Source organism: Cynocephalus volans, chromosome 4 (assembly GCF_027409185.1).
Source record: "Cynocephalus volans isolate mCynVol1 chromosome 4, mCynVol1.pri, whole genome shotgun sequence".
NCBI lineage: Eukaryota > Metazoa > Chordata > Mammalia > Dermoptera > Cynocephalidae > Cynocephalus > Cynocephalus volans.
Genome location: NC_084463.1, coordinates 104,864,551 through 104,936,639, shown reverse-complemented (window position 1 = coordinate 104,936,639; position 72,089 = coordinate 104,864,551). Strand labels below are relative to the sequence as shown.

At 37.1% G+C, this 72,089-nt stretch overlaps 5 protein-coding genes across 5 annotated transcripts; all 5 read left to right on the top strand.

The window, feature by feature from the left end:
• The first annotated feature begins 11,380 nt into the window (after positions 1-11,380).
• Positions 11,381-12,799, top strand: LOC134375803 (hemoglobin subunit epsilon). Its single transcript, XM_063094521.1, has 3 exons — positions 11,381-11,481; positions 11,605-11,827; positions 12,671-12,799. Exons 1-3 carry the CDS (start codon positions 11,390-11,392, stop codon positions 12,797-12,799), a joined length of 444 nt encoding a protein of 147 aa, XP_062950591.1. The 5' UTR covers positions 11,381-11,389.
• Positions 12,800-18,918: 6,119 nt separating this feature from the next.
• On the top strand, positions 18,919-20,372 carry LOC134375788 (hemoglobin subunit gamma). Its single transcript, XM_063094501.1, has 3 exons — positions 18,919-19,019; positions 19,143-19,365; positions 20,244-20,372. The coding sequence occupies exons 1-3, from the start codon at positions 18,928-18,930 to the stop codon at positions 20,370-20,372; spliced, it is 444 nt and encodes a 147-aa protein (XP_062950571.1). The 5' UTR covers positions 18,919-18,927.
• Positions 20,373-24,150: 3,778 nt separating this feature from the next.
• LOC134376343 (hemoglobin subunit epsilon-like) lies at positions 24,151-28,274 on the top strand. The gene is made up of 4 exons (XM_063094928.1): positions 24,151-24,316; positions 24,401-24,467; positions 27,151-27,294; positions 28,142-28,274. The coding sequence occupies exons 1-4, from the start codon at positions 24,151-24,153 to the stop codon at positions 28,272-28,274; spliced, it is 510 nt and encodes a 169-aa protein (XP_062950998.1).
• A 10,973-nt stretch (positions 28,275-39,247) lies between these two features.
• On the top strand, positions 39,248-40,593 carry HBB (hemoglobin subunit beta). Its single transcript, XM_063092605.1, has 3 exons — positions 39,248-39,374; positions 39,497-39,719; positions 40,347-40,593. Exons 1-3 carry the CDS (start codon positions 39,283-39,285, stop codon positions 40,473-40,475), a joined length of 444 nt encoding a protein of 147 aa, XP_062948675.1. The 5' UTR covers positions 39,248-39,282; the 3' UTR covers positions 40,476-40,593.
• Positions 40,594-62,910: 22,317 nt separating this feature from the next.
• Positions 62,911-63,864, top strand: LOC134376342 (olfactory receptor 51V1). Its single transcript, XM_063094927.1, has one exon. It carries the CDS (start codon positions 62,920-62,922, stop codon positions 63,862-63,864), a length of 945 nt encoding a protein of 314 aa, XP_062950997.1. The 5' UTR covers positions 62,911-62,919.
• The last annotated feature ends 8,225 nt before the right edge of the window (positions 63,865-72,089 follow it).

Sequence of the window (72,089 nt, the reverse complement as noted above, 5' to 3'; positions counted from 1 at the left end):
CGCCTTCACGAATTGGTCAAGCGGCAAGTTTATCAAGGAAGAGAAATATATGTATCACATTCTTAAGTTACTCCTCTGGCCCAATGCATTGGCTCCTTCTTCACCCTTGGAACTTGGAACTTGGAACTTGGAACCTCATTGTCCCCAAAACATGCATATATCTGTGTAGTTAAATCTGTGTGACATTCTAACTAGTGCCAAGCACTGGAGACCCTAAACCATGCCAGGAGCAGTGCTGTGGTGCTTTAATAGGAGTATAAAAAACGAGATAAATTTTGCAAGTCCCCTGCCTCTTCCTTTTCAGGGCCTGACAAGAGAGTTCCTCCAAATTTTACCAATGCAAGCCCGTGCTTCATATGCTAACTCCTCCAAAATCCACATTGTCTTTCTCATCTGCAAGCAGAATGGAAGAACTCAACATTGATCTTATAGAAGTCACTGTATCATTTGTGTCAGGCTAGAACTCTCTCAGTTACTCTCTCTCAAAGATCCACCATCACTGATTTTTCTTCTAAGCAAAAGGTCCTACATTGCCTGGGGAAACACACACTGGTCAAAGGTAGACTAAGGAGAAGAGCACTTTGACAGGGACACAAAGTAAAAGAATGTGTGTGTGGGAGGGTCAGAGATAAAGAGCAGGTAGACCAGAATTTGCAACTGTGATGGCCTATTGTAGACCTATCTCCTTCAAAATTACTTTGGGAGTGTTTTCAAATAAACTGAATGAATCTGCTGCCAACAGTTAAAGTCAGGATATACCTCAAAATAATTACATTTCCAATCAACATTTAAAAGTAATATGTTACTCTAATAGTTATATGTATCAGTGGGCTTCAAAAAATTCATGGAAAGATTTTTGTTATCTTTTAATTTCATTTTGAAGTATCCTTGTATGTACTTATAATATTGTAACAGATAATACTTAGTGAGCATATACTGTCTTCTTACCTCTTTAAACTAATTTAATCCTCATAATTCTATAATCCTATGAGTTAAACCATATTATCATTCTGTATTTCAGAGACACGGAAAAGTTAAGCAATTTTCTCAAGATCGTAAAATAATCAGATGGTATTTCCTGGGTCATTGGGCCCCTCCAAATCTCTCATGGCAATATTTGGCTAAAGTATTGACTGCCTTATTTCATCAGGATGAGCTGATATTCATTGCAGACCCTACCTGGCACTGTAGTCTCTTATGTGATCTGCCTGGCCCTAGCAGGCTTATGAAACTTTTAATGTAGAAGAGAAGAGGAAGGGAGAGCTTACTGTGATGGGTGATGAAAGTGCCTTCTCTGTCCATGCACCAATAGAGCTCCTCTCTAAGACTAAACCACTCTGTCTCATTTTATTTTAGCCAGTTCCATATACCTGGCACTGAAGGAAGATGGAGAACAGATATTCTCCAACAAGAAAAAAGTCCACCTTACATTTTCATAAGTTTATTAGATATTCTAAACTATTTCTCACTCTCTTAAAATAACTCACACTGAAAAAAAAATCCATATATATGTATGGAATTGGGGAAATAAATGTATGGAAAATATTTAAAATTGTGTTATGATTAACTGTTATTTCCAGTATGGAAAATATTTAAAATTGTGTCATGATGAACCACTATTTTTGACTAAGACTTCTAGGGGGGTAAGAAGCATGTCTTGTTTTTATCCATAGTTCGAGCATTAACATTTATGTCTAGCACACAGTAGGAGCTCAAAAAACATTTATTGAACGACTATACTTTCTACAAGCCCAGTTCCCTTTATCCCCTCCAGCTTCCTTGTTCATGGTTAAATGAGCTCCATTTTTCCCTCAGTCCATTTTCCATTTCTGCCTGAATCCCCATTGTTGCTTTCTCTTAGTCTGAGCATGGACAGTTTTGTCTGGCTCCCAGTCTGAATCTCCCTGCCCCCTACCTTCTGGGTCTGTATAATCTCCTAGGCTAGCAACTGGCCCCAGCACAGGAATGCTGAATCATGCTGAGTCACGCTGAGGCTTAGGGTGTGTAGCCAGATGTTTTCAGTCTTTAGTGATGAATGCTATCTAGGTCCCCAGCAGGAGGCTAAAAAGTACAGATGGCAAAGAAGGAAGTTGACAGCCTGACTGGAACTCCACCCTAATTAGAATCATGAAGAGAAAGGGAGCCCTGAGACAGAATGTGACATATCCTAGAATATATTATTTGTGATTTTTAAAATTATTTCTAGTTGTCCTTATCAGATGCAATAATATGATCAGTCATTGTGATTTAAATATTCATCTTGAAGATTTCCTCTCATGTCTAGAAGCAGCACAATCATGCTTTGTCCCTGCATATGTATGGATTTTAAGTTCATTAAAATATATAGTCATTAATCAAATCTCATCAGAGTAATTTGAAGCATAGGACCTATGCTAGTGAGTTCCCTGACACATACTCATGTACAGAATAAACCACGGCAAAATCTTAGTTTCCTCCTATTTATAAACATGTAGCAGGGATGGATGGTGAAAGGATTTTTTCCAGCGCTCATCTGACTCCACATACTGAACCTTTTCTTTGCACACAGAGTCCTGGAAACTTGGACTGAGACAAGAGTATGAAAGAGGAAGGAATGAAAAGAGGAAAAGGGGAATATTGTTCACCACGTTAGGGTACCTCCAGACTGCTGGATGACAGAGGGCCTGTGCTCTCAGAGGCACATGCTGACATGTAGGGTCAGATCTGACTGGGGATGTTGCTGGGGAGAACCTCAGTGTAAGGACACACCTCAGGCCTTGGAAGATGTAGGCAACTCCAAGCCTGATAGGAAAGAGACATCCCTCAAGGAGAGCTAACAGGGTTTATATGTGTGGGTAACTGCCAAGGACTACAAATGGATCAAAATCCATGACAGGCAGAGATAATGCCTGGAGAGAGAATAAACAGAGGGTGAAGGTATCAGAGACAGCTCCAGAAGAATGACTTTGAAGTTGGCTTCTATAGGAATTCATAGTGGCAGAAAAATATTTCAGAAATGTGAAGTGATTTAATAAATTATACAACAGGGAACACAATTATAAAGAGAGGCAGATAAATTAGTTTATCTGACCCATGAAGCATTTTAAGATGAATGTTATGACATTTACTCCACTGAACTTCTTGAGGCAGGAGCTGTGATGGTTTTGGATGCCTAGGACACATTATAGGCCCTGGTACGTACTTGGCATAGTTTCTGGTATTTGTTGGTGAATGACATCTGTGAGTCTGCTTGGCTCTGATAGGAACACAGAGAGAAGACTTAGTGATGCTCTATTAAAACGTCCTTCTTGATTTAAGTATATGTCTGTGGTAGAAATAGAGAGAGGCTACATGATGCATGTCTAACATAAATGCAAACAGTAAGGAAGTCTACCTGAAGAATGTTTATATAGACAATACAATACAGAGAGTAAGTTAAGTGTGTAATAACTGTAACACAGGTTGGAATAGGAGCCATTTATATCACACATTAATTTTAAAAATGGTTATAGAGAAAATTTGGGGCAGATGGGACTAGAGAACTTAAAGAGTGATATTTGACCAAACTTGAACATTGTGACTGAAGAACCAGAGAATTGTTCATTTCTTCATAGCATGAGTAGTAGATATAGCTTAATGGTCTCTTGCTTGGTTTAACACTCTGCTATTGCTAACATGAAATTCTTAACACTTTTTGAAAAATGGCTATTATTTGCATTTTGCGCCAGACGTGGAAATTATGCAGATGGCACTGAGCAAAAGATTGTATTTTGTCTATTTGTCTATTTCTCTCTCCAACGCAGTGCCTGGGGTATATAGTAAATACTCAAATTTTTGTTGAATTGAATTCTATGCTTCTTATTCCATTCTAGACATAAAGGAGTAACTCATCTAGGGTATAGAAATGCCCCTAGGGAAGGCAGATGGACTGGGTATTTGAACAAAGAAGAGTTACGGGGGCTAGCCCTTCTTCCCTAGTACAGTGGCCACAGCCTAAACAACACGGTTTCTCACTGTACAGAATTCTCTCCTGTCTGATTATTCTCTGATTAATTCCACTGTTTTTCCTCCCCAAAGAAACTGTGAACACCCTCTAGCTAGATGGTCTTGCCCATAAGCCTCTAGTCAGCATCCAGGAGATACTGGTTGATGTCATTTTGGCTAAAGATCTGGTATGTGGACAAAGTCCAGAGATGGTTTCTGATTTCCCAGTTTACTCACTGACCCTTCCCACCTTAAAGCCAGAGTTCTGAGGCAGTGACTATGATGAACAGAAGTCTTGACAAAACTCAACATAAAGACTCTAATTATTCAGCTTCAAAACCCTCACACCCAGAAATTAGCATGCACTAGAATGTGCATGAGTACACACACACACACACACACACATCCCACATTCCTATATGCAATCTACCAGTACATCCTGTTAGCTTTACCTTAAGAAATATATCTAGAGGCTGACCCCTTACTATCACCTCCACTGCCACCACCCTGGTGTAAGCCACTGTCACTTCCACCTACATTACAATTGTAAACTCATAACTGCTCTATTTGCTTCTGTCACTGTCCTCCTATAGTTTCTTCCCATCACAGCAGCCAAAGCAATGTTTCAAAAACTAAGTCATATATGGTCTCCCCTTTGTTCAAAGCCTTCTGATAGTTTCCTATATCACTCATAATAAAGCCAAATATTTACAAGTTTCTACAACAATTGTTAATGCTCATACTATGTTTATTATGCACCAGGTACTGACATATATATATATATGTGTGTGTGTGCATGTATACATATATGTGTTTATATATATGAATACGTATATGTGTATATGTATATACAAGGGGTCCTTAAAATGTTCACGGAAAGATCCATATTATCTTTTAATTCTGTTTTTCCACAATTTTTTGAAGTACCCGTGTGTGTGTGTGTGTGTGTGTGTGTGTGTGTGTGTGTGTGTGTGTGTGTGTAGAGAGGTTTTTTTTAATATATAACTTTATGATATAGGTATTATCAGCATCCAAAATTTTATAGTTCAGAACTTCTAAGACCACATCTTCTTCTACTCACCACCTCACTTAATGTACTCCTACATTTCCCTTATTGGCATTCTTTGAAAATTCTAAGCATCTCCCTTCCTTAGCATATTTATGTTTTCAATTCCCCATGCTTTGAACATTTAATCAGAGTTCCATATGAATAGTTTTCTCATCATCTATTGGTTTTCTTTCAAGTGTCACCTTATAGTGAAGACTTCTCTGCCACACTATTTAAAGTAGCAATACCTTTCCACCCTTGTCCTAATCATGTTCTATTCTTCATTTCAGTTTACTTTTCCTCCATAGCACTTAACATCATTGATATATACCATGTATTTTACTTGCTTATATTTACTTACTGTATAACTCTTCCCACCCACTATCAACTTCATGAAAGCAGGGACTTTGTTTCTGTGTTCTGTTTTTTGTGCTGTATTATTAACACTTTTCCAGTGTGAAATAAATGAATAAATAGCCAAACACACACAACTATAAGTGAAAAGACATATGCAAGCATATTTACTGCTACACATATACAAAGAAACCAGTGGAGTGATGCTGGAAGTGGTTAAACCCAAATAAATAGACAGCTAGTCCTCAACAGGCAGGACCTTGATGAGGTTATTGAGTTCCAGGACCAGGCTCATTTGTTTTGTAGGCTGAGATTTGCTCTTGAAAACTTATTCTGGCCAAAATACGAGGCACAAAAAACTAAAATAAAAACCAAGTTATTTATTTATTTATTTATTTGCATTAAATTTTTCTGGCCTGGGAGTCACTCTGTCTCTTTCAGGAAACCTTGAACCTCTTTTTTGATAATCTTTTTTTTTTAATCTCAGTTGAATTTGGAGAATGTAATTTATTTCCCAGGTTTCTAGGCCTTGCAAGTTATCTAGTCACTGTAGCCTTCACAGAATGACATATTTGTAACCACAAGCACACACACACATGCATATATATATATACATATATATGTATATGTATATGTATGTATATATATGTGTATATATATATCACACGGAGAATATTTATCAGACATTTCTGAGCAATAAATCATTTAAGACCCTCAAACACCAACCCACACACCCTTCCCTGTATCTCCTTGTGTAGGAACCAAGGATGGGGGCTTAGAAGGCAGTGGCAAGATGGTTCTGGCTCTCACTGTCTTTAGCCAGGCCCCTCCCTTGCCAGAGCTCTGTGTAGTCCTGCTCTTATCTACACCCACAGTTTCTAACCCCACTTGGTTATCACATTCTCAAGTCCCCAGAAAAAGAAAAACATTGGGTCTGCACTCCTCTGTTCATTCAAAACAAAACGAAACAAATAAATCCCCCAAACTCCCACAAAACAAATAAATAAACAAACCAAAAAAAAAAAAAAAAAAAAAAGCCTAGGGCAGGAAAAAAAAAAAAAAAAGGTGCAGGTGACATTGGGGGCTGTATGAGGCTTGAGTACAGAGAACTCCTGCAGCACATTGGTCTAAGAACCTGAGAAAGATGTGCCTTTCTTTAACAGATGCCTCAGTCTTCATAAGCTAAGGGTTGAGGTAATTTCCTTCCAGAAGGAATCCTTCCGAGGTCGGAATCATCAAGGGCTGTAAAGAGTTTGAGGAGGGAGCAATCATTAAGCACCCCCAGCCTTGGTGACACAAAACAAAAGGTCCTGTGTTCTCATAATTCTTCGTGGTGGATGATCTTGTCCATGGATGGGTCTGACCATGAACATTGCCCTTTCTATTTACACCCTGCTTTACTTGCCAAACCTCAATTTTATCCTTCCCCAGAGAGGTGCAATTTTGTCCTTTTTTTTTCAATTCAGGAATTATGCTGTGCTGTAGGTTTAATACTGAATACCCAGACTACTAAAGATGTTTCGGGAAGAAATGGTCATTAACTTTTTTTTTTTTCTCTTTTTTTTTTTTCAGAACTAAAAAATTACCAAGTCAAATACTTGCCTTAGTAAATTTGATTAAATTTATAATTTATTAGTCCACTTAAGTTTTGGGTAAGAGCAATGAGATTTGGGCAAATGACCTAAGGTAATACAGTAAACTAAAAAGAAGTAAAATTAAAATGCACTCACTCTAATAACTATTTTATATTATTATTTTTTTCTATGTTCTTAGTTCATACAACACAGTAAGCAGTATAAACAAAGTTATGCATAAACAAAGTTAACATAAACAAAGAAAAACGAGAATTTCCCAGAATTTTAGTCTTGAAAATAAATGAAGACAACTTTATTTACTCCGGTTCAAAAAAATCAAAGAAACCAAGAAAGTAAGGCTATATTTCAGAGAAAAATGGGACACCTATGACTTTTCTCAGTTGCCAGATTCAAGGGCGGCGTTGGTGGTATAGTGGTGAGCATAGCTGCCTTTCAGTTGCCAGATTCAAGTTTTAAGCTTTGAGGTCAATCATGCAGAAAAGTGTGGAATAATTGGCTGATTCTGGCTCTCCATTCCTTCTTCCCAGTGAAGAATTCTCCTGTTTAATTAATATTCACACATCTCTCTGGCTATGCTTTAGGCACAGTGGCTCCAGAAGATGTCTGTGCTCTAAGCTGCCAGGAAAGATAAGTCACTCTGAGAATGGGACCAGCTCTGGCTCAAACTTGCCTACAACCTTTGTGAGAGATGAGGTACAGTATGTAGAAAGCAGCAGTGCTGTCTTATTATACTACTTGTGGTCTATTTTCTCATCTTTGCAATAACACTAAAAACAGTCATTGGCTTCTTGTATGGCAGCCACCAGAATTTCTTATTACTCATGATATCCAAGTCATTCCAGGCTAATGCAAAACCTAAAAGAACAATTTGATTCCATTTATTTCTGTTATGAGAACATAAATTCAGACACACGATGGAAGCAGAACAACTTCTAGCCTTTCTAATCAAAAATCTTAATTAACTTATTTTCCCTAAAGTGGTTTACAAACCCTGTTCATAAGTTTATATTTTAAAATTAAAGTGAAAGAACTAATTTGCGGTAAAGAACAACCATCCAAGTAATTGTTTTCTCAGATAAAAATATGAAAAACATGCAGTAAAGCAAAGCCAACTTTGCCTATCAACAATTTAATTTATATAATTTACCATATTAATAACACCTCAAGATGATATATTTGACTCCTTAGATTAAATACATGTCATAAATTAGCTAGCAAGATTTAAGAAATTATTGGATTTTTTCCCTGTTGAAAAGACGTATTTTAACATTTCTTAAAATATTACACAGAACTTACAAAAATACAAAATGCTACAGGAAATCGTGAGTGGCAGAAATTAATCTTTATCAAGTTTTCAGGGTTTTTTTTAAGTCTTTTTTTTTTGTTGAAATGTCTTAAAACATACATAGTTTTTATTTTATTAATTTTTAATTATTTAGGAAATAAATGAATATTCTTACTGATTATTTTTTTCTGACTGTTTAAACTTTCTGATATATACCGGATAACCACGTCACTTATCTCTCTAAAATTTAGTCTTTTCCTCCAGGAAAGGGAGATGAAAATTATTTGTTCATGGTATTAAACAGGAGAAAGAAATGAAATTCTTAAAGATGAGCAGCTGAGGTAACTGAACTTGAACCAACAAGCCCCTAAACAATAATGAGACTGCCCTCAGCTTATCTGACTTCAACATCAGAATTCATAAGCTTTGTACTGAGCCACAGACCAGCTGTCTTTCAACCCTGTAACCTTTCTTGAAGACTTTCCCACAAATTTTAGCAAGAAATGAGTGTGGGATGCACCGGGTTGCTGGATGCAAGGCAAGTCTGGTCCCATAGGCCATGAATACAGGAGGAGATATGGACCTTGAAATTGAATCTGAGGGAGGAGGAGGAGGATCAGTCCCATACTCTGAATCTAAGAGAAGACTGGTGTCCACATTCTGAATTGGAAGGAGAATGGAACATCTTCATAGGGTGTGTTTCAGGAAGAAGATTTTTTCCCGGAACTCTTGTCCTTGAGAGATCTGGTCCATATTCCCTGGGCTTTGATAATAACTGATCTTCAACACTTAAGTTCTGAGAAAAAGGTTACTGCCTTCACACTGCAGATGTGTAGAAAATTTGCCTTGGAAACCCATAGCTCTATCTCCATTGATTAGAAAACTCTTACTCACCCAAGGACTTCATGAGGAGCCAGCTGCTTCTTGTCTAGTTATTGGTCTTTCATTTCACTGATCCAATATCTTCTCTCTCCACCTAGAATCCTGTTTTCTTAGGCTGTATATTCTTGTCCAGAAAGTTTTTATCTGGGGTCCACAGAATACCAAGAAAACTAGTGAAATTTCATGGGGAAAAATCAGTATTTATTTTCACCAACGTTTAACTGAAATTTAGCATTTTCTTCCATTTGAAATGTAGGCAACAAACTAGCATAATGCCAGCAGTACCTGCTGTCTAGTTCTAGATAGAAACCAGAGATGTTTTTATATGACACTGTAGTTGTTGCCTACTAGATATTTGAATTAGACATCTTTAAATAACATTTATCTGAATCACTGCTTGGACATTATGTTAGTTGTGGATCCATCACTAGATCTAATGCATTTATTAAAAAAAGCACATTTAATACTATACCATAAATTTGATGTATTGATGCTTGATAACTATTTCAATATAATTGAGCTCCCTGGCAATCATATATATGTTATTTTACACATTTAAAAACACACTGTTTAGTAGTTCCCAGTATGCCAAACTAGTCCGTGATGCAAAAAAAAAAAAAAAAAAAAAAGTTAGGAATTCCTGGTTAAATTTATGTTGTCTGTTGATTAAAATATATGCCCAGAAAGATATTTTTGGTTGAAAGCTAAAAGAAATTGGGGTAGGGATTTAGTGATCTGAAATAATATTAATGTGTGGGGAGATATTAAATCAGACAGACTTCTAGAATCATAGGAGAAAGGTATCACACTACTAAATGAAAAAGGGCCAGAAGCGTCTGGGTCCCCAGAGAGTAAGAAACTGTAGGAAGAGAAACTTCCAGGTCTGGCAGGGGCAAAGAGATCAATAGAGGAGGGAAAAGATGGAAATAGAGCACTAGCCAGAAGCAGGAACCGGGCAGGGCAACTAGATTATGGAATGAAAGAGTATCTTTCTGGAATTAATAATGCTAGTATTTGTGCAACTCTGCTTCTGTTATTCCTCCAAACATCAGCTCTGTCATCCTGGCATTTACATAACTTCCGTGACATTGTTCCTTTATTCTAAAAAAAAAAAAAAAGTGGATAATGACACTTTTATTAGTAGTTGTAGATTAAGTGAAATAGCATAGGGAATATCCTTCATGCACATGGATGGGATTGAATACATGTACATACAGACTTCCAGTTTTAGCTTCCACATGTAAAGGGCTCACAAGTCCTCAGAACAGGAGCATCAAAAACAAGGATACCAGAGGCATCTGAAGCCTTTGACATCTATGGCTACAACAAATACTAAATATACTCTAGCCTAATTAAATTATCAATTCACTTGCTCCTCATTTTATTACAAATTCTGGTTTCAAATAATCTCAGTCTTGGCTGTCTCACTGATGGGAAGTATAGATAGGACAGCCAAGCAAGAGAGTAAAGGACAGTCCTCCAAAAGTAGCCAATTTCCCTTGTGGCCACAAAGAAATAGAAAGGGATAGAGGGTTCTCTGGAAGCACAAGATGCAATCTTGTTCTCTCTGTCCTCTTCAGGGAATCATCCCCAGGTATCACTTCCTAGTACTTTGGGATCGAGGCCTTAGTTCCATTGTGGATCCTTTGCTACTTTGTTCAACTTCCAGAAATAGTGTATGGTTCTTGTCTCTCTGAGAAGACTAAGATCTGGAAGATTTTCTTGCAATACACTCCTCAAGAGAGCTAGAACTGGATGAGATTCTGTGTCAACTGCTTTAACTTTTCTTCTTGACCCTGTTCTTGTCACTATCACCATCTTTAGCCCAACTATTAAACCTGTCTTGACTGGAACTTGTATCCTATCTTGGGCTTAGCTCCTCTGTATAGGTCTTTCTTGGAAAAAGGAAATGGCAGAAATAGATGTCATCTTGGAAGATGACATGGGAAAGAAGAGGGTGAAAAGGGGGAATGAATGAAAAATTGTGTTATAGATGGAGGAGGAGCCAACAAAGGAAGACTGTCTCAGAATTCAACATACATTATCACAAACTAAGTGTACATCCTTCACTGCTGACCATCTCTTGACCTGGCTCCACCCCAGAGGGACACAGTTCAGCCCCAACCAATGACTTCAAAGTGCCATGGAGAACAAGGGGCCTAAACTTCAGCAGTGAAGAATAAAAGGCCACACCTTCCAGCAGCAGCACATACCTGCTTCTGACACAGCTGTGATCACCAGCAAGCTCCCACACCTGACGCCATGGTGCATTTCACTGCTGAGGAGAAGGCCTCTGTCACTAGCCTATGGGGCAAGGTGATTGTGGAGGAAGCTGGAGGTGAAGCCTTGGGCAGGTAAGCATCTGTTCCCAATGTGTGGGAGAGATGGGTGGTTATGGCTTTAGCAAATTGACCAGGAAAGTCCTGAAGATTTTTGAGTGTTTTTAATTTTCCCCCTGCTCTGGTGCCATCTCATAGGCTCCTGGTTGTCTACCCCTGGACCCAGAGGTTCTTTGACACCTTTGGCAACCTGTCTTCTGCCTCTGCCATCATGGGCAACCCCAAAGTCAAGGCCCATGGCAAGAAGGTCCTGACTTCCTTTGGAGATGCTATTAAGAATATGGACAACCTCAAGGGTACCTTTGCTAAGCTGAGTGAGCTGCACTGTGACAGGCTGCATGTGGATCCTGAGAACTTCAAGGTCAGTTCAGGAGATGCTCATATGCTTTTTTTGGTTTTTTACTTTGGGTCAATAATGGAAGCTGACTATGATTAGAAAGGTCAACAAAGATCTCAGAAATCATGGGCTCAATTTGTTATTAGAAGTGCAGACCTCTTAAGGGCATAACCAAGACCAATCTGATTCAGAACTAGTGACATAAAGGGGTACTAGCAGCCTGGATTTTCTTAACACTTTTAAGAAAATTTTGTCAGAATTGGATATGTTTATCCTGGAGAATAATATACAATAGCAGACTGTGCAAGGAGAAATTAAATTTGGCTTTTGGTAGATGAAGTCCAGTCTCAGGGAAGGAGAAATGCCTTATTTTATGTGGGTCCTGATAACTGAAGTTTAGGAAAATATTTTGGGAGAACATTTAAAAACACTTGGTCAGAGAAAAGTATGACAAATTCTCTAAGATATATTAAATTCCCTGACAGTACTGTGACCAAGTGAGGGCTTGTTCCTGCATTTGGTGGGAGACTTTAAACTCCCACTCAGAACACTTATAGCATTGAAATCGTATTTTTACATAAATTAGACAATCAGTAAATTGGAAAGGGAATGAGGGAGGCAAATAAAAATGGTGAAATGGGGGAGAGGGTGAGGATATGTGTAGGTGGAATATTGAATACAGGGCTTTTTAAAAGGGAATTGAACCAAAGCTTATCTGTGTTTATTGGATAGGCACAACCCTTGAAGCATTTTGAGGTCAGAGTTAGCAGGGAGTGTAGGTATAAAGTCTTTTTTATTTCCTGTGAATTGTTTTTTGGAAACTTCAACTCAACATGTCTATTTGTCATTTTGTCTTTCACCTAACAGCTCCTGGGTAACGTTATGGTGATTATTCTGGCTATGCATTTTGGCAAGGAATTCACCCCTGACATGCAGGCTGCCTGGCAGAAGCTGGTGGCTGGTGTTGCCAATGCTCTGGCCCACAAGTACCACTGAGTCCTCTTTCCAGTTTGCCAGTACTCCCATGTGTCCCCAGTACTCTCCTTCTGTACGTGAGGACTGGGCTCAGCCTTGTGAACACAGTTTCTGTTTAATAAAATACATTCTATTCAGAGATCAAAAACTGCTATTTTATCTTCTTTTACTTTTGTGTTAAAGGAAAAAAGGATTTGTGGGCTGAGGGTTGGGGAGAGACAAAGGAAGAAACAGGAGCTTCTTGGCAAAGTTTGTGGGGACTAATCAGAGGAAGGCAGATGTTATGGGAGGATTTTTGAGGGCCAGGGAGCATACAAGTATGGAGCAGAAGTTCTACGGGAGTGGGGATAGGGGTTTTAAGTGGGCAGGGACTTGTGGGGCAGTATGGCAAAATCTTATTGCAGAATGGAAGGAAGGAGGTGGCAAGTGGTGCCTGAGAAAGCAAATTTGTGGTACCTGCCATATTTTATTAAAAAAAAAAAATGTAGGGAACCAAGATCTAGGCTAGGATTACTATTTTAATTTAATGTACTCTACTGTACATCTTGAAGCAGCTAGCTTGTCATATGTCTCCTGAGATTAATTTGGAGATAAGAGGGTAAATTGAGTGATGGCTGGGAGCTTTCCAGGAAAATTTCCCATAAACCAACAATAACCTCCTCTTTCCTGAAGGGATCCATTTTCACAGTGAGAGCCAAGGCTAAGATAAGGCATTATCTTCTGATAGATTGTAACATGCACTAAAATTAAGTTAGAATTAGGATACAAGTAGGATCTTTTGGGGAGGGAAATAGCAAAGCTTTTTTTTTTTTTTTTTGGTGATTGCCAAGCTTTAATTATTATCATAAGGCTTAGGTTTATATACACATGCATTATTTACAAGTACCCAATTTTATTATTTAATTTTTTATTGGTTATGAGTATTCATGAGATACAAAGCTGATTGTCACCCCTCCCCTTGTGTTCTTGATGTGAGGGCCAGATTCACACTGGCAGCATACCCATTACCACAAACTGCATTGAACCCTGTGTCCCCCACCCAACCATCCCCAACCTCCCTCCCCTTCCTCCTTTCTCCCAAATCCACTTTGTAGCTCAAAAAATGGTCGCTCTCTCTGCAAGTCCAACACACTACTATGGTCTTTTTTTCCTTCCTTTTTTCTCTCTAAGCTCCCACATATGAGTGAGTACATGTGGTATTTATCCTTATGTGTTTTGCTTATTTCATTCAACATAAGTTTCTCTAGGTTCATCCATGTTGTTGCAAATGGGAGAATTTCATTCTTTTTATGGTGGAGTAGTATTCCACGGTGTATATATACCACAGTTTCCTTATCAAATCATCCATCGATGGACATTTAGGTTGGTTCCATGTCTTGGCTATTGTAAACAGAGCTGTGGTGAACATGGGAGTGCAGGTATCCCTTCAACATGATGATTTCTATTCCTCTTGGTATATACCCCGAAGTGGGATTGCTGGATTTTATGGAGGATCTATCTGTAGTTATTTGAGAAACCTCCATACTGTTTTCCATAGTGGTTGTATTAATTTACAGTCCCTCCAACAGTGTAGGAGTGTTCCCTTCTCTCCACACCCACACCAGCATTTGTAGCTCACTGTCTTTTGACTACAGCCAGTCTAACTGGGAAGAGATGGTATCTCAATGTAGTTTTAATTTGCACTTCTCTGATGACTAGCGATGTTGAGCATTTTTTCATGTATCTATTGGCCATTTGCATGTCTTCCTTTGAAAAAAGTCTACTCAGCTTCTTTACCCATTTTTAATTGGGTTATTTTTTATTTATTTATTTTTTACTGTATAATTGCTTCAGTTCCTTGTATATTATGGATATTAATCCCTTGTCAGATGCATAGTTAGTAAAAATTTTCTTCCACTCTGTAGGTTGTCATTTCAACCTGTTGATTGTTTCCTTTGCTGTGCAGAAGCTTTTTGGGAAAAGACTGCCTCTTCAACAAGTGGTACTGGGAAAACTGGATATCCATATGAAGAAGAATGAAACTAGATATACTAGATATGCATCTCTCACCATACACTAAAATCAACTCAAAATGGTTTAAATACTTAAGTATAAGACCTGAAACTGCAACCTTAGTAAGGGAAAATATAGGTGAAATGCTTCAGCAACTCGGTCTGGGACCAGACTTTATGAACATGAGCCTGAAAGTAGAAGCAGTAAAAGAAAAAATAAGCAAATGGGACTACATCAAACTAAAAAGCTTCTTCACAGCAAATGAAGTCTTTATGTCAGAGATAAAATACTAACAAAGGCTCATAGACTAAAACCAGTAAGCTGGGGCTTGGTGACTTGCATGAAACTGCCTCTCGGGAAGTAGAGTGGAGAGTAAGACACAGGTAGAGGATTAGAAAATATGTTTTTACTATGTTTTTGGCAATAGCACACAAGAAATACTCTTAGGATGTTAAGTGACCCAAGGAATAGGATTTGGGGAGAAAGTAACCTGTTTATGCACACAAAGTGGATTCAAGTTTGCAGAGACTAGACATGGACAGTGACTCAACAGAACAGACATAGTGGTTTAAACCAGAGAAGAGCAGTGAGGTCTGCAAAATGTGAAGAATGAACAAAGCTAGAGTGAGGAAGACGTGCTACCAGATGGACTGGGGTGGATGACAGAAAGCTCACAGCCCAGGTGAATACAACAAGAGGGGGCCATGCACTTACCTTGGGGACACTTGTGTAGGAGTGCTATTAATTAAATCACTCTTGAGGGAGTGATAGGTTGTGCACGTTGTTTTGACCTTCAGGTCCTGAGTCAAACTCTCATATCAAAGCTTGAGATCTCCACACTTTACAATTTAGAGTGCCGTATCTTGGCAAATATAACTCTATTAGGCATTTCATTGCACCCATACATTGATCAGAATTTGTCCTGTCTTTATGTCTTTCTTTTAATTTGTCTTTATGTCTCCACAATAGGAATGAGAGACCAATGATTATTGTACTTACAGGTTATTAAGAGCACTGATCTCTTTGAGCCTTATAGCCTATCAATAGTCTCCTAAACAGAGTAAATGGGGGTTCTTCACGACACTAAATCTTTTCACTCAGTCACTCATTCAACAAATGAGAGCAATTTGCATTTTTAATCAATCAATCTCTTTTTCTCTTTCTTTCCCCCAACTGTTATTCTGGCTCTGGATATTAAGGTGTCAAAGATGGTGATGATGAAGTGGTGGGCAGAAAATACATTCTGTACACCTTAGGGAGCTAGACCTGGATCTAGACATTGCCAGTCCAAGACAGCTTAATTGAAAACAAATTTATAATTAACATGTAAACAAACAGACACACACACACATACACATACACAGAGTATTGCATGACTCAAGATTTTTATTTTTATTTATTTTTAATTTTTTGTGCATAAATCGTACTTTACTTTTGTCAGTATGTCTTTGTCAAGATTTTGAATAGATGAAAGGATAACTAATTTTTGTAAAGCAATAAAAGCCCCCTAAAAAAATAGTGTTGTGATAAGCAGGATTTTCCTGGAGTAGTAATCTAGCTAATAGTGCAGAGAGTTTAGAGACTATGTCATTACTAGGATTAAAATCCTGTAATGGCTTCTCATTCCCTGCCACTGAAGACAAGTTCTATGTCACTAGACCTATGTTTCCTCTGAGATATTATTTCCTGCCATTCTCCATTTTGCTATTTACAGATCAGCCTCACTGGCCCATTGTTTATCTCTCTAGCATACCAAGAGTTTGTTTTCTTCTGCTTCAGAGCTTTAAATTTGCTATTCCAACTTCTAAATTTTCTTTCCCAATATCTTCCCATGGAAAGTTCCTTCTTGTCATTCTGGCCCAGTCCTTCTTAGAGAGACTATACCTGACATAATCGTGACCCACTTTTATCAAATTCAGTTATTAATTTTCTTCTTAGGAAATAATAATATCTGAAATAATTTTGTTGATTGATGTACTTATTCATTTTTTTGTAGCTTCTACCTTCTAGATTATAAATCTTCAGAGGAAAGTTTCATTTTCTGACTTATTTGCCTTAAATCCCCGGCACTTAGAACAATTACAGCACAGTTATTTAGCAAATAGTTGTTGAATGGATGTTTGAAAACACATGGGAATGAATGCTTAGAAACACATGGGATGGCTTTTGTAAAGAAACAACTTTACAGATGATGACTTAGGCAATGGAAGGGCAAAACAGCAATGAACAAAGAGAAATCAGCCAGGCTTTGGAACATATTGCCAAGAAAGCATAAAAGGAAAGTAGTGGTTACAAAAATCTTTGGATCACTGTCTGAGTTTCTGGAAAAATGAGGAACTTGTTTGTAGACATGACAGATCATAGATATCCCTTAGTCTGAGGAGGAGCAATTAAGACTCACTCACTTATTAAGGTCGTCATAGGCTCAGACAGACACCAGCTCTAAGCCATTCTCCAGGGCCAGGCTCTGTAAAGATTATAAGATGTGGTCAAAGATCTGTAAATACCTATTTCACAGATCTCCTATCTTAAAAACTCTAACCTGGGTTCCTCTTAGGCTCTGTACCTTATACCACCATACCAATAAAAATCCCCGCCTCCCCTTGAGAGGAGTCACAAATTATTATGGCTACAACTGGAAAATAACTACTAATATCTTAGGAAATCTCATCTCTCTAGACTTTTAGCTATCCCCATCAATGAAAAATAAAGGCTTTGCATGAGATCAAAAAGACTGAAAGTACTTCACCTATATTATTATAATTTTAGTCAACTTTGTAAGTTACAGGAGAAACTAATTTGAAGATAGATTTCCCCTCTAATAAAATGGACAGATAACTTCTTCATCTGCTTTTTTATATGATCATCACAACTGTCCACAGGGGGAAATAATCGAACAAGATTTTCAATGCTTCAGGCATTACGATCAATCAAGGTCTGAGATCACGGATCACTTTCAGAGACAAAAAGAAAACATGAACTCTTTCTGCCATGTTAAGAGTGTGACATGCCAGCACTGAGCTAGAGAGTCAGAGATTAACATGTAATGTTTCTAACATGCAATGATGTCCCAGCTGAGATAGTGTGCAGACAGACTATTAGTCAATGAAAATAGTCCCTGCCTCATGAGAGTTGTTTTACATTCATACAAGAACAAACAAAGGAGGCACTTCCTAGTGTGATGTCTTAGAATAAAACAGGCTGAAAATTGGACCTAGCATTTGTCAGAGAAAATTAATTCAAATCTACAGCACTTACCAAGGAAGCTTCCACCACTGCCTTCACTGAGCATAGAAAAGCTACAGTCAAACCCTGAGTCACAAGCCAGCACATATACTTATCAAGTGGGAAATACACATCATTTTTTGCCTATATTGAAATGGAGGCAGATACTTTTGCTCAGACAAGCAGACATGATTTATTTCAAACAAGTAAAGGTCAGTATATACTGAAATAAGGGTTCAGTCCTATATTATATTTTCTAACACCAATCTCTTCCTGAACTAAAACTGATATTTAATAGAGATTGCTTTCCCCAGACTACTGTGAACTAGAAAGATTATGCCTTAAATCCACAGTGTGTTCAAAGATCAGTATAGCATTTCTCCATTGAAAGTCACTCCAAACTGAACAAGACTTACACTTGTCTCATCAAAGATCCTGGGCTTATACTTAAAAAGTATCTCATGCTCCCTGAACTTTTCAGGTACTTGCCTATGCTTTAGCTTTAGTTTATGAACGGCTCTAGGGCTAGAGACATGAATGTAGGAAAGACTGTCAAAGAAGTCCTAGAGTATTCTATGGTGGAAAGAGAAGGAAACTAGCTGATGGAAAGAATGAATGAGAGAAAAATTGGGATAATTGAATGGAAATGGGGAAAGGCTACAAAAAATTTAAACAGCAGAGTCAGTACCTCACCAATGCTATCTCAAAGCAAATGTCTGAACTCTTCTCTGCCTAAACCCCACCCCTGAGTTGCCCAGCCTTGCCTTGACCAATAGCCTTGACAAAACAATCTTGACCAATAGCCTCAGAGCATTAAGTGAGGCAAGGGGCCAGGGGGCCAGAGATGAAGAATAAAAGGATGCATCTTCTAGCAGTTGCACATACTTGCTTCTGAAACATCTGATTATCAACAAGCTCCTAGACCAGAAACCATGGTTCATTTTACAGCTGAGGAAAAGGCTGTTGTCACAAGCCTATGGAACAAGGTGAATGTGGAAGAAGCTGGAGGAGAAGCCCTGGGAAGGTAGGATCTGTGGGCTAAGCCAAGGGAGGGAAGAAAGGAACCTGTGCCTGCCAAGAATACAGGCAACTTCTCAGGAATTGTGACATGCTCTGACTTTCCAACTACTATTGTCCTGTCTCACAGACTCCTAGTTGTCTATCCCTGGACCCAGAGGTTCTTTGACAACTTTGGCAACCTGTCCTCTGCCTCTGCCATCATGGGCAATCCCAAGGTCAAGGCCCATGGCAAGAAGGTGCTGACCTCCTTTGGAGAAGCTATAAAAAACATGGATGATCTCAAGGGTGCCTTTGCTAAGCTGAGTGAGTTGCACTGTGACAGACTGCACGTGGATCCTGAGAACTTCAAGGTGAGTTCAGGAGATGTTCAAGTCCTCTTGCCTTTAGCCTCTGGGAAACTTAGATAATTGAACATTGATCTGAGCACAACCGAGACAGACGCTAGGTGTGAGATATTTGAAAATATTGGAGTTAGAAGTAAAGAAATTCGAAAATCCTGACTGAGTTGAAACCAAATGGCATTGTATTATGGCCTAAGGAATGCTTCTAGAAGTCTAGAAGGACTTGTCTGTATCCTGTTGGCTTTGGGAAGAAACTAGTGAGGAGAAAAGAAAAATGAATTTTGTTAATTAGATTCTTGTAGAAAGAACTTTATCTTTATTATTTCTTTTTTCTCATGTTATTATTATTATTATTTTTAACACTGTTGGAAATAGAAAAAGAATGGTCATGGAAAAGATAAATGTAGGCTGGCATATGTTGGCCCAATAAAAAGTAACCTAGGCTTTCAAACATGTATTGCTAAGCCTATTCCTATAATGCCTTGACACCTGTATAAAGAGCTGTTAATTCTTCATTTCAAACCTACATCCTACAATTCCAGGATGGAGGCAAAGTGTCTCTGAGGGAGAGGAACAAGTGGATCATTTGGCCTGGAGTGAGTTTGGACAGAGCTGTGAGGTTTTGTTTTTGATTTTTGAAAATTTCAATCCACAAAATGTGGGGTCTGTAGTGGTAAAAAAGATAGAAAGACCTAAATTATGGCCAGTTTAGTCCTTCTAGGGGAACAAACTACCTGTTCTTAATGACTGAGGAAAACCCCAGGCTTTGAGGGAAGGTAGCATAGGTTTGCTTCTGAGTGGAAGTTGGGTGTCCAGATACCCAGAGGCTAGTCTGGAGCTCTTTGTTCACTATGTGTTTATATCTGTGTCTCTTCCTACCTCCACAGCTCCTGGGAAATGTACTGGTTATTGTCTTGGCAAACCATTTTGGCAAGGAATTCACCCCCCTGGTGCAGGCTGCCTGGCAGAAGGTGGTGGCTGGAGTGGCCACTGCCCTGGCATACAAGTACCACTGATCCCCCAGCCCATAGTGCATATCTTTAAGGGAGAAGCTTTATTCTTCAAATAATTAAAAAAAAACAAATAATAAAACTATTCTGCTAAGAAATTATATGTGATTGTCTTCAGTTCTTTTTTCATGTACTTTAAAATACAGAGAAATCGGTAAAGGGACAAGAAAATCAACATCTTATATTGATAAATTAAAAATAAAAAAAAATTTATGAGTCCCAATAGATTTTATGTTGAGGAGCGTGTGTGTGTGTATGTTTTTGTGTGATGTAAGTGCATGCCCCCCATTTATTTTTGCATGAGATGTATTTTGGCAAGAAAATAAAAGAACAAGGCAATAAAAAAAATGCACTTAGGAGTTCTGCATGGGAAAACAAAAGGTGTGGGAAAAGTTCTGGTGGGAAGGAATGCCTCAATGGGAAATGGACTCCTCAGAACCAGACAATTTAGGGGAGAGGGGAAATACTTCAAGGTAGACCTCGGGGTCTGGATGGAGGCAGAGTAGCAAGGATGGGATTCAATGGAAGAATATTATTCTAGGCCTCAGGAGGTCAAGGTTTAGGCAGGTATTGTAGTTTTATTCTATTTTGTGCAACACATTTCTAAGAGAACCTGGCTTTTCACAGCTTTTGTAAGGATAGATGGACAGTTCGAGCTGTGGCAGGTCAGAGCATGGTTTTACAGGTCAACCCAAAGAACTGTTCCTAGTTTTACTGAGGAACTTAATGTTCTAAGTATTGAGGCATGCCTAGGAAGGTCAAATGGATTCCATGACCTCAGGAGAGACAATATCCAATTGTGTAGATTAGCTACAGCATTTAAAGGAAGAGACATCATCATGAGCTTCAGGGGAAGTGGTGATTTAAGTGAGGAAAATAAACCAGCAGAAGCTCAGAAACCAGAATCAGCATGCCATGTCTGAGCAACAGATCAGCATTGTGAAATCAAAAGGAAGTGAGAAAGATTTGCATTCATTATTTGGGAAGGCAGATTCACTGGACTTCTTGTGTGACTGGAAGTTAATCCATGTTTATAAGCAAGAGTATGATGTGATGGTATTATGGACTGAATATTTTTGTCTCCCCAAAATTTATATGTTGAAGCCCTAACCTCCCAATGTTACAGTATTTGTAAGTGGGACTTTTGGAAAGTAATTAGGTTAACATGAGCTCCTGGCGATGGATCTGCCATCATGGGATTATTGTTCTTAGAAGAGAGAATTTTCTCTTTTCTTCCTGTGAGGACAGTGAGAAGTCCATCACATGCAAGCTAGGAAGAGAGCCCTCACCAAGAACCTAATAGGCTGGCTCCTTGACCTTTGTCTCTTCTAGCCTCCAGAACTGAGAGAAATAAATTCTATTTTTCAAGCCATCCATTCCATGGTATTTTGTTATGGTAGCTTGATGAAGTGACTATAGCAGATTGAAAGGGGAAAAATAAACTTGGCTTCTGAGTGGATTAGAGACCAGGTTAATTTCAGGTTTACAAACCTTTACCAGCTTCTCATGCTTTGGAATAAAACATCCACTCCACTCCTCTCATCTAGAAGACCCTAATAATAAGCCGCCCAGGCCCATCTTTTCAATTTTGATTCATCCCATTTTTACCATTATATTTTACTCTGGCCTTGTTATGTCTTTATATACAAAGGAATTCCAAGTTTTGTGGGTTTTGTCAAATTTTATTTATTTTTCTTTCTTCTTTTCTCTCTAGCCTCAGAGTCTTGAACTTGCCTTTCCTGCCTCTAGGATCTTCTTTCTCCAAACTTCTTAAGCCTGGCTCCATCACGTCATAAACTTCCCATTCCAAATGAAACTTCCTTCAGGATAGTTATCCTTTTATTACTTTTCTATAGTCACTCACTACCCTATCAAACTATGTATTTTCTTCATGTCATATAATTCTATTTGAAGTTTTCTTATTCATTCATGTCTTTAACTATTTGTGTAGGTCTTCTCTCTGCACTAGAATGCCAGCACCATTAAACCAGAGAAACTGTCTACCTTGTTCACCCAAAATTCCCAGTGTCAAGGAAAATGGATGGCATATGGAGCTGGATAAATAATTGTGGAATTAATGTATGAAGAATGAATAAGAAACTTTGATAACTGTGATGATGATCTAACATTGATGTCATAAGGGTCTACACTACAGTAGAAGCAGTGAATATGGAAAATAATTGAAAGGGTGGAACAACCACTGACAAGAAAGAATCAATATTTCTTGAAGAGTGACTTTCTAAAGAGGGTAAGAGAGTAGCAGGAGTTAGAAGTCACTGTCTGGTTTCCTAGAGAGATGGGGAAGCTACTCACTGACATGCCGGGTTGTAGGTGTATGCACCTAAGGATGAGGTGTGACAATGGACTCACATTTTGTTGGGAATTAGTTATAGGGCCATTAAGGGCAAGTACCTGAGCTATCCTCCCAGGCCAGTCTCCACAACAAAATACACATGTGTTTCCTGGCTGTGGTCAATGTCTCCACTTGCTCGTCTTCATTTCATTAATTTCTGTTCTTAAAAAAAAGTTCTCATAGTTCTTTCTCAAACTCTCATCCATTTTTTAGCTTAAATATTTTTCATTTTCCCAAGTAAAACAGATACAATCATTTCATTTACATCAAGTAGAATAAAAGATTACTTCTTTGATCAGAAATTCAGCTTTAATATATTGGGCTGAGCTCTTTGAATTTTAGAACGCACTGCAAGTAAACACAGACTTGATTTCCCAGATTTTATTTTTTTTGTAAGAGTTTATTTCAAGGTAAACAAACATGGGAGCAATGGACTATGACAGAAAAATATAATAAACTGTTCCATTCCCCCCATAAGTGTGTCCTGTCTATTTTTGTAATTTCATGTTTAAGATGCATGAAACCAAAGTACCTTTAGCTGTTGTTCGATAGGATAACACAAAAAGTACCTTAGGTTCACTGGTCCAATACATGTGCAGTACTGTCCATGAAGTCTGCCTCTGCCTGACCTGATAGGAAGAAAGCTTAAACACAGTGACAGAGTGTGGATCCAGCATACACCAGAGACAAATCACTTAATCCCCAGCCCTTGCCATGGAAGCTTCTACTATTCTCTTCATTGAAGATAAGAACACCTTCTCCCCCAACATGTAAACACCTGTATTCTCCAACAAAAGTTGGTAGATTCATGGGATCTGCGGCAGACTATTGTCCAATGACTCAGAAGGAATATATTTTGCTCAGATAAGTATTCAGACTATTAGAAAGCACTGAAGTAACTTCCAACCTTGCTCTTACTTCTCTAGGGTTTTCCTATCCTTCTTCCAAATTAATGCTGCATAAAGGTACTCTATTTTAAAAAGTGATAATATTTTGCTCTCAATGTAATATTAACAGAGCTGGGAACCAAGAAGGGCTGTGGCTTCTTCCACATCAAACCAAGGTAAATAACAGAATGACACAGTCACAACTCCTGACCATGGAGCTGATGGCAAAGAGATTTACAATTCTTATCCTTTTCAGATCTAGTTCATTCTTTGTCATCAGACTGAAGGTCATTGTGGGATAGTGGTGATGGGGACATGGAGATATGAATTCCATACTAGAATGGTGAGAGGTGGTATAGGAGGAAAGAAGAGAAGTTTCAAGTTGAGCATGAATAGGACAGCCCTTCTGAGGGGTCACCCAGATGCCATCAGAGATTCAAATGTCCATCTTACAAACTTTTTCTTATCCAAACCCTGAGGTCAAAGCTCATACTTGACCAATAGCCTCATTTTATTGGGAGAGGCAAAGGGTCGGAGGCCAGAGATGAGGAATAGAAGTCCACACAGAGAAGCAGCAGCACAGACCTGCTTCTGGTTCATCGTCACCGGGAAATGCCCAGACCGGGTGTATTTTACTGCTGAGAAGGCTGCTATAGTTAGTCTGTGGAACAACGTAAACATGAAGAAGGTGGGAGGTGAGATCCTGGGCAGGGATACACTGGAGGCCAGGGCAGGTAACTTACATCCTCTAACTTTGCATCTTCTGTGACTGCGATCATCCTATAGGCTCCAGGTTATCTACCCATACACCCAGAGCTTCTTTGATACTTTTTGCAAGCTGTCCTCCAATTCTGTAAAAATGGCAACCCCAGAGAATGAGTTTGGGAGAGTAGCATCTGTTCAATTGTTTGGAATAGTTTGAGGAGAACTGGTATTAACTCCTCTTTAAATGTTTGATAGAATTCAGCTGTGAAGCCATCCAGAAACCAGATAAAGAAACAACAACAACAACACCACCACCAACAACAACAAATTATAGGCCAATATTCTTGATGAACCTAGATGCTAAAATCCTAAACAAAATATTAGCAATTAAAATACAACAACATATTTTTAAAAAACTGTACACTATGATCAAGTGGGATTTATCCCAGGGATACAAGGATGGTTTAACATATGAAAGTCAATAAATGTGATACATCACATCAACAAACTCAAGGACAAGGACCATATGCTTATCTCAATAGATGCTGTAAAAGCACTTGACAAAATTCAACATCCCTTCATGATAAAGACTCTCAACAAATTAGGTATAGAAAGAAAATAGTTCAACACAATCAAAGCCATTTATGACAAGCCCACCACCAGTATCATTCTGAATGGGGAAAAATTGAAGGCCTTCCCCTTAAGGACAGGAATAAGACAAGGATGTTCACTCTCACCACTTCTCTTTAACTAGTACTAGAGGTACTAGCTAGAGCTGTCAGGCAAAAGAAAGAAAAAGAGGGAATCCAGATTGGAAAAGATGAAGTCAAACTATCTCTATTTGCAGATGACATTATACTGTATATAGAAAATCTTAAAGACTCTATCAAAAAACTCCTAGAGCTGGTTAATAACATCAGTAATTTTGCAGGATACAAAGTAAATGCCCCCAGATCAGTAGCATTTATAAACTCAAATAATGAATCAACAGAAAGAGAAATAAAGAAAGTAAGCCCATTTACAATCGGCACACATAAAAAATAAGATACCTAGGGAAAAATTTAACCAAAGAGATGAAAGACCTCTACAATGAGAATGACAAACCACTTCTGAAAGAAATTAAAGAAGACACAAAAAGGTAGAAAGATATCTCACACTCCTGGATTGGAAGAATTAACGTTGTGAAAATGTCTATACTACCGAAAGCTATCTACAGATTCAATGCAATCTCCATCAAAATACCAAAGACATTCTTCACAGAAATGGAAAAAAAAGAAAAAAAACCAATCTTATCTTTCATATGGAAAATCAAAAGACCTTGAATAGCCAAAGCAATCCTGGGCAAAAAAAATAAAGCTGGTGGCATAACTCTGCCTGACTTCAAATTATACTACAAAGCTGTTGTAACGAAAACAGCATGATACTGGTACAAAAACAGACATTCTGACCAGCGGAGTAGAATAGGGAACACAGAAATCACTCCTCAGGCTTATAGCCATCTGATATTAGACAAAGGCAGCAAAAACCTACATTGGGGAAAAGACTGCCTTTTCAACAGGTGGTGCTGGGAAAACTGAATGTTCATATGCAGAAGAACAAAACTAGATATGCACCTCTCACCATACACTAAAATCAGCTCAAAATGAATTAAAGACCTAGGTATAAGACCTGAAACTGTAAAATTACTAAGGGAAAATATAGGTGAAACACTCCAGCAGTTAGGTCAGGGCACAGACTTTATGAACATGAGTCTGAAAGCACAAGCAGCAAAAGAAAAAATAAACAAATGGGAGGATAGCAAACTGAAAATTTTCTGTACAGCAAAAGAAACAATCAACAGAGTGAAAAGACAACCTACAGAGTGGGAGAAAACTTTTGCCAACTATGCATCTGACAAGGGATTAATATCCAGAATATACAAAGAACTCAAGCAATTATTCATTAAAAAAAAAAAGACCCAATTAAAACATGGGCAAAGGAGCTGAATAGTCATTTTTCAAAGGGAGACATACAAATGTCCAAAAGATACATGAAAAAATGCTCAACATCACTAGTCATCATGGAAATGCAAATTAAAACCACACTGAGATACCACCTCACTCCAGTTAGACTGCCTATAATCAAAAAGATGGTGAATAACAAATGCTGGCAAGGGTGTGGAGAGAAGGGGACACTACTGTATTGTTGGTGGGACTGTAAATTAGTACAACCACTATGGAAAACAGTATGGAGACTTCTCAAACAACTACAGATAGATCTTCCATACAATCCAGCAATTTCTCTTCTGGGTATATATCCAGAGGAATGGAAATCATCATGTCAAAGAGATACCTGAATTCCCATGTTCATCACAGCTTTGTTTACAATAGCCAAGACATGGAACCAACCTAAATGTCCATTGATGGATGATTGGATAAGAAAACTGTGGTATATGTACACTATGGAATACTACTCTGCCATAAAAAAGAATGAAATGCTTCCATTTACAACAACATGGATGAACCTGGAGATACTTATGCTGAGTGAAATAAGCAAAGCACAGAGGGATAAATACCACATGTGCTCACTCATATGTGGGAGCTAAGAGAGAAAGGATGGAAGGAAAGAAAGATCACAGTAGTGCCATGGACTTACAGAGGGAGGGAACATTCCTAGGGATACGTAGTGGAGTAGGGGGAGGGGGAGGGAGATTGGGGGATAATTGGGGGAAGACGAGGGGTACAAAAGTAATTTCTGGTAAAGGGTATACATGCAGTATGAATCTGGCCCTCACATTGTAGGCAGGAGGGGTGACAATTAGCTTTGTATTTGTATCTCATGAATATTCTTAAAAAGAAAATGGCAACCCCAAAGTCAAGGCTCATGGCAAGAAGCTGCTAACCTCCTTTGAAAATGCTGTTCATCATATGGATGAACTCAAAGACACCTTTGCTAAACTTAGTGAGCTGCACTGTGACAAACCGCACGAGGATCCTGAGAATTTCTGAATGAGTTCTGAGAATATTCATGCTTTTTGTTTTCACTTTAGTGTCATGGTTACTTTTGGAAACAGAGGTGGCTATCTCCCGTGCTATTGAGATTAGCTATGGGATGTGAGATTTTTTAGTGATGAGATTGATTTTGAGAGTTAGGTTGTTCTAAATGACATAGCTAAGATTTGGTAGAGTAAAAACTATGGGTTGTGGAAGGCCACTTGCCATTTGATAGCTCTGAAAAACACATTTTGTATAGTGTGCTGGCCAAAATTGAATTAAGTGTTTTGGGACTGGGGAACAAAAGTTTGGGCAAGGAAAAGAACAGCTCTCCTTTGGTCACTGAATTTTTTTATGAAAATTAAAGAACACTTTTCTGCATGGCCTTCAAGGTTAGAATAAGCCCAACCATGAAGCTTAGGAAGCTTTTAAAAAGGGAATTTTAAAATTGTGAGCAATGATGTGTATCATTGTATACATGGCAAGGGTGTTTTGTCATGAGTATCCAGAAAAAATTGTATGTAGGTAATGACTTTGGACTTATCTTATCCCTTATTGCCCCTTGCAATACTATAATCCTACAAGTCTCTGAAGAGGTGAAAAAATAAATCACAATGTTCTGGGGTAGTGAGTTGGTATGGCAGGTAAGAGAATGATAAGACACAGTGGGAGGTGCAGAGCTAGGAGTCATATTGAAGCCCACGTGAAGCCCATAATAATCTACTTTTGTGGGAGCAAGATCCTGGAGGTTCTTCAAACTCTGGTGAAGAAGTAAGTAGGTGTTGTATCTATTCATGCAAGCCCAGATTGAGACCCTCTGTTCACTAAGTACCATTTTCTTTCTGTCTCCACTCCTTCCCAGCTCCTAGGCAACATGATATTGATTGTCTTGGCAACAAATTTCAGGAAGGAATTCTCCTCAAAGATTCAGGCTGCTTGGCGGAAGTTGACGACTGCTGTGGAAAATGCTCTGGCTCGCAAGTACCATTGAGCTCCCTGTCCGCTGTGTTGGTGACTTCTGGAGGGTCATGTGTCCCAGAGTCCATCTTATGAGGATGGGAGTGGGGGCACTGACCTGCCTCAAGACCCAACCCTCTTGATAAAAATAAAATTAAAAATATGCTCTATCAGGACTATTATTGTCTTCTCTGCCTTTGCCTTTCGTATCTATCTAAAAGAAAGAAGTAATTCCGGGGACTGGAGGTTTATAGATGAAGATTATGGCCAGGACAAAAGAAACCTTTGTGAGGTTATATAAGGCAAAGCAACACTTGTGTGTAGCTTCAGTGGGATCAGTTATTCCTACCACCAAGGAGTAGACTGGAACGCAACCAAGTCTTTAAGGAAATGCAGTGAATGCAGGGGCTCATGAGAGGTAAGAGGATTGTTTGTGTTCGAGTGAGGTATGTTAAACTCAGAGTATGAGTTCTCTATAAATTCTTAAGTGTATAAGCTAATATAGTTGAGCTCAGTTTGTGGTTATCATTTATTTTATTTAATGTAACAAACATAATTTTTTAGTCAGCTGTACTGTAGTGAAATTTGTTTCCCAGAGACCAAGCTAAGGACTCTTCCCTAATCTCCCCCCAGTGTTGTCAATTGTTCTAAAGGGAACCGTCCTGAAAATATAAGAACCTACTGCCTCCCTTTGAATCTGAGCATCACCTGCTAGCTCTATGACCTGATATATATTACTAAATACCTTAAGCCCTCATTTCCTTATCATGTTTATCTTCCGCAAATATTTTTATCTAGATATTAATACATGTAACATCTTCACCACAGCACTAGGCACATAATAACCTTTCTTTCTTCCTCTGTGTGTGTGTGTGTGTATGTTTGTGAAGATATGTACTTTTGATCTGTTAATGGTGATATTTATACTCTCTATCCATCTACATATATACATATCATTGTTTGTATTCATAAAATGTGTGTTCTTTTTGTTCTTAATGAATGATGTCTTTATTTTATATTTAGCTGTAGAAATAACTATCAATATTTAAACCAATTGAGCTTCAGTGGAGATTAAAGGCCATTTATGTGAGGAGACAGCAAATTGGAAGCCTGAACTTCAGGTTTCAGCATGCCAGGTATGGATAAAAGAGAAGATATAGGCCCTTTAATAATAAAGGAATGATATACAATTTGGGAAGCAGGTGGAGAGACCAGATGATGGAGGGGAAGAAGTTAGTGTTGCATGAAGTAAGAACCAATCAAAATCATAGCACAGGAGAATAAAAATGAATAACGGGTTTCAGGAAAATTAACACATATGTGAGTGCACAAATGATTAGAGAAGAAAGGGTGCATACTTGGGTATGCAATAAAAGCTTGCTGTGATTACACAGAAGTAATTGGGTAAAGTATTGGACTTTGGTAAGAGCAATGAGATTTTTTTTTTTTTTTTTTTTTGCTGAAAAAGAATTAATCTTCTTTTGTCTATATACCATATAATAAACTACTCATATACAGAAATGAATTTCAGTGTAAGCATGTTGCAGAAATCTTGGATTGTACCAATGCCTTCATAATCTTTAGATTAAAAATTGAGGATTTTCCTAGGAAGTTTCAGGAATAAGTTATAATCAGTTATAGCAGTTGTGATTCTCTTGAACCACTCCAATACCTGACACTGTTGAGAACTTTGTTTAAACGCTCCTCTTTTTTTGGCAGCAGGATGAAATGAAAAGAACCCTTGCTTGGAGTTAGAAGGTCTTGCTTGTGGCTCTGGTATTGCCATTGCTTAGCAGTAAAACTTTCACAAAGATGAACTGGATGACTCGTAAACTATCACTTTTCTTCTCAGTTTCAGATCCACATTTCCAACTAGCTGGATAATTTTGTAAAAGAAACTCACTCCTGAGCCTCAGTTTCCTAAAGTGACTTGAAAACTTCACAAAGTCATATGATGTATCAAAAAGAACTCATATAAATGTTATCTGAGAATTGCAAAGTTCTATTTATATCTATTTGATTATTATGAAATACTTTCTTGAAGCTACACATCCTCTTTCTTTCAGCTCTTATCACAGGTGAGGTTCTTAGGAAGCATGTATTAAGATGGGGTTTGAGGTGCAAGATATTTTTTTATGCATCGACACCCATGAAAGGAAGGAGGATTGGACAGGAGAAGTTAAATTGCAACAAATGTCTGACATAGCCTTGGCCAATCAGGCATGAGTGCAGGAGACGTAGGAATGAGTATTAGCCTTTAGAGTGGGCCCGTGTCTGCGTGACAAGTCAGGTGTGTATAACCCTGCCTTGCTCAGTCACTTTGTTTGGGCTGCTCTTGGAATGGTATAACCTTGGTTGGACCAGCTTTTGGCAGCTGAGGTAGAACTCAATAGGTGCACAGCTGTAGGATGTCTGCTAACTGCATTTTCTTGAAGCCAGATCTCATGGGTACATCTTTAAGTTTACCATAATCTTAAAGTAAACCTCTTCAATAACTGTGCTTTGTCTTTTACTCTCTGTGACATCTTTCATGAAGGACTTGCAAGTGTTCAGTTTAAGTCCTCTGCCTCTTTTATTCTCTACTGTCTTTTTTGAAGGTCTCTTTCATTTCTCTGGTTGGAACTCTTTATACAGATGACTCATAATTTAGGTCTGACCTGTTTCCTGGACTAATTTTTTAAAAATCCATGAAAATGATAGTCATGGAAAAGATTCAGCAAAACACAGAAACTGACTGATAGAGAACAGAGGAGTCACATAATATAGTCAGGTTTCCTCTCTGGTGAATGGAAAGAACCAAGTCTCTATTGACAGAGCAAAAAAAGGCCTGGATGTTTCAGCTTTGGAGCTGGTGAGGAGCACAGTCACTCTCATGAAAATAACTTCAAACTCCTGTACCCAACGCTCTGAGGAAGCTTCAAGTGAGAAGTTTTAGGTTTTAGAAGACTTAATCTCCCTTCTTTTCCAATTTCAGTGATCTTTACTAGTAAAACATCTTCCTCATATTTTCCATATGTGTTCACCCAAAAGAGAGCTCTCCTAATGCTATTTCTTGGATAGAATACATAAGACAACAGTGGCTGGTACAGTACAGCAGCTTCTGGTATTTCTTTAGCATTTTTGTGGGTCCTTCAGTTGTGGTAACTCACTAAGCAGAGTATGGTATTTGGCATATAATAATCTCTCTCTCTCTCTCTCTCTGTGTGGGTGTGTGTGTGTGTGTGTGTGTGACAGATATGTAGGTAGATAGAGAAGTTACTCATGCACAATTAGCACTCAGTCACTCACGGACTCAATACACATTAATTAAGCACCTTCTATGAACAATTATGGTGTCGAACACTTTTAATCTCCATATTCATCCTATCCCCTGCTTACTTTAGACATCCTTCTATTTTGCAACTTGAAGTGGCAGGATTCCTCTTTGTGTGTGCGTTATTTATCCTCATTTCTCACTAGAGTAATAGCTACCTTCTATTGGTCCTTTTCCCCCACTGTCCTCATGAAGAATTTGTGAATACACACATAAACACACACACGTAGGCCTTTAGGGTAAGGGTATTTAATATTTGCATGACGAGCTAATATTTTTCAAAAGTCTACAAAAGCTATCTGAGTAAAACAGCATTGTAATGAACAAGAAATTCTTGCAATATTCATCTAGCTAAGAGTAAAAGTACATCAGAAAAGGTACCATTATCATAATTGAAATTTTCTCATGGCTTCCCAGTTCTCACAACTGAAGATAATCTTCCAAAGATTAAGCAATTTCTAGTTCTGCAATACTTTCTCTGGCTGCTCTCCTCTTTACTATTTACATATCAACCCTGTTAACCAACGATATATTCCTATATCATAGCAAGTGTATATGTGTATGTGTGTGTACGGTGCATGTTTGTGTGTGTGTGTTTTTCTTCCTTGAAACTTTGCATTTGCTGTTGCAACTTCCAGAAACTTTCTTTTTCCATAGCTTCTGATGGCAAGTAACTTTGTGTCATTCTGCCCCTAACTCAAATATTACTTTTCTAGAAAGATTACTGCTTACATAATCATGCCCTGCTACATCACATAGAATCTTTTTCATAGCAAATAGTAGCAGTTTACATTATTCTGCTGATTAATTGCTTATCCATTCTATGTATCTCCCTTTCTATAGAATATAAATCCCATGACAGCAGTCTCCTTCTCTGCATTGCTTATCTTAAATAACCAGTACATAGAACAATCTATGGTAGATAGGATCTTAATATAGTTGTTGAATAAATATTTGAAAAACTTTATATGACTTTTGTGCAGAACTAGGCTTATAGATGAAGATTTAGGCAAAGTCAGAAGCAGTAACATGGGGAAATGGAAGAATGAGCAGCTGTAGATAAGGAAGAATCATCCTGCCTTTGAAAGAGACTGCCTTAAAACCTGGGATCACTGTTTGGGTTTCTGGAAACATGAGAAAGTTATTCATAGACATGAGGGATCATGGAAATTCTTCAGCCTGAGGGAGGGTTATTAAGACCCACATTCCTTTGCTAAGGCTTTCAGAGAATTTAACAGCCTCTGAGACATGCTGTTAGCAGAGGCTGCACACTGAATCCAGTAAGATTATTATATGTGGTCAAAGATCTATCCCCACCCATCTTGCACAGATCCACTCTTAGAGAGACTCTAACGTAGATTTCCCTCAAGCTCTGTACCCTATACCTCGATACCAAAAAAAAGTCCTCATCTCACTCTTAGATATGAGAGCTCAGAAAATTTCTGCTTATAACTACAAAAAAGCTCCTGAAATTATGACAAATTTAATCTTTCTGGCTTTTAGGCTTTCCTTAGGTCCCTATTAATTAACACTAGGTTTCACATGAGACCATAAGGACTGAAAAGATTTTTCCACTGAAATATTACAAATTTACACATTCTGATGTATTGGGGGCTGGGTAATTTGAAGCAGGAAGTCCCATGTAATCAAACACACAAGTAACTACTAGAGACCCATTTCAAACTTATATCCTATCAGTCCAGGAGTGGGGCAATGTGCTTCTGAGGGACAGAAATAACTGGAGCATGTGGACTGGAGGGGAAATGGAAAGAGAGCTGTGCGATTTTGTTTTTGGTTTTTATTCTCCAACAAATGTGGGGATGGTGGTGACCATGTCCAGTAACTAGTCTGGAAGAGGAACAAAATACCTGTGCTTAAAGACTGGGACAAATCCCAGGCTTTGAGAGAAGCTGGCACCGGCTTGGTTCTGAGTGGGAGCTTGTGTCCAGGTACTTGGAGGCTAGTCTGGAGCTCTCTGCTCACAATGTGTTCACTTCTATTGTCTCTATCCACAGCTCCTGGGAAACGGGATAGTGATTGTCTTGGCAAACTGTTTTGGTGAGGAAATCATCCCCCTCGTGCAGGCTGCCTGGCAGAAGGATGTGGCTGGAGGCAAATGCCCTGGCCCACAAGTACCACTGTGCCCCCTGCCTGAAATGTAAAATTTTAAAGGAGAAGCTTCATTCTTCAAGTAATAATAGAAACAAAAAAACTATTCAGCTAAGAAATTATATGTGGTTGTATTTGGTTCTTTTTTTTTTCTATGTACTTTAAAATATATGAGCCTCAAGAAATTTTATGTTGATGAGTATGTACATTTGTGTGTGTGTAAGTGCCTGTTTCCTATTTAGTTTTGCACGAGGTGCAGATTTTGACAAGGAAATGAAAGAACATGTCAATAAAGAAACACGCATTTGGGAGTTCTGCAAGGGAGAGCAAAAAGGTGTGGGAGAACTCTGGTGGGAAGAAAAGGCTCTAAGGAGCAAGGACTCCTCAGAACCAGAAGACTTTGGGGAGAGGGAAAAGATTTCTGTGGTGGCTTGGCAGTTGTCACTGGGCTGGATGCAGGTATTGGGGGACATGGCTAAAGCCCTCAGCTCTGCCCGCTCCCTGGCTTGGGAGCTTGGGTGGCTTCTGGTTCTCTAGGTTTTCTAGGTGTCCTTTGGTGGTGTTAGACCTTTACTGGTTAATATCAGATCTTTGTCTCTCATCTGTGGGATTTTTGTTTTTTCTTTCAGTTCTGTGCTGGACTATTCTCTATTCCCACCACTTAAACTCTGCACTGGAACTAATGTGTTGTCCGTTGCTTACTTCTAAAATAGGGGAACTTCCTGTGGGAAACATCACTTGATCCCTGTGCTTGAGCTAAACTGCTGCTTTGCTGCTGATTCTCTGGGGAAGGCTTTTTGTGCAGCTCAGGTTTTAATTGTTGACCCTATAAGCACTTTCGGGTCTTGTGAGGTCAGGTTCACCTGGGTCATGTGGAAACTCTAGTCTGGGCCTGAGTCTTTTCAGCAAACTGCACCCCCTTCAGTTCTATATTTCTGACCCGTTTCCATTGAGTGGTCGTGTGCTAATTAGAGGGCAGATCAGCTGTCCATGCTATGCCCCAGTGTTCCCCTGGTGGGCCCATCTCCCCCATGCCCCACACTCCAAACACTTCCCATGGGATGGGCCATACACTGGTCCCTTGCAATGACTCACCAGCCTCTAAGTGGCTCCTTTTTTCAGTAGTCTGTGGCCCCTTGCTCCAATGTAGGTCCATGGGAACCCTGTTAGTGTTCTTACTGGCCTGGGAGTCACTAAGGCCATTTCTCCCCTGCAGCCTCCAAGCAACTTCATAGGAGGGGCAAGTGGCTTTGCCAGTTCTTGTTCCGTGCACTCACCAGGGCCAGCCTTGAAGTGGTCAGGGCTCTAAATGGTCAGAGTGGAAACAATTACCAGATACAGGCATTATTGTCTTTATATTGGGAATGAGGATGTCAAAGGATGGAAAGAGATCTAGCAGCTTGTCAGTACAGTCATATTCTTTGTAAGAGTAGGGTGTCTGTAAAAGTATAGGAGTAGAATTAATTCCTTAATATTTGGTTTTAAATTTATGTGATCATTTTGCAGATGGTTATTTCTATGTTCTCCTAATGGTGTTGCTTTATAGACTATGTTTAATATGTTTGAATGAAGATTGGTTTGTGTGTGTGTGTGTGTGTGTGTGTGTGTGTGTGAGAGAGAGAGAGAGAGAGAGAGAGAGAGAGAGAGAGAGAACACAGTAGTATCATATGAGTACTGTGGCTTTGATTTCATAAACATTTTTGAATAAAATAATTTAGTTTAATGTCAAGATTTTTCTAGTTTATCCATCTCTTGAGTCTCAGAGGAGTGTCCTGGAGATTTGGCCTATATATTAATGCCTATATGTTTGTAAAGGGTGTCCAGAGTGAAGTCAATATTCTGTCTGTAAAGAGGTACAGTCTCAAATTTAACTTTGGGAAAGACTGTCCAGTTGTTCTCTGTAAATCAACACCATGGCCCACTTAATGAGGTAATCAAAACCTAATTCTGAATGAAAAACTGAGACCAATGGAGGAAATAATAATGAAGAAGTTATAGACTGAGATATCAATTGCTCTGTAATAACTGGATATATACTTCAGCAAAGTTATGCCTATGTTGACGTTATTGCTTTTTGGTGAGAAATATGACTTTTTATTTAATGAATTAAACTATTCAATTCTCAAACAATTTGTGTGTATGTGCTTTATTCCTATGAGCTCTGCTCTTCCAGGAACATATTTATTTCATTTTATGTATACATGTATGTATTCTGAGCAGATGCTAAGCTGAGGTAACTGTCTATGAGAGAAGACGGTAGCAAGTAACTAGATTATGCCTGACCCACAAACACATAGGTTAGATTGCTTAAATGTCCCACTTGGGGAATTTTAGAGTGACACTAGAGTATGTACCAAAGCATTCTAGTTAAGTGTCATTTTGAAACAAATGACAAAACCACACACCTGTGGATGCATATCATGATTCTCTTGAAGGAAGTCAATATTCATCCTCTTAATTATCTCAGAGTAGTCCCAATCTGGTATGGAACATTAGAAACTAGGGAAGCTTGACAGATTGGAGTAAAAGAGGTAAACTCCTGTCTGTCTCTCTGTTTCTCTTTTCAGGACGTGTGCGGGTGTATGTGTGTGTGCTTGTGATTGTGGTCAGTGGAGTTGGAATCAAAGTACAGCAGACATGCTATGGGACCCCTGTACAGGACGCAGGTAAGCTCATTATTGTGAAGATGCAGGGGGCCTAAGAAGCTTCATGGAACCTTGAAAGCTAATCTGGATTTGAGCCTGAGGCTCTGAACCTAATCACATTATCACTATTCTTTCTTATAGCTTACTTTTGCCTGGTATGCCTGAGATTTCGATAGCCTTATTAAAACTTGCACTCTTGTCCCTACAGGGTTATGAGTAATGGACAGAAAAGTCTGTTTCACACTCTGGTTCTGTGAAGTAGCAACAGTGAGAGCAGCCCCTTCCCTGAATTCAGGATGAGGGTATCTGCAGTAGTTGTTGGAACAAGACAGCGGCCCATAGGCCAGTCATGGCATAGGCAGCCATTAAATAAATAAATAAATAAATAAATAAATAAATAAATAAATAAATAAATAAATAAATAAATAGAGGAACTTAGTAGAGCTATTTCTGAGCACAGGAAATGGTAGGAGAAGTCTTTCAAAAAGTGCTAATTTTTGCCTATCAAGATTTCAAAGCTGTAGCCTTGAAAATTTGGTTCTTTGTGTGTGTGTGTATGTGTATATGTGTGTTTATGTGTATACACACACACACACACGCAAACACATACACACACTCACACACACAAACACATACACACACACACACGACATATATATATATGTGTGTGTGTGTATATATATATATATATATATATATATACACATATATGTAAAAACTTATCCCATATTATTATTTAGTAAAGTCTGTAGTTTTTCTGTGTGACAGGATTCCTGCAAAGGACATATCCAGACATCACCACAAGACCTTCTTTCACATACATGTGCCTGATCTTTGATAATAGGGGTGTGAAATAAGTCCTTGAAAACAGTTAGAATGTAAAACAATGATAAAGTTAATGCAAGTTTAAATTTAATAATATGAAAACCAAATCTAAGTTCAAGACAAAATTTTCTGTAACATTTATAAAACATTTGAAAGGCCTCTTTTCCCAGAATTTAAAATGTAAAATTGATTTCCAGGGATAATCAGAGATTAGATACTCATTGCTTCAGGGTTTTAGAGATGAATAAATATAAGAAGAAAATATTTGAATTTTATCCCTTTTACTCCTATAATCATACATAGGCATATAATTTTTACCTAAACTCTAGATAGAGAGGAACCAATCCCTTCCTACATATTTGATAATAATCAGAATGAGGTTTGTTCACAAGTACCTGATGGGGGTTAAGGCAGGTGACAAAAGGTGGAAAACTTTTATTTATCTAGCAATAATGGAGAAAGTACATTGGAGAAGGGAGAAATGAAAATGGGAATTTTGTGAATTTCCTTGGAACAGCTAGAAATAGAGAATCTATTCTGCTTAACTTAAAATTTACTTTTGTTTTTGTTTTGTTTTTGTAACTAGAGTTTCGGAGTGTTACAGCTGAAAGGACGAGAGATCTCAATGATGACAAAGGACGGAGAAAGATGATTCTAAAAGATGGTTCCAAAAAGATAATTGTGAATCAAGAGAAGATTCTAAGGTAGGAAAAACATGGTAAATGAAAGAATTATGGCTCTTTCTTTACTGAAAGAAAATCCAGGGGGCAAGGTTTAGGAGGTAGAGATGACAGAAAGCGGTAAGAGGGACGAGCAGGGCCCTCGGGAAATCCTGAGACGCTGCACTGAACTCAGCAGTGCTTCTGCCTCTGTTCTTTTCATTGCATCTAACAGCAAGGAGCAGAAATTTACAATTAGAAGTTTTTTTTCCCAAGCCTAGAAGTTAACAATTTAATGCATTGAATGGACGGGGGGAAGATATTGGTAACGCTGTAGAGATAGAAGAGTAAGTTCTGGGTTAAAATAATAATAATTATTAATTAAAGAAGAAGATTTAAACAAACAAAGATATAGAGAGAAATGAATTAGGAGTGAAGAATTTGAATCAAGGAAATGATTCTAAAACAGCATTCTCAGTGGCCTAGGACAAAAAATGAACTGAGACAAGGCTGAAATTCCTTTCCACCTTCCTACCCTTACTTTTAAATCACAAAGAAACTTCTCTTTCCCCCAGACACTTTCCCAGAGCTGACCAAGCAGAAATTGTTAGACGTCCCAGGTTAGTTTCCCATTTCAAACCATTGCTTCCCCAAGCGTCACTCACTGCTTTGGGTTGTAATTGACTTTTTACTTCTCTGTACTTTTTACTGCGTTGAGAGGTCACTGTTTGTCACCTCTAGATCCCTACAACCTAGTACAGTAACTATTGCACAGGACACACTTGATTTATATTTATCCTATTTTTCAAAATTACCTATTTGGCTAGATAACCAAATTAAAACAAACAATCAAACAAACAAACAAAAACCCAAAGACAAACGAATGAATGAATTCATGCACACATGAATGAATGAATATTTATTTTCTTACCAGGAGGATTTAATACAAATCAGGAGAAGGAAGATATACTTAGAACTACGCAACAGGTTTCATCCATTCTGTCCTTGTAATTATTTTACACATTCCGGAGACACAGGAGCAGATTCATGCATATATTCTTAAGTTGAACCACAGCAGGCAAATCCCTTCCACTTTCTGTACTTCAGTTTCTGATTTGTGCAATAAAATGTTTGAGAAGTAATCTCTAATAGGTCTACCAGGCTGTCATTCCAAACTTTGTTAAATATACTTGCCAAAAGGGATGTTTTTAGTAGCAGTTTATACTGCTGTGTGGGGACCAGGAGATAAGGAGCGGAAGGTCTGAGGGTCTGAAATCAGACTGCTAAGCCAGTGCCAGAACTGTCAGGGACAGGTATGGCCATCATCATTCAGGCCTCACCCTTCAGAGACACACCCTGGCCTAGGCCAATGTGCTCACAGGATCAGGGAGGGCAGGAGCCAGGGCTGGGCATAAAAGGCAGAGCAGGGCCAGCTGGTTACACTTGTTTCTGACACAACCGAGTTCACTAGCAACCCCACGAACAGACACAATGGTGCATCTGACTCCTGAGGAGAAGAGTGAGGTCACTGACCTGTGGAGCAAGGTGAACGTGGAAGACGTTGGTGGTGAGGCCCTGGGCAGGTAAGTATCACGGTTACAGGGAAGCTTAAGGAAGCAAATGGAAGCTGTGCATGTGGAGACAGAACAGTCTCCTGAGTTTCTCACAAGCACTGACTCCCTTTCTCCTGTTTTCACCCCTTCAGGCTGATGGTTGTCTACCCATGGACCCGGAGGTTCTTTGGGCACTTTGGGGACCTGTCCTCTGCTGATGCTATTATGCACAACCCTAAGGTGAAGGCCCATGGCAAGAAGGTGCTAAGCGCATTTAGTGATGGCCTGCAACACCTGGACCACCTCAAGGAGACCTTTGCTAAACTGAGTGAGCTGCATTGTGACAAGCTGCACGTGGATCCTGAGAACTTCAGGGTGAGTCTGGGGGACCCTCAACTTTCTTATTTCTCTTCTTATCTATGGTCAAGTAAATGTCATGGGGCAGGTGCATAGGTATTAGTGTCCAGTTTAGAATGAAAAATGGCATCTAGTCACTTCACTCTGGACCTTCAGAACCACTTAGTTTTTTAAGTTTTCTATTCATGTTATTGTTCTACCTTGTTTAATTATTTCCCCCTCTTTTTCTTCTTCTTAATTTCTTCTATTCTTTCATTAAACTTTTTATTTTGCATTTGTAATTTTTTAAAAAAAATTTTATTATTTTAATCACCATTTTTGTTTGTTTGCCTCCTATATAATACTTTCTCTGATCTCCCTTTAAGGCAAGGAGGATAAAATGTATCATGTTTCTTTGCACAACTCTGAAAAATAGCAATGGTAATTTAATTTCTGGGTTTTGGCAATAGAAGGAATATTTCTGCATATAAATTCTGGCTGATACAGGCGGTTTCGTATCGATAGCAGCAGCTAAGATGCAGCTATGATTCTGTTTTTATTTTATGGTTACAACCATAAGCACAACTTGAGATGAACTAGAATATTCTGCATCCAAGCTGGTTTCCCCTGCTAATCATGTTCATACTTCTCGTCTCTCCCCCACAGCTCCTGGGCAACGTGCTGGTGGTTGTGCTGGCCCACCACTTTGGCAAGGACTTCACCCCACATGTGCAGTCTTCCTATCAGAAGGTGGTGTCTGGTGTGGCCAATGCTCTGGCTCACAAGTACCACTGAGCACCCTTTCCTGCTCTTTTTTTCATGTCCTCAGAGCCCAACTGCTTAACATTGGGAAATTATAAAGGGCTTTGAGCTTCTGGCTTCTGCCTAATAAAGAACATTTATTTCATTGCAATGTTGTATTTAAATTATTTCTGCGTCTTTCACTTATAATGACACATGGGAGAGCAAGGCATATAAAACACAAAGAAATGAGGGGTTAATTCAGACTTTGTGAAAACATGCCTATATCTTGGTCTGCATGAAAGAAGGTGAGGCTGTAAGGAAAGGTATGTGGGAAACAGCCCCTTCTGCCTATTATTCACCCCTCAGAAAAAGATTCAAGTGGCAGCTTGATTTGGGGGTCAGTTTTTTGTTATATTTTGTTTTAAATTATTTATTTTCTTCACCTGTCCCCATAAATGTCTTTTCTCTGTCAAAAGCCTCACAGCCCTAACTTCACTAAGGTCTTCTACTTAAAGATATCACTTTTCCTCTACAGTTTTCCTTCCGTGTTTTAATGTCCCATTGTTCCTCCTCCCTTGACCACCGTTAGCCTCTATATGATTTATACAATCTAAATAATATATAAATTGTCTCTATTGTCTTCTAGAAATCTGCTGTAAGGAGGAAAGACAGGGAAGTGGTTGGTCTGCCTTGTCTCCTGAGCCTTCTTTCTCTGCCTCCACCAAAGACGGTGACCAGGAACCTGCAACAATGGGCTTCCTGGGCCTTTCACTCTTTCACAGTCTGCATTGGAAGGAGTGGACAGTTAATAGTGCCAAACATGTAATCCTGAGGAGAATGTGAAAAGGGGCTTTTTGTGGCTTGATAGTCACTATACAATTTCCTAGGTCCACACCAAATGGGAGTCCCCTCACTCAGGATGGTTAGGATTGGTATCCAGAAAGTGATTGGAGATCTACTGTCTCCCTTATTCTGCCTCTGATGGCTTCTCTACCTCTGTAGTTATCAGCAACACATCCTAAATTCATTTGTTCTTTCAGTAGCCATTTAGGTGGATGTTAGATTCTGGAAATAAAACATGAGTCTCAAGTGGTCCCTGTCCCTTCCTCATCCCAATTCTGACTAACTGGTATGATTCCGAAACTAATGCATGTTCCAAGTGACAAGTGGTTACAGAACAGTGTGTACAAGGTTTTATGAGATTAGAGGGTGAAACCCTCAAAATGAAGTAAAATCAGACCCCTGTCTTACATCATATAAAAATATCAACTCAAAATGAATTAGAGACTTAAACAAAGACCTGAAACTGTAGAACTTCTAGAAGAAAACATAGGGGAAAGCTCCATAGCCGTGGTCTAGGCAAAGATTTTTTTTGGATTTAACACCAAAGGCACAGGCAACAAAAACAAAAAATAAACAAGTGAGACTATATTAAACAAACAAATTTTTGCATAGCAATGGAAATGATCAACAAAATCAAAGGCAACCTATGAATGCAAACTGTATATCCTATAAGAGGTTAATATCTAAAATATATAAGATACTCATATAACTCAATGAGAAAAAATAAAAATAAAAAATAAACAAAATACGGAGAAAGAACTTGAATAGACATTTCTTAAAAGAATACATACAAACATCCAACAGATATATGACAAGATGTTCAACATTACTAACAACCAGGGAAATAAAAATAAAAACCACATGAGATATCACCTCACACCTGTTAGAAAAGCTATTATCAAAAAAGTCACAGATTACAAGTGTTGGTGAGGGTGAGGAGAAAAGGGAATCCTTGTACACTGTTCTTGGGAATAATAAATTGGTATAGTCATTATGGAAAGCAGTATGGAGGTTCCTCAAAAAATTAAAAATGGAACTACCAAGTGATACAGCAATCCCACTACTGGGTATACATCCAAAGGGAATGAAATCAGAATGTTGAAGAGATACATGCACACCCATGTTTATTGCAGCATTATTCACATAGGCCAAGATAGGGAAATTGCCTAAGTGGCAATAGATGAATAAATAAGGAAAATGCGAGATATACATGAGTGTGCATTTGTGTGTGGATACATACACATATTTACATGTGTGTGTGTGTATAATAGAATATTATTCACCCTTAAAAATCCTGCCTTATGTGACAGCATGAATGAACCTGGAGGACATCATGCTAAGTAAAATAAGCCATACTCAGAGAGACAAATGCTGCATGATCTAACTTACATGTGGAATTCAAAAAAAAAAAAAATGTCAAACTCATATTAATGAAGAATAGAATGCTGGTTACCAGGTTCTGAGGTACTTGGGGTTGAGGGAAAGGGAGATGTTAGTCAAAGGATACAGATTTTTAGTTGTGAAATGAGTAAGTTCTAGAGACTTAATATGCAGCATGGCGATTTTAGTTAATAATATATTGTATGATTAAAATTTGCTAAAAAAGTAGCTATGTGAGGTGATGGCTATTTTAATTAGCTTGATTGTGGTAATCATTTCACAATGTATAAATATAAAAAAAAACATAATGTACACTTTAAGTACATACAATTTTAGTTGTAAATCATACCTTGATAAAGCTGGAAAATAATACAAAATAAAATAAAACATATCACAAATAAAACAAAAAAAAAAAGAACAAAATCAAAATGCATCACAATGATTACAGCTGCAACCCTGACTTATCGGATACAAATGTCCATTTGTAATTTTACTATTTTCCAAAAAAATTCAATAGACTTTAAACAATTAATCTCCATTTTTTTTCATTTCCAACCATTTTTTATTATATATTTTAAATGTACTATATAGTTTTAGCCTTAAATTTCCTGTTGTTATTACTTTAAACAGTAAAGAAATGTTTAATTACTTACATATTGTTTTACATACCCACCTGCATTTCCAGCCTTCCCTCTCACATCATTCCTATTTTCCCTGAACATTTTTAATATTACCTTTTTTTCTGCTGTAAATAAGTTTTTTACTTTGGTTTATCTAAAAAAATCTTCATTTTCTCCATTCTTATAACATATCAAAATAACATCATGCATGTGCTAGTCAAAATAGTGAAATATATAGAAAGCCAGGGAACAGATCTCAATAAAAATAATAATTTGATATATAAAATATGTCCTTTAAATTCAGTAGGGAAATAAAAACAGAGCTCAACAAATAGCAATTGAACAAGTATATTCTTGGAAAGAATAAGGAGAAAAACCTACCTAAGTACATATACCACAATCGATTATACAGTTAGGTGCTAAAATAAAATCCAGTCATTGAAAAAACTAAAATATATGGGAGGACAAGTATGTAATCTCAGAGATAAAAAAGGGTTTTTAATTATTAACCCTAAGTAGAAACAATAAAGGAAGATATGGGGTCATTCAACAATAAAAGCATTTAAAATGTTTTCTGGTTAAAAAAAAAAAAAAATCCCATGAATAAAAGTAACAGATAACTAGAAAATTAGAAAAAGAAAAAAGAAAAATTATGCAATGTACTTAATAAGAAACAGTAATTGCTAGTAAACTTCTAACCTTTTAAAGGGATCACCTATTTAAAATGTGTTTTTAAATGGATATAAACTCTAGCTTACATTATTGCTTTAGATCTGTAATATTCCATGATGTCAAAGATGTTGATGGGGTGATCGTCCACTACATGTACTCCTGCCAGGATTGTAAAATAAGTTAATGTTTCTTGAGCACACGCAACACATGCTATTAACCTTTTCTTATCAAGTAATTCTATTTCTAAAAATTTATCATCAGAAAACATATAAAATTATGTGTATGTTATCATTATTTAAAATTAGTGAGCTACTTAAATCATCCTATATATCAAACAATAAGGACTGTAAAATAAATTTAATATGACTTTTATAAAAATAATTACAACTATTAACATTTTCTTTATATATTCTACTTATGGACATATGCAATATGCTAATAATAAAATGAAAAATAACTTATAAAAGCATGCATATTATATTAGTATATGTATGTTTATGTATATATTCTATATACATATATACATGCATACATATATATATAATGCACGTTATAGTAAAGATTCTCTATTATTTTTCCCAGTGTGTAAATTGACTTTTTATATTGTTGATTGTTTCTGTTGCTATACAGAAGCTTTTTAACTTGATGTAATCCCACTAATTTATTTTTGCCTGAACTTTTGGTGTTATATCCAAAAATTTATTGCCAATGCCAATGGTGAGAAACCCCCCACCCCAAGTTCTCTTCTATGAGTTTTATGGTTTCAGGTCTTACTTTAATACATTTTATCCATTTGAGTTGATTTTTGTGTATTGTTTAAGATAAGAGTCCAAGTTCATTCTTTTGCATGTGAAAATCCAGTTTTCCCAACAACAAGTATTAAAGAAACTATTCTTTCACCATTGTGTCTTCCTGAGGCCTGATCCAAAATTAGCTGTCTATATATGTTCAGATTTATTTCTGAGATTTCTATTTTGTTCCATTGGTCTATGTTTCTGTCTTTACGACACTACCATACTGTTTTGATTACTATAGTTTTGTAACATAATTTGAAATCAGAGAGTTTGATACCTCTAACTTTATTTTTCTTTCTCAGCATTGCTTTAGCTATTCTGAATATCTAGGGTTCCAAACAAGCTTTAGGATTGTTTTCTCTATTTCTATGAAGAATATCATTGGAATTTTGATAGGCACTGTGTTAAATCTGTACACTGCTTTAAATAGTATAAACATTCACAATATTAATTATTTCCTTCCATGACCACAGGTATCTTTCCACTTATTTGCATCTTGTTATATTTTTCCCATTAATGTTTTATAGTTTTCAGTGTACAGATCTTTTACCTCTTTGGTTAAATTTATTCCTAGATATATTTTTTGATGCCATTGTAAATAAGTTTTTTTTTTAAATTTCTTTTTCAGCTAAATCTTTATTTGTATGTAGAAATGCTACTGATTCTTGTATGTTGATTTTGTACTCTGTGACTTTACTGAACTCATTTATTAGTTCTAACAATATTTTTGTGAAAACTGTGGGATTTTGTACGTATAGGATCATGTCATTTGCAAACAGAGATAATTTTACTTCTTCCCTTTTTATTTGAATGCCTTTTATGTCTTTTTCTTGTCTGATTATTTTTCTAGTATTTCCAATACTGTGTTGAATAGAAGTGGCAGGAGTGCCCATCTCTGTCTTGTACCAGATCTTAGTGGAAAAGATTTCAGTTTTCCCCCCATACATTATGATGTTAGTTATGTGTGTTACATTCCTTCTATACCTAAACTGTTAAGAATTTTTATCAAGAAAGGATGCCAGACTTTGTGTCAAATGCTTCTTTTTTTTAATCAGTTGAGATTATCATGTGGTTTTTACCTTTCATTCTGCTAATAATTGCAAAACAAATAGCTGATAAAGCAATAATATCCAAAATGTATAAGAAACTCTTACAACTTAATAGTAGAAAAACAACCTGATTAAAAAATGAGCAAAGCATCTGAACAGACATTTCCTCAAAGAAGACATAAAAATGGTCATCACAGACACACATACAAGTTAATATTATTCAGCCATAAAAAAGGAGATTCTGACATTTACTATGGCTATGTGGACCTGAAGGACATTTTGCTATGTGAAATAATCCAGACACAGAAAGAAAAATATTGCATTATCTCGCTCATCCATGAAATAAGAAAAAGAGGTCAAATACACACAGAGAGAATGAAACAGTGGTTTAACGTGTGGAAGGAGAAGAGAGAGATGTAGGTCAAATGATACAAAATAGTGGATATGTAAGATAAACAAGTCTAGAGATCTAATGTACAGTATAAGAACTAAAGTTAACAAAATTGTATTGAATTAGAGATTTCTATTAAATAAGTAGACTTTTGTTGCTCTTGTCACAAAAAAGGTAACTAGGTAAGGGGTTACATGTGTTAATTTGTTTTGCTATAGTTACTATTGTATTATCTATATCTATCTATATGTATCCACGTATCTGTAGGAATCCCATAATATCATGTTGTAAACCTCAAATGTACACAAATAAATTTATTTCATAAAGTATTTTCAATAGTAAATACCTGATACAATGATATAAGTTAGATTAATCAAAAATATGATTGCCATGTAGAAGACCATAACTTCAGAGTAAAAAAAAAGAAAAAAGAAAAAAAATGGTGTTGAAAATGAATTTTTTTCTGATTAAAAATATCATTTAATGCTTTATAATCACAACACTGTAGTTGCTACACTTTCCAAATATTGGTCTGCAGTCTGATGCTCACATGAGCTGGAGAAGGGAAGATGAAACCCTTGCAGGTTTCACAGTGAAGTCGTTCTTCACAGATCTGCTGCTTTATCTTCTTCTTTAATGGCAACTATTTTTGGTACACTGATTCTTAAGGTGGTTGTTTTTATTCTTTGCTTTCACAATTTATTTACAAGATTACCTCAACACTTTCCCATGATATCCCTTAGCAAAATGGTAAAATCTAAGTCCACATTTTGCTCTTTTGTTTGATGTTGTTTCTACCTATGGCCAAAGCTCTGTCAAATCTCTTACTCAATACAAAAGCTACTGCTGGTGTGTTGTTCTCTCCTTATTAGTTATATTACACCTAGAGATATATGTATGTTTCTTCTATTTTACAATTTACCTGATTAATTCAGGACTCCTTGTTATGAGTTTTTAAAGAACTCTGTTTCCTTTCTGTACTATAATTCAATGCATAAGTTATGTTATAAAAATAATACCTATAATTATTGCTATCTTTCTGAACATTTTGACTGGGTTCCATGGAATTAAAAGGAAAAGAGCAATTGAGTAAGGCAACAGTAGTCAGTTAGAGTCAACTACAGCACAGAGGTCAAGTGAGATACATATTAAAATTTGTACATTAGCTTCGGTAGTTACAAATTTATTTGTGGCCATAATGAGAGCAGTTTCAGTAGTTAGGATGGATTCTGAAGTCAAAATGAAGGTCAGAAAGCAAATCGGAATTTCTGAAGTAGAGGTAAAGAGGAAACGATATGTGCACTTGAGGAAGTTAGACCAAATATGTCATATCTCCCAAACTTTAAAATGAAGCTTCAGAATTACCTAGAGAATTAGGATCTGGGAGAATATCTAAAATTTGCAGCCTCACTAAGTTAGTTTTGTGGATGATCGATTCCTTAATTGATGGTCATGGTATAAGCAGAGACTCTACCCAAGCGTGGTCAGCCAGCTCAGCACTTCATCAGTTCTGCTAGAAGGGAGACAGCCAGCATATGCACGACCATCTGAAGCCTAGTTGATTGTCTAAGAAATGACCTGGAAAAGTATTATATCTTTGGTTCAGATATAAGTGTCTCTAGTGGGAACCCCGAGTGAGTGAAGAAATTGCTTTAAAAATGAAACCAATCATGAAACTCGGTATGCTACTTAGAATGTGGCACACTGCCTTGAAATACTCCTTGCCCTCATGGCTTACACAACTGAATAAACCAGTAAGAGGGATACAGACTAGTTGAAGGTAGAAGAAAAACATGTCCTTGCTAAGAGAATGAAGCTACCTTTATAAAATGCAAGCTTCAGTTGATTTTTGCCTAGTCCATTTCATATCTATCACTGTGAAGTCCACACCTCTTATACCCCAAAATCAGCATTTCTGCTTTCAAGTGGAACTGAAGATTTTCAGATTTTACCTATTAATTCACACAATTGAGGTTTTTCACTAGTCAGGGAAATTGGATAAGCAAACCCTGATACTGTAAATGGGCTTATTACCCACCTACCTCTCCAGTTGAATTGATATCAATAATAGGCACTAACTTGTTAAAAGGTGGTAAATATCACTCAAGAGTTTTACCTATAGATTTCAGTGTAGATAATCATTTTAAAGGTGTTAACTTCTGTTCCCTATGTAAATTGCTTCTTGGGTTCATTTAATTGGAAATGCTTTACCCTCCCAGATCAAAACACTGAGCTTTTATTCAGCATACGGAAATAAATACTGTTCACCTATATTTCAAACATAAGACATATAACAAAGTAAATATAATATCAGCAACACTTCTCAGACAAAAAAAGATAAGAACATTATGAGGATATTCCTGTATCACTGTATTAGTTCATTTGTCCATTGCTTATAACAAAATACCTGAAACTGAGTAATTTGTAAAGAAAACAAAACCTGTCTTACATTGTGGGATTCTGTGAAGTCCAAAATCCAGAAGGCACATCTGGTGAGGGCCTTCTTCTTGGTGGTGATTCTCTACGGTGATGCAGGATGTCACATGGTGAGCATGGCATGAGTGAGAGAGTTAATGTGCTCACTTGCTCTACTTATAAAGCCAACAGAACCACGACTTGATGAGCCATTAAACCATTAATCCATTACTCCATGAATGGATTAATCCATTCACAAGGGCACAGTCCTCACAGTCCAACCACCTTTCAAAAGCTCCACCTTTCAAATACCGTAATCTGATTTCCCACCCTCTTAGCACTGTTGCCATGGGGGTCAAGCGTTAGTGAATTTTGGGGAGACATTTAATCCACAGCAGTCACAGGCTATCATTCTGAGAGCAAGTCCCAGCAAAATGTATACACATACTCCAAGAGCCAAAAATTCAGGTGTTCCTGAGCACTATAACTTAAAAAAAAATGTATGCAGTAATTTCACACCAACTGGCTTTCTCTATCAGCAGTGCCAGACCTCAATATGGTGATATGGTGATATGAGAATATTATCCACTGCTGCTCTATCTTGACAGAGTCAGAAGAACTTGTTTATTCACAAATCTAGAGTACTGAGGCAAAAATAATAAGTTAATTATTTATTAACATATAAACAATCTTCTCATAAATACATAATGGAGATGAATACCAGATGTCCTGCCAAATACATAAATGAAAATCCTCCAAATCTCCAGGATCAGAAGGGAGTTCAAATTGTGACTTGATAACAACTCAGTTTATCCTCTGGATCAACCCTCTCATTTGACATTGATTTGAGTATTATAGAGATTGACCTGAGCATGAAAAAGCACAGAAAAGCAGAGGCCCTTGTAAGTTGAGATGAAATAAGGACTGGTATTAGATGATACATTAAGACACAAGAGTAAGGTGGAAAGAAGAATCATGCAAGCAGTCTAAGAGAAAATTTGGTGCAACCCAAACACAAGCATCAAAATAAAATGGGGGGTGGGGAAGGAAGAAATGTTGATAGCCCACGAAGTCAAAAGAGAGTCTGAAAATGGAGGTGAAAGACTAATAATATTAAGTGGTTCAGGTTCTATAATTTGATGATTCTTTTAACAGAGTAGTCTTTTTAGGAAGAATTGTACAAAATTGTTTAAACTAAGAATGAGTATATTATGGAAACAAATTATATCAAATACTTAATTATAGTTTTCTTTTTTTATAACCAGATTTTGTCTCCTATCATTCAAATTCTAAAATTCTTCTAATTTTTGCCTATTCTAAGCATTTTTATATTAACAAATGTAATGCCATGAATAGGAAAGTTTCAGTAAATGTTACTTACTAATCACCAAATAAATAAGCTTCACTTAATACCTATTTGGGTAGAGGTAAGGTATTAAAAGCCCATATCTGGCAAAACAAGGTATTATCTGGCTGTTCTATTCTTTTACTAACATTATCTGGAGGTCATGTAGGATGAAAGTACAGCACATGTATATCATATGTAGAGATTAGTACTCTTGTTTGAATGTCAAGTAGCATTTGTAATTTTTGTAGAAAGAATTCTTACAGTCAGCCATCAAACAGCACAAAATACTCTCAATTATTCACATTAATAAAACGAGTCAGAGCCAAAGTTGACCCAAGATTACTTTTGCTTCTAAAATTTATTTTATAAAGTTACTGATTTTTCTTCTAGGACTTATTTGCATTTTCTGATTGCTTGTCTCTAGCTAATATTAAACTATATAGAAAACAAAGAAAGAAAAGGAAAGGAAGAAAGAAATGAACAACTATGATAATATATTGAACTTTCAGAAGGAGAGAGCAGATCTATGGTCACTAGAGGTGGGGAAGAGGGAGGGAGAGGGGGGCTAGGGAGAAATTGGGTAACAGACACAAAGAATGATTATTATTTGTAATGATAATACTGATTTGATCATCACATATCTTATACAAATACTGATAGTCAACTCTGTACCCCATAAATATGTATAATCAATACATTTCAAGTGTAAAAAAAGTAATAATGCTGTCAACTAAAAAAAAAAAAGAAATTAGTGGTGATTAAGTAAAATAAAAAAAAAATTAAAATTAAAATATATAGATTTACTAAGTTCTATAATTAAATGAGAAAGGGGATTCCCAGAAGCATGTGGAGGGACTGAACAAAACCAGAAATTTTTTCTCAATTAATCTAGTTGAATGGGGGTTAATTGAGAGCACACTAGATTTCTGTCTTTTTCAAAGAGAATTCCTTGATAATGGCTTGGCAGATCTGGGTCTTGATGCTGTAGATGACTGGGTTCATCAGTGCTGGAATGAGTATGTATATATTGTCCATAATAACATGAATGTGTTGGGGAGGAATGTCATTCAAACCTGTGAACAATTGAAAGGTCTCACATCGGAACATAAAATGCCAGGATGGCCAGAATGTCAGACACGCAAGTGTTTAGAGCTTTGAGTCGTTACAGATCTGAGAATCAGAATATAAGAGCATAATATGAAAAGGAACTCTGAACCCATGGCAAGCAAGATGACCAACAAAGCACAGAGGCTGTTGATCTGTGTGTCAGAACAGGAAAGTTAGATCATATCCTAGTGTAGACAGTAGGAGTGAGAAACAATACTGTCATGACAGTAGGAGAAACCAAGAAGGCACAGGCCAGGAGGAATGGTGAATGATGCATTTTGAATTCTCAAAAACACTCCAATCTTTGCTCCAAGAGCTGGTAAGCACTGAGGGATATCTCAGAGTTGTTGAAGACCACAAAGTGATCATATGCTATGGCTAAAATCATGGTTAACTCCATGAAAGAAAAGGTATAAAGAAAATAGAGCTGGAATACACAGGCATATAAATGGATGCTTAGACTGTTTGGCCATGGTAGTCCCAGTATTGTGGGCATGGTGGACACACAGAGACCCAGGTCAGCTTCTGCCAGCATGGCCAGAAAGTAGTTTGTGGACATGCAGGGAAAAGTCAGTTCAGAGAATGTAGATGATAGAAGCATTGCCCAAGACCGCTTCCAGGTACACTAAGAAAACAGGGATGGAGATCCAGCAGTGGGCTCATTAAAATCCTGGAAAACGTGTCAACAAGTTCTTGTAAGAGCTAACACTGGAAAATGAAGTACCTTCCATGATACCAGATACCAGCAGACAACAGGAGAATTATAAGTAGTGACTTTCCTATTTTGACTGACAACAAAAATCTATGCTAGGTGAGAATTCACAAAGGGTGAGCTGACTCACTTCACAGATCTTCCTAAATCCCAGAGATCTCAGGACAGGATGACAATATTGAGGACAGGGGACTTTTGGAGACTTATTTTGAACAGACCTGAACACCATCAAGATAGCAATCCTAACAAGAGCCAGAACCTAGAGAGTGCTGAATTGTTATGTGCATCTGGAATCAATAAGCTAGGAGGAAGTCTTCCATTAAGTCAAATATTTGACAACTAGGAGGTCACATTAGAGGTGAAAAATGATTAAAGATAGAAAGAAGTCTCAAAACAAAAAGACCGGTTAAAACGAAACAAAAAGAAAAAGGCAGACAACGTAAGTCAATATAAAAATCCTAGCTGGCTGATGTATAGATTATCCAATGTTCTCTTTTATATTACCTGCTGCTAAATATTTCCAAGAATGAACTACAGACAGTGAGAATATAGAAGCATTGCTGCTGATATATCCTAACAGAGGCAGTGCCTAGAGGAAGATTTTCCCATGGATTTGTGGATCTTTCATAATTTCTCAAATTGTGAAACAACACTCATCCAAAGGTCTTCTCAGACTTTGGATTAGCTTTCTCTATTTGTGGGGATTCTACAGAGCTATAGATTCACATAAAACTCACATATAACCAAAGAAAGCAAAGGAGACATCCGGTGAAGGGGCTTTGGAAGCCACAAAGTATTCTCAAGAAAAATAGAAAAGTTGGAGTAAGGGAAAGGCAGGAATTGACAGAATTCTACCCACCATGTTCTCAGGTAAAGAATGATTTACTGTTCTTTCTAAAGGTAACCGGCAGAGATGCTGAAAGTTTCATCTGGCCAGCTGGTAATTAGTATGATATCCCTCCCTTCCCCCACCCACCGTATCAGATCATTAATGCAAAAGCACAACACATCTAATTGTGAGTCTTTAGCAGTTCTTTTCTCCCTTTTTATTTTTCCTGTCCCTCTTTCCATCTGTCCTTCACACACCTTTTTGTAGGATCATAGCTCATTTTTAAGGACATTAAAATATTAAATTTTATGACTATTATGAAAGTAATAGTGACTCTACCCTTCATTGTTTTTTTGATTCAGTTTTATCCAACAAGCATTGATAGAGTTCTTGCATTTTAAATGTAAAACTCTGCCTATGTGCTGGAGGTAAATAATAATAATGATATCATTTTTCCCCTCAAAAAGGGTATGAGAAAATTAGTCTGGATGTTTTCTCTTTAGAAAACATATTCAATTACCTCTTTATCTTATATTTGTCAGATGCTTGTGGCATTAAATTTCTGCATGAGTTTATGATTCCCTACTTGATCTTTCTGATAATATGAATTAACATTAATTTCAAGTCCTGACAGCAACTCAAGTCCTATTGCTGAAACTAAGTCAGAGGGCATTCATTAAAGAGATTAAGAAATGCCACAGGAGAGTGCATAAAAGAATTGCTGAGAGAATAGAATGGAGGTAAAGCTGGTTTTGCTTTTTTGGTGAGGGAGAAAAATGCATAAGTGAGCTGACCTTAGTCTCTAATAGACCCTGACCTGGGAACTCCTAAGCCAGCCTGTGGAGCATATGCGAGAAGTAGGAGACCTCAGGTAGAGCTTGGCAGATTCTGCTCTTCTTTCCTTCTCTGTTCTCTGTCAGCCTGCTCATTCTGTATGGTAGAATTAAGCTTTAAAATTTACCACAATAACAGCTTGTGCACTTAAAACAAAGTTAGACATAAACAAATTTAGAAGGTTGTTCTGAGAGGGATGTGGGCACCTTGAATTCTTAGATGTCCTGGTATTTCCATCCTTTGTTCCTACTGGGGCTAAATTGCCTCTCTCTGGAGGGATAACTGTTCTCCTCATACAATTTCTAGTCATGTATGGGCAAAAATACTTGTACTTATTGTTCCAGGATGTAGCCATGAGCAATTTAAACTTTTGGGAGCTCAGTTCCTTCAGTTATAAAATGGGAACAGTAATAACTGCACACGTCTGTTGTAAGAACTAAGTATGCTAAGGTATGTAAAGAGAGATCCGTCCTTAATCTGGGCACATTCAGGCTGCCATAGCTGAGAGAATTCATCATGTTAAAGGTTGACCAAATGCCGTTAAATCCTAATGGGGAAAAAACTGTTTCTTAGTATGTAGAAAAGTTGAACAAATGCATACCCTATGAACTAGTAATTTCCAGAAATGCACATATATATATATGTGTGTGAGTGTGTGTGTGTGTGTGTGTATGTATGTATGTATGTATGCATTCATTTATGTCTAAATATGCACCATATATATATATACCAAAACTATACAAGAATCTTCAGATCAGCATTACTCCTTACAGTTCAAAGCTAGAAATGACTCAAATTTCCATCAACAGTAGAGTAAATAAATATAATATGGTTTATTTGTAGAACTGAATATTGTTAAGCAATTAAAAATAATCAAACATAGTCATGCAACATGAATGCAATTCACATAAATAATGTTGAATAAATAAGACATAAAGAACATGGTACAATTCAATGTATATGAATTTTTTGAAAAGGAAAATGAACCCATCAAAATAGGTAAAAAGAATCAAATCAGAAGAGCGACTACCTTTGAGTAGAATTAATAATGACAAAGAGTGGACCTGTGGGGTCTTCTAGAATACTTTTAATATTCTGTTTCCTATTGGAATTGTTACATGGGTGTGTTCCCTTTGGAAAAGTTAACTGAGCTGTACAATTAAGATTTGTGTACTTTTCTATATGAATGTTGTGGTTAAAATATAAAATAATACAATTAAAAAAAAAAACACTAAACAATGGAAAAGCCAGTCTACTTGTTTAGATTTCAAGGAGTGCATACTAACAGAGGTATTACCACATTCTTAAATGGCTCTAATTAATTCGGTTTTAAATTTTACCACTATATAAACTTTTTCCCCTAGACCTAGGTAAGCAGTCTTAACTTCATGCAGAAGAGGAAGAAAACAAACAAACAAGAAAGAGTAACAGAAATACCTACAGAAGGAAAATAAAGAGCCTAGAAGAGCAACACACAGCAAAGGTGATCCTATGCTTGCACCCTGTTGCATCCTATGCTTTCTGAGAAGTTGTAATGCCTAGTTTGTGTATATGGCCTCAGGAAAGGTAAACAAAGTGGTGAGAATGCACAGCTAGTAAGTGGCAGAACTAAGAATTTTCTAATTCCAAAGTCAGTGCTGTCCTTATTATGCAGTAATATGTCCCTAAAGAGAAATTCCACTGAAAAAAGATTTTTTTGCTGTGCACCAAGGATGTTAGCATTTAATGACATGGAAGAAATGTTACAATAGCCTACCTGTCATCTGCACTTACGTGTCCCATGGACACCTGAAACTCAGCATGTTAAAAACTTAATAAATCATAGAAAACACAGGAGTCAATTCACATACTTAGAGCCAACTGATCTTTGACAAACGCAGCAAGAACATACATTGGGGAAAAGATACCTCTTTAATAAATGGTGCTGGGAAAATTGGACATCCATATGCATAAAAATGAAACTGGACCTGTACCTCTCACCATATACCAAAATCAACTCAAAATGGATTAAAGACTTACATATATATATATAAGACTTGAAACCATAAAATTACTAAAGGAAAATATAAGGGAAACACTCCAGATAATAAGACTGGGCAAAAACTTCTGCATAGCAAAAGGAACAATCAACTGATTGGAAGGACAGCCTGTGGAATGGAAGAAAATATTTACCAACTATACATCTGACAAGGGATAAATATCCAGAATATACAAAGAACTCAAACAACTATACAGTAAAAAAAAAAAACAAAAAAACAAACAAAAAAAAACAAATAATACAATTAAAAAATGGGCAAAAGAGATAAATATACATCTTTCAAAGGAAGACATACAAATGGCCAACAGGCACAAATGCTCAGCATCACTAGTTATCAGAGAAATGGAAATCATCTAACTCCAGTTAGACTAATGAGATATCATCTAACCCTAGTTAGACTGGTCATTATTTAAATGACTGGGAACAACAAATGCTGGTGAGGATGTGGGGAAAGGAGAATTCTTCTACACTGTTGGTGGGACTGCAAATTAACACAGCCATTACGGAAAGCAGTATGGAGGTTCCTCAAACAACCACAGATAGAGCTACCATATGATCCAGCAATCCCACTACTGAGTATATACCCAAAGGAATGGAAATCATCATCTCAAAGGGATACCTGCACTCCCATGTTCATTGCAGTTCTATTCACAATAGCCAAAATACGGAACCAACCTATGTGTCCATCGATAGATGACTGGATAAGGAAAATGCGGTATATATACACAATGGAATACTACTGAGCCATAAAAAAAGAATGAAATTCTGCCATTTGCAGCAGCATGATTACTCTGGAGAAAATTGTGTTAAGTGAAATAAACCAGACAAAGAAAGAGACATACAGCATGTTCTCACTCATAACTGGCTACTAGGAAGGAAGGAAAGGAAGGAGGGAAGGATTGAGGGACAGAAGACGGAAGGGATGAAGGAAGAAAGAAGGAAAAGGCCACACAATACATTGAACTTTCAGAAGGAGAGAGCAAACCTAAGGATACTAGAGATGGGGGATAGGGAGGGAGGGAGTTTGGGAAATGATAGGTCAGGTAAAAGGCGTAAAGAAATTTCATGATTTGTAAGAATGAATATGCTAACAATAAATAATATTTTTTTTAAAGAAAAAATATCATCATCCCCCACTTCTCTGAATATTCTCTGGTGCTCCCAAACTTGGTGATTGGCTCACTCAGATTTCCAAGCTAAAAAGTCATCTGCCATTTTTAACTCCACTCTTCCATCTTCCATCTATATTTAATTACCAATTTCTGATTATTGTAATTATCATAAAAACTGACATGTATTGAGCAACAGACAATGAGTTACTTTGTTATTATTATTCTCTTGCCAATAATATGAAATAGATAAACTGTGAAACAGGCTAAGTATTGAGTTCAGAATTATGTAAGTGCCACCAAATAAGTGGCAAAGGCAAGATTAAACCCAGTTCTCACTGACTATAAGATCACTCTCTTAGCCATAATTACCACACTCCTTAATGGCTTTTCTTCGTCTTAGATATTCTCAGTCTCATGCACTGTCTCCATCATACTCTACTTTAAATTCCAAGCCCTGCCATCATTTCTTGATAGAAGTACCACAGCAGCTTCTAACCAGTTCTGTCTACTTCTACTTGTGCCTTATGATACGGGATAGCCAATTTTGTCATGAGATAGCCTGGGTTCTAATTTTAGTTCCATGAATTGATAACCCTGTTTGTGGGACAAATTGCCTACTCTCTTTATGATTTGTTTTCCTCAGCAAAAAATTAAAAACTATAACAAAATCTATTTTATTCTTCTAGTTAGTTAATATAAAGTCCTTACAAAAATGAAAAACAAAATAAGTTCCCAATAAATATTTTCTCTTAATGATGATGAGCATGATGATATTAGTAATAAAAATGTAACTACAGTCCTTTTTCTCATGTTCTAGCCACAGTGAACATTTTAAAAGACAAATCTGGTTATGTCCCTTCTTTGTACGTTCTAATAGCTCTTAATTTCTCCAGGCTCATCCTCCTTTATCTTTTCCCTGATGTGTATACACAAATATACACACACGCACATGAATATTGCGCATGTTATTTTACTTGCAGGCATTTACTCACACTGTCATCTCTTCCTACATGACACTCGCCCCTATTTTTTTACCCACACATATTGTCCTTCTGGTGTTAGATCCTTCTTCCTGCAATATATTTTGTGGACCCTTCTCTTCTTCTGAAACTCTTCAGCTGTACTCTCTCCTTCATCTTCCATATGCATTTCCTCCACTCTTCATTTGTGTTTCCATAGCATGTGATAGATACCAAACCAGACTCCATTACCCCCTAATCTCTAAGCTTTGTGACTTGGGGCACTGTCTATTTTGTTTACCATAACCCTTATGATAGAGCCTGCACATAGGTGTCTGAACACAGCATATTCTCAAAGAACACACAGAAAATAAAGTGAACAAATATAGAAACAACAACAACAACAACAAAAACCAATAAAGCCAAAACAACAAAATGGCTATGAATGATTGCATGAGGATAACATCTTTATGGTGCCAGCAGTTTCCCTGGGTATTTTGCCCCCACTCTAGGATTATGGATCCCCCTAAATAGTTACCATTTCCAGTCTGAGAGAATGCCTGGCTCATCGTGATTTGTAAGGCCGTGGAGTGTGGGACACACCGATTTCCCAAAATACCTAATTCTGGTGGTTCAGATAATAAACCTTTGTCATCTCTGGGACATTCTAGAAATTTTCAGATCTAGAAATTGTAGGAATAGATGAAATTCCAATTTTATACCTGCTACAATTTCACAATATAACAATGGCCAAAAAAATCAATAAAATTTGATCACATAAATAAAAGATTGTTTGTTCTCACGCAATCTGAAAGATTAATGTTGAAGACCACTTCAAGGGCAGTGTCCCAGAACTGTATATATCAGAATAGATGAATCCTATATAGGGAAAGCAGAGGAGCCAGCCACGTTAGTCACTTACCACCTCATGCAGCTCTTAAGAGAAGCCTCCTCAGCAGTGCTTTACCATCTTTCCTTTCCAGTAATAACTCATCCTAAAAACAATATCCTGGTGAGCTGCTATGAAAAATTCCCCTTCTTGGGATATGTGACTACATTCCCAGACTGCCCTCATTTCATTTAAGTTAGAGTTTCACTGGGTGGGTTGTTAATTTTGTCCCTTAACAAACATGCCATCCTAAGATCGAGGCCAGCTTTACCCTCTGAACAAAATATGCAGACAATAGCTCCATCTCTGGGGCAGCAGGAAGGCTAGCAGGCAAGTCATGTCCTCTAAGGATGCCCTGGAGGCCATTTCACTGTCCCTTCTTGTCCTCGGGGATTTGAGTTCCCCCCGATTGTGTAAGTAACTTGGTCAGTCATTTGCAGATCCCTCTCTGCTAGGCATCCTAGACTCAGCTGTGTACAACAATCCTTCTCTCTTATTCTCTGGCAACACAGTTCCCTTCAGGGTAACTGGTCACCTGGACTTAGGTTCCAGTCTCAGCAAAGTGATGCTCTCCTCTGGTGGGGATGAAGCAGGAAAATCTGAAGGACTATTTTACTTCTCCTCATAACCTCCTCTTGAAGAGGAGTATAAAACTGAAACTTTATGCCAGTATAGAAAATCAGAATTTTATTATTACTAGCATATCTACCAGACCTATAAAGATAATCATGGTAATGGGCATTCCCATGAATAAATCTTGATTCTAATGTAAATACAATTAAATGTAATATTCATAATTTTTCTAGGTCTCCTTCTGTAGAAGTTGCTGATTTGATATAACATTACTTTTTTTTATTGCCAGTGAAACCAGTCTTATCCACTGGGTGAAGATCAGAAAATGAGAGGAGTGATCAAGATGGCTTCAGGGGAGCTGTAAAAACATCTTGGAGAACAATTGGATCTGGAGTCTAGTGGCCTAGCTATCGTGCTCAATTTCTTAGTTCCTTTATCTTGAAAATGAGGCTACTGAATTGGATTGCCTTGGCCTACCTATTCTGGAATTTTCAGTAGACAATTTTAAATATGTGTAATAATTTAAGTATTTATCCTCACAAATTCATTTGCTCATTTAAGTATAATTAAAAATGAATTTAATCACTACCCCCTTTCTCCTTTTCTGTTTAATTTTCATCTGTCATTGAGTATTTTCCAGTTATTTATAGTTGGTTATATATTAAACTGTCTCACTTTTTTTTTTTTAAATAAAGAAAAATTATTAAAGACAATGAAAGACAAATTCCTTGGAGAGATTATTGATGTCATAGTCCAACCAAATCATTTAGCTCTTGGTGGAAACTTTTCAAATATCCAGATGATCAGTTAAATAGATGTACCTTGTAATATATATATAATCGTGCTTCTGAGTTATGGCTAATATACTTTTAATATTTCAATCATTATGGGAGTATTATTATTTATCATCATCTTGTAAAGTATATAATAAATTACACAATAAAATAAGTAAATACTAAATAAATACAAATATATAAAACATATAAAAAGACCATTCACAAAATTCATATCTTTAAATATTTAAAGTGGGATTTAAAGACTACTCTGGGTTTTTGGTGAATAAGATGTCTCTGATATAACATATTCAGAACCTCTAAACACTCAGTTCTTTACACAAGCCTTACAGGAGGTTCATATCTCTTCAGCCATGATAAGACCATTAAGGATCTGACCTCAGTTATAGTTATTTATTTCTAAAACAAACCTGCTTTATGCATCCTTGAAGAAAGAGTAAAAACAAACAAACCAAAACAACAACAAAAATCCCCCAAATCAATGGACTGTTTCTGCCCCCTACTGGCATCCAGAAGGGATCATTACAGGAATGACTTTTATGACCTTTAGAGAGTGGTTATATAATTTATTGTCCAAAGCAGGACATGTATGGATGACATTCAATAATTATGTTGGAAGAACAAGCAGAAACTGGACTGCTCTGGAAAACAGGAATGTTTTTATAAAATATAATTATAAAGAAACTGACTTTAAGACCCAACACTTTTCTGCTGTGCCTCTAGGGTGAGCAAGGACTATTGGTCATTACCCTACCTAATCTCAAAAAGGCAGCAAGTAATCACATAAAGAATCATTCCCAAAGGACAGAAAAAAGACAGAGATTGCTGCACACATAGTTCAATTTTAATCAGAGGGCATAAGAAAAGACTACCCTGAAAGAATGATCTGTTTAATGTGATCACAGACTTGCTTTCCAAGTCAACCTGCCAGACAGAGTGCACAGAGGGAATGTCACAATCCTTTCCTGTTGCAGATTCATTTTCACTGCTCTTTATCCCCTCTGTTCCATGCTAGGCATTGTTCTGTTTGCTGGGAACTCAGAAAGAAATATTCACTTTCACTTTGAGATGGCATAACAGCATCAAATTTGGGGAAATAGTGGGTGTTTGTTTTTAATACAGATGAAACATTGGGTTGCACTTCACATATATGACCTCTTTCCTCTTTAAACTTTTATTTGTTGACCTCATCAACACTACTTTCTCCTGATTCTCATCCTATCTCTCAAAATACATTAAAAATTATCCAACATTTATTGATCTTATGTTGCTAAAAGGCTGATATTCTCTGCTATGGTGACATTAATATTTGTAGCTAGTCTGAAAAAGGCTCAATGAAAGTATGTACTTTTAATACATTCTACATCTACAGAATGTTCGAATTTTTTGTGATCAATCCCAAGGCCTCGTCTAACTGTCTGGAGCATCTGGGAATGAGACGAGTCATGTCTGAAATCTGAGTGCTATATCCAAGGTCAGCCACAATTCCTAAGGCAGCACTTGTTTTACATACAGACTTTGTCTATGATAACCAGAGATTGATAGCATATAGCTAGTAAGGATCAGTTTCTCACAGATGATTTTACATGCACTTTAAGATATGAGTGTCTGCAGTCATTTTATTTTTATATCTCTGTGACTCTTAATTCATAGATAATTTAATTAATTAAACAATTATTTTATGTGTCCACTTTGGATAAACTGCATTTTACACATCAGTGAGCAAAAGGTATACATGGTTTCTAATCTTCTAAAGCTTCCAATAAATCTAATGGACAATCAGTGTATATTAAGTAGCATAAATGCAAACCAGTATACTGTGATGACAGTGACTTCGTTGAGGGGATTGAAGAAATATGACAGTCTAGGTTGAGGGTGGTTGTAGAAAAAGCCCCCTGAAGAAGGATCATTCAAACGGAAACGTGAATGATGAAAACAATTCCAGTGCAGAACTTGAGGTAGATAATTCTAACTAGAAGATCATGGGCAAAGATCCCAAGACAGGAATACATTTAATTTGCTTTGTGAAAGAAAAAGATACCTAGAGGTTGAAGAGTGAAGCCAACAGTGGTCTAAGATGTATGAAGAGAGGTAGATGGGCCTTATAAGGTTTTTCGACAGTGATAAGGAATTTGTACTTTATTTTAAGAGCAATGAAAATCCATTGGAGTGTTTTTTCAACAAGGACTTATGTGATGTAGATGTTTGTAGAAGAGTTGTTTTGTTTCTCTGGAAAGAATACATTTTTAAGGAGCAAATGCAAAAACAGTGAGACCAGTTAGTAAATCATTACAATAGCCAAGGAACAAATGATGATGTTATTAATCAAGACTGTGGCATTGCATAGATGAAAAGTGGGACAATTGATAAACTGAGTAAATAAATGAGCGGGGACCCTAAGCTCACATCAGAGGCTGAGGATCTTCAATCTAAGTCTCTATATCACAAGGGCACAGAGAGTTGAACATGTCAAGGGATCAGAGTTCCTTTGGGAAATCATTTGCCAAAGCCATCAGGCATAAATATTCCCCCCTGCCTGTCACCAAGGAAGGAAAAGTAAGTGGTGCCCATGTCATCTGGAATAGGAGAAAAAAGGAAAATCTTCATGAAATACTATTTGGAGAAAAACACATTTGGACACAACACAAAACGGGAATAATGGATACAAAGTGAGTACTGTAATGGACATATGATGCCTAAAGCCCAAAAAGGACTCTTCACGTCAAATGATTAATTAACTGAAAGGAAGAAAATAATATTTTTTTGAGAAAGTCAACTCAACTAACATGCAATTTTCATCAATAGCCCTGGGAAAATGTCCCAGGCAACATATCTATTCCTAAAATTAGCTTCCTACTTTTATTCATTTCTTCCACTTTCATTTTTACTTATGGAATCTAAGAATATATTCATGTCCTGACAGTGAATAAATAATAACTTTTAAATGACACCAGAACAATGGTTCTTAAATGACTCCCAGGCAGCAGTTAATATGCCTCTGAAGAACAGACTTGCTCAGACATATTTTCTAAAGTTAGTTTTTAGGGTGATTTTTCTTACTTAAAAATTTCATCTAATTCTTCAGAAATTGGAGCATTTCTTTTCAAAAACACTTTCTCAGTATCTCAGTCCCAGAATGATTGCTTCAGTAAACCCCAACATGAATTCCTCCTTCTTCTTCCTCACTGGATTTTCTGGGCTGGAACAGCATTATCCCTGGCTCTCCATCCCTTTCTCTTCCATATATGGGATGGTGTTCCTGGGAAACTGCATGGTGCTCCATGTGATCCGGACTGAGCCGAGCCTGCACCAGCCCATGTTCTACTTCCTGGCCATGTTGGCCCTCACTGACCTGTGCATGGGGCTGTCCACCATGCCCACAGTGCTGGGGATCCTGTGGGGGCTCATTCAAGAAATCAGCCTGGATTTCTGCATTTCCCAGTCCTATTTCATCCATGGTCTGTCCTTCATGGAGTCCTCCGTTCTGCTCGCTATGGCTTTTGACCGGTATATTGCAATTTGCAATCCACTGCGTTATTCCTCCATCCTAACTGTTTCCAGAATTATCAAAATTGGGCTCACCATATTAGGTAGGAGTTTCTTCTTTATTACACCTCCTATCATCCGTCTGAGGCTCTTCCATTACTGCCATCCCCACATCCTCTCTCACTCTTTCTGCCTGCACCAGGATCTTCTCCGCCTAGCCTGTTCAGACATCCGATTCAATAGCTACTATGCCCTGATGCTGGTCATTTGCACACTAATGTTAGATGCTATTCTCATCCTCTTCTCCTATGTCCTGATTCTGAAGTCAGTTCTGGCAATTGCCTCTCAGGAAGAGCGGCATAAGTCATTACAGACTTGCATCTCTCATGTCTGCGCTGTCCTTGTGTTCTATATCCCGATCATCAGCCTCACAATGGTGCACCGGTTTGGCAAGCACCTCTCCCCTGTGGTCCATGTCCTTATGGGCAACATCTACATCCTTTTCCCACCTTTGATGAACCCCATTATCTATAGTGTCAAGACCCAACAGATTCGTACCAGAATACTCAGAGTCTTTTCTCTTAAAAGAAATTGAAATTGAGATACTCAGGCAGGTCTTTAGAAACAAACAAAACAAACAAACAAACAAACAAACAAACAAATACCCCAGCAACAATAATAAATAAAATCCGTTGAAATAAAGAAAAAAAGGAAGAAATATGTTACAATTTGAGCTTTAGCCTTGAGTCCATGAGCTTGATTTTAAAACTAATTTTAAATTTATTCAGAAAATCACCTAAAAATAAGTTTCATTCTAACCCATGTTCTGGAAATCAGTTGCTCTTAGGGCCAGACATAGGCAGACACTATCTAACAGATTTCAAAAATTTCCTAAGAATTGTTGATTTGTGTAAAACATGACATATGTAGTCTGTTCCATCATTACGACCATATTCAAGAAAGTGGAAAATAAGTTAATGTGCCCCAAATGTACTTCCAAGCTTTTTCTTTCCAGTAAAACTAAGCAGGATTCAAAGCTTAGGTCTTTAAGTTTCAAAGTAACTAACTTGATTTTTCTTTAATTCTCTGAGATTTATTTAATTAATCTTCAAAATGGGGAAAATATCCAACTCATGGAAACATTTTGATAACTGTATAGACCAGAATTATCAAGTAGAACTTTTCTAAAATGATGGCGATGTTCTATAATATGCAATAATGAAGACCAGCATAAAACATATGGCTACTGAGTGCTTGAAACATAGACAGTACATTTGAGCAACTCCATTTTTAATTTCAGTTAATTTTAGTTGATTATGTTTAAGAGTTGAACACCATTGTATGTGTCAGCTCAGTGGCTATTGCACTGGACTATACAGGTATATTGCATAAAGAGGACACATAAGAATCATGACTTTGGATTCAACTTTTACTAAGCCTACTTTAAACTGGAATCGTTACTTGTTAGATTTCGTATGTGAGCTCCACTGTCACCAGGCTGGAAGTGGATTTTGTTCTGGATCTTTTGCTTTTGTATCTAAAGGGCGGCATGTTCTGAACAGATGAGCCTGTTTATGACTGATTCTGAGTTCAAAAGTAAAAGATAAAAGAACATAAACAGGTTCCCTTCTAACTAAGCTAGTCCAGTTTTCAAGAGAAGGAAAAAAAGGAGTGAAATCAAGTAGTTGTTCGTGCAAAGATAATGATAAAATAATTGGTTTAATCTTCCTATAATCTCTTAGATACCTAAGGAGGTGTTAATACTTAACAGATTAATGCAACACAGTAATTTTAAACCAATAAGTATTTCTTAATACTTTTAGATATATAACTAAAGCTATCTATGTGTTTCTTCTTGTATTTATGCCTTTCCTACCTTTCTTGTGTTGCACTTTATTCAATTAAGAAGTCTCTGTATTTATTGATTCAAAATCTGGAAAGCAAATGTGTGGGCTTTGGTTTCCAATAGCCTAAGCCTAAAAGTGAGGAAATAGTTCCCGGTCAGAATAAAATATCTTGGCTAGAAAGATAAATGTGAAATCATCTCTAGAACAATAAACTAAGTCTCCTGGGTTAAGGTACAGAATTAATTTGAAGAAAAAGAGGACAGATTTTCTAATATCACAGAGCATTCAGTCTACCTTCTTCTATAGCTACCAGGGGTGAAAACTATGAGGTAAGGACTAGAATAGGGAATGAAAAATAACTGTGTTCTAATTGCTATTTTCCATGTGACTCATTCTCTTGCCACATAACCATTATAACTATCATTCATGGCATTAATATAGATGTCAGGTATTGCACTAGGTCACCTAGTGATAGGAAATGTCCATTCACAGACTGAAACATAGATATTTTGACAAACTTCCCATGGCCCAGTTTGCTATGAAAACAAGTTTGCTGCTGAATTTGCAGAGGTGATGTAAATGTCTCACAGGTAATCATTGGCACATATTTATCAATGGCCAGAGAAGTGTCCTTCCAAAGCCTCAACACTGAGAAAGTATCCACTCTCCATAGCTGATACAACACTGAGAAAGCAGAGAGCTCTCCAATAATTGGCAATATGTTTTCCACCAGCCAGGCATGGCGGAAGTACCAAAATGAATTTATGTTGACTTATAGGAACAGAGTAACATGTTTAACATACTCGAGTTGTTAGTCTGAGAGTCATGTTTAATATGGGGAGTGGAAGGGTTCATTTGAGAACTTCATACTTTGAGTATCTGTAGATCATATTATAGCAACCTATAGAATATGATCCAAAATAGTTTGAAATAATAGCTGGGGGTTGGGGGGGAAGGTGTGAAAGAACCAGCTATATTCTCAGAAATCACTGCTTATTTTAGAACTATATCATTTTACCATTATGATGAGATTCATGAAGGACTTCAGAATGCTTTAAAATGTATGACCTAGAAGACAGAGGTCAGCCAAAGAAAGGAAGACGAGGAAAGAAGAGCTTAAGAAAGTAAATGTCTTATGATTACTGGGTTTTACACAGAAAGGGATAGATTTAGAATGCTTGTAATTTGTATTGTTTGTTTTGTAAGATTCTCTATCTTGCAGAAATAACTTAAAAATTAACTAAACCTCTTCATAGGGAGGAAAGGCCATTTTAGAATCATCGACTCAAGTTGGAATGAAGAGTAGATGCAGGTTTAACACAAGTGTTAAGAACACTATCTGGCACTATGCAGTCTTGAGAAGCTAGGTAGAGACATACTTCTAAAAGACCCAGAAAACCAACTTCTAAGGAAAAGGAAGCCTGTTTTCCATGAATAGGCAGCCCCTGGAACTGTTGTTGATGTGGCAGTCTACAGAGCCAGTGAGAGTCAGTTACTTTGCAGGAGTTAACCAGACTTTATTGTATGGCCTGCAAGGCTACTGTCCAGCTTGGGTGGGAAACATTACTAAAACAGCCATGGTGATTTCAGGGAAGAACAGTTCTCTTCTTTTTACTGTTGTTACAGGCAGACAGTCATGTCATCATACATTGATCTCTTAAATGAAGTCACAGCTAATAAGAAGAAAGCTAAAGGATATTGGTGGGGGTGAGGTAACAAAAGTAGGATTAAGAAAATCAGAAGGTCTAGTTAGCTCCGTTGGTATTATTTTACTCTTTTTAAAAAAAATTATACATGCATGTGGGGTACAACGTTGATTTTCAATAATTGCATAGACTGTGTGGTGGTTAGATTGGTATACTTAGCTTATTCATCATTACAATGCACAATCATTCCTTGTGGTCATTTTACTCTTATATCAAAAAGCTGAAGTCCAGAGACTGGGAGAGATCAGTGATTCTTTGAAATGAGGAAATGTGGATAGGTATTAGAGTTTTTTTTTTTTTTTTTAGGAAAAAGTAATCTGCTGATAATAAATCCACAGGCAGATGCTCACTTTACAGTACACCTCCCTATTTTTCTAGGGCTGTCAAAACCTTATCATTAAATAGACTTAAGAGATTTTCCACCCAAGGCTGTGTCTCCATTCTGCAGTATATTTGTGACTACCACTTGAAGAAGGGAGATCCTGCTAGAGTAAGAAATAGAGACCGATAGATGAGGAATATGAAAATAAACCCATTTTTCTAGGAGACTGTTGCAGAAACTTAAAAAAATAACACCTACCCAGCCAAGAACTCCTTTGCAGTGGGAGTTAGTATCCTAAAGCTTTTCTACTAAAAGTGTGGTTTCTGGGCCTGCAGCCTCAACATTATGTGAGACTTTATAGAAAACGCAGCCTGTCAGGTGCAGACCAGTTCTATTGAATCAGAATAAGTATTTAGATTTTGCAAATGCTGGTAATATTCTCTTTCTTAGCATGAGTTTTTGTTACAAGCTTTTGTTAATTTTGTGTCAATCAATATGTATCTTTATTTGTGTACCTTTTTGTACTCAATAACAAAATACAAATTTAATAAACATGAGCGAAAGTGTCAATTTACAGGTAAACCTGGCAGACTGAATATATGTCTTTATTTCTGCTACTTTCTATGGTCTTCTAAAACTACAGATGTACATTGTGAGAGAAGATAATAGTAGTGTGTATATAAACAAATTTTATAAATACTGTGTACACGTTTTAGATATTATTTTTAAAAGACAAAACAGAATGGAGAAATCCAGGCACCTACAGAAGAAGATACCAATGACAAAAAAATACAAATTTATCTACGCAGAACATTTTTTTTTGGAAAAGCACAGGAATTGCTTGGAAGGCATGATGAGGGGCTGAAAATGGTAGAAAAGGAGCACGTCTGTGTAAGGTTTCCTAGCTAAAGTAGCCAGCTACCCATCCCTTTTAATTCTTGCAAAATTATTAGTGTCTGTAGTACCAAATCAACAATTATTCAGACATTGAGACATTAGGGGCAAAGGATGCTAGGAGTGAGGTGTAATATATAAAATAGAGAGATTATACAAAATAATACATACTGAATGGTAAGACACATGGAACATTTTTCCCCATTCATCTCCTACAATGCTGATAACCAGAATTATACTCCACAGTTATATAACTGTAGTATTATTCTTTTTTTATACTTTTTAAAAAATTTTATTTTATTGATATACAATGTAGTTGATTTTTGTGTCCCTTTACTGATTCCTCCCTCCCCCATCACTCTTCCCCCTCCCATCCATCAACATCATGTCTGTTCACTTCTCTTAACAAGTTCAAGGAATTGTGATTGTGGTGTCTTCCTTCCCATCCCCTTTCCCTCGTTTGTTGGTGTATTTATTTATTTATATTTTAGCTACCACAAATAAGTGAGAACATGTGGTATTTCTCTTTCTGTGCCTGACTTATTTCACTTAATATAATTTTTTCTAAGTCCGTCCATGTTGCTGCTAATGGTAGTATTTCATTCTTTTTTATAGCAGAGTAGTATTCCATTTTGTAGATATACCACAGTTTCCTTATCCACTCATCTGATGATGGACATGTGGGCTGGTTCCTACTCTTGGCTATTGTAAACAGTGCTGCAATAAACATCATCTCAATAGAAAAGACTAAAAGATACTGGCATTTGATTATTCACCCACTGAACTGGCTAGGGCATTTTCTGGTCATCCTACAAACTAACTGATCAGATAACAAATAATACCATGTTCGTTGAAATCCCTGCTGTATTCTTAGTGCCTCACTGTAAAATCTGAATAGACAGCCTAGGATTACCAGGAATATGATTAAATATACAAATACAAAAGTTATATACCCAGAATAAATTCTAAAAAAGAAAAGTCATTTGGAGTAGCAGGGCATATTTAGAGGAGAGATTAAATTTAAAAAGATAAAACAATTTCATAATTAATATTGTCAGTAATCAGTCATATTAGATCTTTGATATAAGAACAGGATAATATTAATAAGAAATAATTAGAGTACAGAAAAATATTAGTACATTAAACAAAAAATATGAGAAGTAAAATAAAAACCAATTGAAAAGTCAGAAGATAGATTTAAGAAAGCAGAACAAAAGGATAAAAGAATAAATATGGGGGGCTCATAGGAAAAGCAATAGGGTCAAACCAGGAGCTCTAATATCTTAGTAAAGGAGTTCTGGAAGGAAAGAAAAGAGAACATACAGGAGAAACTTTTTAGGAATCATACAAGACTATCCCCAAACAAAAGTATGCACAATTCCAAATTTGGAATATCTACTAAGTATGTGGTACAAAAAGTAAAATAAAATTTAATAGTAAGTTAAGAAAATAAAAAGACAACCCACAGACTGAAAGAAAATATTCCAAAATGCATTATCTAATAAAGACCTATATAAAGAACTTGTAAAACTCAACAATAAGGAAATAAACCATCTAATTTAAAAATGGGCAAAAGATCTGAACAGGTGCTTTACCAAGGAAGATATAGAAAGGGCAATAAGCATATGAAAAGGTGCTCAATATCATGTGTCATTAAGGAATTGAAGGTTAAAACAACCAGCTAGCAACCACTACACACCTATTAAAATGGCTAAAATTCAAAACACTGACATCACCAAATGCTGGAGAGAATGTAGAGAAACAGGAAATCTGATTCAATGGTAATGGAGTGAAAAGTAGCACAACAAATTTGGAGACAGTTTTGCAGTTTCTTACAAAACTAAGTATAGTATTACCATGTAATTCATTAATCACACTCCCAGGTATTGACCCCCCAAAATTGAAAATTTATGTCCACACAAAGATATGCACAAAAATGTTTATAGAAAGTTTAGTCATGGGCCGAGCCCGTGGCGCACTCGGGAGAGTGTGGCGCGGGGAGTGCGGTGACGCTCCCGCCGCGGGTTCGGGTCCTATATAGGAATGGCCAGTGCACTCACTGGCTGAGTGCCGGTCACGAAAAAGACAAAAAAAAAAAAAAGAAGAAAGTTTATTCATAATTACCAAAAGTTGGAATGCTATTCAGTGATAAAAAGAGGGCTCTTAAGCTTTGAAAAACAGAAGCTCTTAAGCTTTTTCCATGGAGGAAGAACTTTAATCGCATATTACTGAGTGAAAGAAGGCACTCTAAAAAGGCTACATGCTGTATGATTCCAACCATATGACATTTTGGAAAGGGAAAAAAAGTATAGAGTCAGTAAAAAGATCTGTGCAAGCCAAGGATTTGGGGGAAGAAGGGAGAGATGAATAGTTGAAGTACAGGGGAATTTTTAGGGCAGTGAAATTACACTGTATATTACTGCAGTGGTGTATGACATTATGTGTTTGTCAAAACACATTCCGCTTTAAACAATAAGATTGAATTCTAATGTAAACTGTGGGCTTCAGTTAATAATAATGTATCAATGCTGGTTTGTCAATTATTAAAAAAAGAGCAGACACAAAATTATTAAATTTTAATGCAAAATTGGAATAAAGAGGACATCCTAAAAGGAAAATGAATACATAAGTAAACAAAGAGATTATATCCGAAGGATCAGAAAGCAGAATTGCACTGCTAATTTCAAAGCTATTCAGGGAGCTAGTAAATAGCATGGAATCCCTTCAAAATTTTGAATGAAGCTACAGAATGTAATGTCAGTTCTGCATATCTAAATATGTCTATACATTTCATCCCTCTTCCCGACCTTATACACATCAACAAGAAGAGCAAATATAACTACCCCTATTTTTATACATAGGAAAATAAACATTCTCTAACTTTCAGAGCTAGCTTCAGAATCCATACCAAAACAAAGACTCTTTAGGGAAAGAAGGTTGGAGACCAGAAGTCTATTATTGGTGAAACAGTGATAAAATCACACACCCCTTCCCCCAAGTAAAAGAAAGTCCCATCCTAAAGGCGTCAAATACTGAGAAAAAGTGTGAGAGCTTTTGACTGAGACATTCTCCAACCGAGAAATGAAAAGAGACAGTCTTGACAGTGCATGGAAGCAGGCTTAAAAGTATTCTTGAGAAAATATTGATTGTAGGTAGAGGGGGTGGATAGTTGGAAGGGAAAGGAGTAATTTGGAGGCTTGGAGGTGAAGACAAAGAAGAAAGAAACAAAAATTAAACAACCAATGAAAACAGAACTGAATCACAAAAAAGGAAATATACCGTCTGTACCCAAGCCAAAACCAGCAGCATAGAATATAAAAAAAAAAAGAAAGAAAGAAAAAAACCCTGACATTTACTCTACTGACAAAAGTGGATGTTCTTTAAATCACACAAATAACTGGTAAGTTATCATACTTTTGTACAATCTCCCTACTCTTCTATATAAAACTGTCATTGCTATTCTGGGAAAACCCAAGGTATTCCAAATGCTCAGTTTCTATTTAAAAAACAAGAAGTTTCTGCTGATGAATGTTCTATTTTTCCCACCTGAACATAAACATACATAAACATATACACGTACACAGTCACACACACAGATTGTTGAATCAACAGTTCAAGTAGGACTTGACTGTATGGTTCTGTTTCACATGAAATTGACTGAGGTCACTCAATAGGTGGCACTCTGCCAGGGACCGGCTGAGCTGGAAGATCCACAGACTTCACTCACAGGCCTGGTGTGTTGATGCTCTTGCACATGGTTTCGCTCTTTCCATATGGGTGGCGTAACGTTTTTATAGTATGCTGATTTCAGGGTAGTCATATTTCTAATATTGGTGGCTGGCTTCAAATTAGGAACAAAAGAGAAATTGCTGGTCTTCCTAATATTTGGACTTGGTAACACAAGAATATTATCATAATTCCTGACACAATCTTTGGTCAAAATGACCATCCTCAATTCTAGACTCAGGGGAGGAAAAATAGCCCTGTTACTGATTATCTCAGTGGCATACACATACAAGGAAATTAAAAAATGGTTATAGTCCTCTTCACA

Coding starts and splice junctions, on each gene's coding strand:
- LOC134376343 (XM_063094928.1), top strand. CDS start 24,151: ATGAGGAATAGAAGTCCACACAGAGAAGCAGCAGCACAGACCTGCTTC. Junction 24,317..24,400: donor GGGAGGTGAGATCCTGGGCA/GGGATACACTGG, acceptor ATAGGCTCCAGG/TTATCTACCCATACACCCAG. Junction 24,468..27,150: donor TCCTCCAATTCTGTAAAAAT/GGCAACCCCAGA, acceptor TTAAAAAGAAAA/TGGCAACCCCAAAGTCAAGG.
- LOC134375788 (XM_063094501.1), top strand. CDS start 18,928: ATGGTTCATTTTACAGCTGAGGAAAAGGCTGTTGTCACAAGCCTATGG. Junction 19,020..19,142: donor GGAGGAGAAGCCCTGGGAAG/GTAGGATCTGTG, acceptor CCTGTCTCACAG/ACTCCTAGTTGTCTATCCCT. Junction 19,366..20,243: donor TGGATCCTGAGAACTTCAAG/GTGAGTTCAGGA, acceptor CTACCTCCACAG/CTCCTGGGAAATGTACTGGT.
- LOC134376342 (XM_063094927.1), top strand. CDS start 62,920: ATGATTGCTTCAGTAAACCCCAACATGAATTCCTCCTTCTTCTTCCTC.
- LOC134375803 (XM_063094521.1), top strand. CDS start 11,390: ATGGTGCATTTCACTGCTGAGGAGAAGGCCTCTGTCACTAGCCTATGG. Junction 11,482..11,604: donor GGAGGTGAAGCCTTGGGCAG/GTAAGCATCTGT, acceptor GCCATCTCATAG/GCTCCTGGTTGTCTACCCCT. Junction 11,828..12,670: donor TGGATCCTGAGAACTTCAAG/GTCAGTTCAGGA, acceptor TTCACCTAACAG/CTCCTGGGTAACGTTATGGT.
- HBB (XM_063092605.1), top strand. CDS start 39,283: ATGGTGCATCTGACTCCTGAGGAGAAGAGTGAGGTCACTGACCTGTGG. Junction 39,375..39,496: donor GGTGGTGAGGCCCTGGGCAG/GTAAGTATCACG, acceptor TCACCCCTTCAG/GCTGATGGTTGTCTACCCAT. Junction 39,720..40,346: donor TGGATCCTGAGAACTTCAGG/GTGAGTCTGGGG, acceptor TCTCCCCCACAG/CTCCTGGGCAACGTGCTGGT.